This window comes from Phoenix dactylifera, chromosome 1, assembly GCF_051530095.1.
Source record: "Phoenix dactylifera cultivar Ajwa chromosome 1, Ajwa_hap1_PhDact_Kaust_v1.1, whole genome shotgun sequence".
Taxonomy (NCBI): domain Eukaryota; kingdom Viridiplantae; phylum Streptophyta; class Magnoliopsida; order Arecales; family Arecaceae; genus Phoenix; species Phoenix dactylifera.
In genome coordinates, this window is record NC_143190.1 from 43357409 (window position 1) to 43429497 (window position 72089).

A 72089-nucleotide genomic window follows, 5' to 3' on the forward strand; every position below is an offset into this window, starting at 1 on the left:
ACATCATCCCATAAGGAAGGGTGAGCCTAGGTCTATCTAGTGGCTCACATAGGTATCTATAGATCATCTTGGGGAAGTTAATAGGTGTGTCTTGGAGAATGTAATATATGAGGGCTAGGTCCCTCTCAGACACAAAGTCAAAACGGCCGGTTTTAGGGAATAGTGTCCTAGAAATAATGCTCAGGAGGAGCCGCATCTCAACAGAAAGAGAGCCAGCGGACACCTCGTCTAGTGGGGACTGGGGTGGACTCCCTAAAATGGCCGTAAGGGCCTTAGTCCTATCCTCGGGGTGTGTAGGAGATACCCCTACTTGGGGAAGATGGAGGATTTGAGCTATGAAATCCTCCGAAATAAATAATGGGACACCCGCTACGGTTCCCTCTATACCCCCATTGCCCCTATGCACGATTCCATAGAACTCCCAAACTAGACCGGGGTATGTGGGGAGATCCAAGGAACAAAAGAACTCTAAACCCTGGGCCTTCAACCTATCTCCTATGGTGAAGCCCTCCCGGGAGAGATAGTCGAAGTTGACATATCTCTCGGTGGAGACCGCCTTCCCGGCGCACGGACGCGAGGAAACCGGCCTCGGCGGGGAACGAGCCGGAGGTTGTGGCCTCACGAGATCGTTCCGAGCTTTGGACCGTCGCTCGGTGCCGCTCGCGGGTTGGGGCCTCTTCCGGCTTGGGACAACGGCTTTACGAGGCATCCTTGACCTAGGGATGGGGTAAAAACCTAAGGGACGGAAGAAGGTCGACGGGAAAGCCCTAACGACGGTCGGAGACGACCTAGGAGACGGCTCTAGGGTTTTTGAACAGTGGAGGCGGTGAATAGAAGTGTTGATTAAACGCTTGGATTAGGGTTAAAAACCCGGATCCCGACCTCGAGTCGACTCCACTGAGTCGCGAGTCGACTCGACCTCGAGTCGACTCCAAAGTATGCGCGAGTCGATTCCCCTTATGCTTCCATTGGCCTCGAGTCGACTCGCGTCTATGTGCGAGTCGACTCCCCCTCATGAGTCATCGACCTCGAGTCGACTCCCGTCTATGGGCGAGTCGACTCTCCTTATGCGGCCATCGATCTCGAGTCGACTCCCGTCTATGTGCAAGTCGACTCTCCCGTATGAGCCGACTCTGAAACTTACTCGAGTCGTCTCGAACTCTGGCACGCACCTAAAAATCATGCTATTATCGTACCAAATGATGGACAATCACTAAGTTATGATCTGATTTGATGATCATAGATGCGAAACTCTATATTTAGCACAATTTAATCATCAAAGTCAATGAACTAGAAGAGAATATCACTAGGATGGATCAATCACTCCTAATCCTCTCCTAAGCACACTAAATCTCCCTTCACTCAAGGGTTTAGTGAAGATATCAGCTAATTGATCATCAGTGCAAACAAATTGAAGTGTCACATCACCATTCAGTACATGATTTCTTATGAAGTGATGTCTTATCTCAATATGTTTAGTTCTTGAATGCTGAATTGGATTTTTAGTTAGATTAATGGCACTTGTATTATCACAATTAATGGGAATTTTATCTTGTTTAATGCCATAATCTTCCAATTGTTGTTTGATCCACATGATTTGAGCACAACAACTCCCGGCTGCAACATATTCAGCTTCAGCAGTAGATAGTGCAACCGAGTTTTGTTTCTTGCTAAACCATGAGATTAAGTTTTCTCCTAGGAATTGACATGACCCGCTGGTGCTTTTTTATCAAGTTTACATCCAGCAAAGTCTGAATCTGTGTATCCTATTAAGTTCAGGCTAGATTCTTTAGAATACCATAGACCTATATTTTTTGTTCCTATTAGGTATTTAAAGATTCTCTTGACTGCAATTAGATGAGATTCCTTAGGATTAGACTGATATCTAGCACACATGCATACACTAAACATGATATCAGGTCTACTTGCAGTGAGATACAATAAAGATCCTATCATACCTCTATATAACTTTTGATCTACAGATTTACCTGATTCATCTTGGTCTAATTTGCATGATGAGCTCATGGGTGTGCTGATTGACTTGTTTCCCTCCATATCAAACTTCTTAAGCATCTCCTTGATGTATTTGGCTTGATTGATGAAGATCCCTTCTTCAGATTGTTTGATTTGAAGCCCAAGGAAATAGTTCAGCTCTCCCATCATGCTCATCTCAAACTCACTCTGCATCAAGTCAGCAAATTCTTCGCAGAGACGATTGTTAGTAGCACCGAAAATAATATCATCAACATAAATCTGCACTAATAACATATCTTTGTTTTTCTTCTTTAGAAACAATATTGTATCTACATTTTCCCTAGAGAACTCATGTTCTAGTAAGAATTTGCTAAGCCTTTCATACTATGCTTTAGGTGCTTGTTTCAAACCATAAAGTGCTTTGTTCAGTTTATACACATGATTAGGGTATTGATGATTCTCAAAACCAGGAGGTTGTTCTACATACACCTCCTCATTAATATACCCATTTAAAAATGCACTTTTTACATCCATTTGAAATAACTTGAAATCTTTAGAGCATGCAAATGCTAATAATAATCTAATTGCCTCGAGTCTAGCTACAGGAGCAAAGATTTCATCAAAATCTATACCTTCTTCTTGATTATACCCCTTTGCTACTAGTCTAGCCTTATTCCTTATTACAATTCCATTTTCATCAAGTTTGTTTTTATATATCCATTTGGTACCTATAGTTGAATATTCAGAAGGTCGTTCAACTAGATTCCATACCTTGTTTCTAGTAAATTGGTTTAATTCTTCTTGCATTGCATTTATCCAATTTACATCTTTTTCAGCTTCTTCTATGTGTTTGGGCTCAAAATGTGAGACAAAAGCTAGATGATTATTTAAGTTCCTAAGGGAAGCTCTAGTCCTAACAGGTTGAGATGGATCATCTAAAATTAATTTCTTAGGATGCCCGTGAGTATACTTCCAAGCCTTAGTCAACTCATGATCCATAATAGCCTCTTGACTTGATGATGCATTTCCAAGTAATTTTTGTTCATTATCTTGTAATGTCATCTCATCAATATTTTCTTCAAGAATTTCAGCATCATCATCAAGATTAACTTTCTTACTAGAAGAGGTATCACTAGAATCATCAAAAACAACATGTATAGATTCTTCTATAACTAGGGTTCTTTTATTGAAAACTCTATAGGCTTTACTAGTTGTAGAGTACCCCAAAAATATACCCTCATCAGATTTGGAGTCAAATTTTTCTAGATTATCTTTCCCATTATTATGAACAAAACACCTACATCCAAAGACATGAAAATAGTTCACTTTTGATTTTCTGTTTTTTCAAAGTTCATAAGGTGTTTTCTTTATAATGGGTCTCAATAAAACTCTATTTAATATATGACAAGAGGTATTGATGGCTTCTCCCCAAAAGTACTTAGGGAGGTTACTTTCACATAACATGGTTCTAGCCATTTCCTCTAGAGTTCTATTTTTTCTTTCCACAAATCCATTTTGTTGTGGTGTCCTAGGTGCAGAAAAATTATGAGTTATCCCCTTTTTACTACAAAACTCATCAAATAAATGATTTTCAAATTCGGTACCATGGTCACTTCTAATAGCTATGACTGAAGTATCTCTAGCATTTGTTACTTCCTTATGAAACTTCTTAAAAACTGAAAATGCTTGATCTTTATGAGCTAAGAACATGACCCACGTGTATCTAGAATAATCATCTACAATAACTAGACCATATTTACTTCCACCTAGACTTGTGGTTCTAGTTGGTCCGAATAGATCCATGTGTAGTAGTTCTAGAGGTCTAGAGGTAGAGACACAATTTATGGATTTAAAGGAGTTCCTTGATTGTTTGCCATATTGACAAGCTTCACATATTTTATTCTTTTCAAACTTTAGTTTTGGCAAACCTATCACGGAATCTCTTTTAACTAATTTTGATATTGTGTCCATGCTTGCATGACCTAACTTACGGTGCCATAACCAACTAGCATCATTATCCTTAGTTTCATTAACAACTAAACATGGGTTATGTTTGGCAAGATCCTCAAGGTCTACAACATACACATTTCCACGTCTTATTCCTTTAAAAACTAAACTATTGTCATTTGAGTTGGTTATGATGCATAGTGATGGTTTGAACAAAACATCAAAACCTCTATCACACAATTGACTAATGCTAAGTAGATTATGCTTAAGACCATCAACATATCGAACATTATCAATAAAAGTTGAAGGAATAATTTGTACTTTACCTATACCAATGATGTGACCTTGGCTATTGTCTCCAAATATCACAGCACCTCCCTTCTTAGGCTCAAGGGTGAAGAATTGGTCTTTGTCACCCGTCATGTGTCTTGAGCAGCCACTATCTAAGTACCAACAATTTTTATCGACCTTGGCTGCAAGACACTCCTACACAAGCAAATCATATAATCTTAGGTACCCAAGTTTTCTTGGGTCCTTCATGGTTAGTAATGTTGGTTCCTTTTGGAACCCAAACCCTTTTAATTTTTCTTTTAGTTTTTCCTTTTCTATAATCACACACATATGCTTTATGTCCTAATGTTCCGCAGCAAAAGCATGTTATTTTCTTAGATTTACTTTCCCCTGCTTTAACAAAGAAATTACTAAGTAGTTTTTGCTTATTTTTAGGTTTATACCCTAAACCAGCTCTATTGAACACAGCTCATTGACTATTGAGTATCATATTCAATTTTTCAGAACTATATGTAAATTTTTCAACCAAAGGTTTGTATTTTTCAAGTTCTTTAGTTAGTTTATGTTTTTCTGTTTTTGGAATGTTTAAGTCTTTTGTGAGATTATCTCTAATTGTTTGTTTATCGTTTTTAAGTTCTGAAATTTTCTTAGTCAGTTTTTCATTATCCTTAGTTAAGGTATTAGTTTTTTTAATCAATAATTGATTTCTTGTTTTAAGTTCTACATTTTCTTTAGTAATAAAGTCCTTATCCTTAACTAATTTATCGTATTTGTGGAGGTGAGATTGATTGGCTAGTTTTAGCTTTTTATTCTTAAGATTTATAGCCTTATATTCAACCATTAATTCATTGAATGCATCATACAATTCATCAAGGGTAAAATCTAGATGCGTTTCGGATGTTACCTCATTTTTATTTGCCATGAAGCAGAAATTGGCCTTTTTTTCTTGTTCCTCATCCGATGATGAAGATGATGTATCGGAGTCCGAAAGGGTAGAGACGAGGACTTTCTTTTTCTTGTGCTTGCTGGCCTTCTTGAGCAAAGGACAGTCCGCTCTGAAGTGTCCTGGCTTCTTACATTCGTAGCATCCGATTCCCTCATTTTTTCTTTCCTTACCTTTGTTCTTGTGATAGGAACTTGAGGGGCCTCTCCTTTGATGAAAGAAATTCTTTCGGTTGATGAATTTTCTGAACTTGCGCACGAGAAGAGCCTCATCATCATCTCCCTCAAGATCTTCTTCTTCACTGCTGCTACTGCAAGATAAATCTTTGTTAGAAGAAGTAGATTTGAGAGCTATTACCTTTTTCTTATGAGAGGATTCTTCTTCGCTGTGTTGTTTCATTGTGAGCTCGTGCGTCATCAGGGATCCAAGAAGCTCCTCAAGTGGAAGCTTGTTCAAGTCCTTGGCTTCTTGGATTGCCGTCACCTTGGCTTCCCATGACCTTGGTAGACAGCGAAGAATCTTCCTGACAAGCTCACTGTTAGTATAATTTTTGCCAAGGCTTTTTAGGCCATTGACAATGTCAGTAAATCTAGTGAACATGCAAGTGATTGTTTCATTAGAATCCATCTTAAATAATTCATACTTATGAACTAATATATTTATCTTGGATTCTTTGACTTGATTCGTGCCCTCGTGGGTCACTTCAAGTCTATCCCAAATCTCTTTTGCAGAATTGCAAGTAAAGACTCTATTGAATTCATTTCTATCTAATGCACAGTAAAGCACATTCATTGCTTTGGCATTGAGTTGTGCCTTCCTAATGTCATTGTCATCCCAATCCTTTTCAAGTTTGGGTACAGTGACACCCTCTACATAAATGGATGGGATGTATGATCCATTTAGTATAATGGTCCACATCTCATAGTCTTGGGCTTGGATAAATATTCTCATCCTAGCCTTCCAATATGAGTAGTCGGATCCATTGAAGAATGGGGGTCTTCGGATGGACTGTCCCTCAATGTGGGAAGATCCAAATGGGGTTGTCATTTTGATCTTTTACTCTCTGGGTAATAGAGTTCCTGCTCTGATACCACTTATTGCCCAGATAGACAACCCAAGAGGAGGGGGTGAATTGGGTTTTAAAATAATTATTACAATTAAATGGTTTGTGAGATACTAATTAATCCTTTTTGCAAGTTGATTAATTAGATGCTATGTGCAGTGAATGAAATGAAAGTAAGAGAGACAAATGCAATCACAAACACAATGATTTTATAGTGGTTCGGAGCTAACCCTTGCTCCTACGTCCACTCCCCAAGCCTCACTTGGGAATTCACTATAACCCCTCGGATTACAGCCGGTTGTTTTACAAGCTCACAACCAAACTTGTTGTTTTACGAGGTCACAACGAACTCGGTCGGTTTTCCCAGGCTCACCGACTAGAACCACCCCGATTATTTTCCTGGGATCACAATCGAACCCTTACACGTTGGTTTCAACCTAGGCTCACCAACAAACCTATATACCCTTGATTCAATTCCCTGATTGAATCAAGTAAGAACCAAATGGAAAGAAAGAACAAAGAGAAAAAGTACAGCTTCTAGAAAAGCAGATATTCAGCAATATAAACAATAGAGAAGTTAACAGCCCTCAAACTATTTTATGACGATGAGGAGGAGGGCTTCTTGAACTCTGGGTCTCTTCTTGAATGTCTTGAAGACTTGAAGGCAGATGGAGACTTCTTTAATGCTAGGAAGAGTAGGTTGAATGGAGTTAATGGCTCTCTTCCTTCTTTTTTGTTGAAATCTCTTTGGCAGATGAAGTTATTGTGTTTTCTTTGAAAGGAATGTTACTTCTCTACTTTGCTACAGTTCTCTATGGCTATTTAAGCCATTCCCATCGGAAACTAGCCGTTAGACACACTTTACTAGCCGTTCTGCACATTCTGCACATCCTGACAATGTGTCCGTTGGGATCGGAGTCGACTCGCGTGATCTGGAGTCGACTCGGCTGTAGCAGGAGTCGACTCATGCTTTTCTGGAGTCGGCTCGGCAACTGTTCCGGATTTGAATTAAAGTGGTCTTCTAGATTGGGAGTCGACTCGACTTATCCTGGAGTCGACTCCCCAAAGTCTGGAGCTGACCTGGCACTTTTGGAGTCGACTCATCCCAAGGAATCCATAGATGTATTCTTCAACTTGGCTCACTCGAGTCGACTCGTGAATTCTGGGAGTCGACTCGGCGCTCAGAGCCCGAACTCCCGATCTTCTGTCTTTTGGCTCGTGCAGTCTTGGAGTCGACTCGAACTGTTCCGGAGTCGACTCGGCTCTCAGTATCCGAAAAACAGTCTTCTGTCTTTTTGGAGTAGCGCTGCCTTGGAGTCGACTCGAACTTTCTTGAAGTCGACTCGCGTCTCAGAGACAAAAATACTGTCTTCTGTCTTTTTGGGGTCGCGCTGTCTCGGAGTCGACTCGGCCTTTGCGGGAGTCGACTCGGCCCTCAGTGTCCGAGAGTTGCTCTCTGACTTTTGCCTTGTATTACACTGAGAGTCGACTCTTTCTTCCTTTGGAGTCGACCTGCCAACCATCGGAGTCGACTCGCGTTCCTCAGGAGTCGACTCGGCTCTCAGGGTCTAAAATACCTTCTCTGACTTTCTGTCTGTGACTCTCTGGAGTCGACTCATACTAGCCTGGAGTCGACTCGGCAAGCATCGGAGTCTTCTCGCGCTCTTCAGGAGTCGACTCGCTGACAGATTTTGAGTTGTACCTTTCTGTTCGTCTGTTTGTTCTCAGTCGGAGTCGACTCGTAATGCATAGGAGTCGACTCGAGCCTGTGCCAGTGCCTCTGATACGCTTGGAGTCGACTCGTAATATCCCGGAGTCGACTCGAGTCTCAGACTTTGGTTCATATAGGCTTCTTAACTTATCCAAATTGTCTTGAACCAAATCTAGAGACACTTGACCATAAATTTACTAAGATGTCACTGAAACACTAGATTGAATTCATTAGTAAACATAAGATATACTCAAATGCTTTGAGCTCATCAAAATCAAATATGGTTATAATCAATCACTCCACAGTTTTGTAGGCCGTACGATATGCCCACAATGCATATGTTAACCAAAGGGAACCATCCTTTCGAGATGGATTGACAGTTTTCTCAAGAATGGTCTTGATTTTTCTATTGAAAATCTCAACTTGTCCACTCATTTGTGGATGATACGGTGTACCGACCTTGTGGGTGATATTGTACTTCCTAGTAAGGGCTTTAAAAATTCTATTGCAAAAGTATTTTCCCCCATCACTAATGATAGCATGAGGGGTGCCAAAGCGAGCGAAGACAGACTCCTTAAGAAATTTGATCACCACTTTGTGATCATTGGTCTTACACGCGACAGCCTCAATCCACTTGGACACATAGTCAACAGCAAGGAGTATGTACTGGTGCCCAAACGACATAAAAAAGGACCCATAAAATCAACACCCCAAACATCAAAGATTTCTACAATTAAGATCGGGTTTAGGGGCATCTCATTTATTCTTGAAATTTTTCCTAGTCTTTGACATCGATCACATGTTTTACAATACTCGGGTGAGTCATGGAATAGTGTGGGCCAATAGAATCCGCACTGCAAAACTTTTGCTGCCGTCTTTTTACCACTAAAATGACCACCACATGCATGGTCATGACAAAAGGAAAGGACTTTCCTTTGTTCGTATTCAGGGATACACCATCGGATGATCTGATCAGGGCAGTATTTGAATAAGTATGGTTCATCCCAAAAATACCACTTCACACGAGCTAGGAAGCGAAATTGCTCCTGCTTGGTCCAAGAGCTGGGCATTTGTTCAGTAACGAGATAGTTGACTATGTCAGCATACCATGGAACATTGGTATGGAAAATCATCATTAGTTATTCATCAGAAAAAGTTTCGGATATAGGTAAGGATTCTGCAGATGACTCAACAATCAGTCTGGATAAGTGGTTAGCCACTACATTTTCAGATCCCTTTTTATCTCGAATTTTGAGATCAAATTTCTGAAGCAATAGGATCCAACGAATGAGCCTTACCTTGGCATCCTTCTTTGTGAGAAGATGCTTAAGGGCGGTATGATTAGAATAAACAAAAATCTTAAATCCTATCAGGTAGGGACGAAATTTATCTAGAGCAAAAACAACCGCCAACAATTCTTTTTTAGTGGTGGAATAGTTGAGTTGGGCATCATTCAGGGTTTTGCTCACATAATGAATAATATGGGGAAGCTTCCCCACTCGCTGACCCAAGATGACACCTATGGCATAATTAGATGCATCACACATGATTTCAAAAGGATGACTCCAATCAGGAGACCTTAGATGGGTGCTGAAGTCAATTCAGACTTTAGTCTTTTGAAAGCAGCTACACAAGTTGACGAAAAATTGAAATAGCATCTTTGGCCCATAAATCACATAAGGGTTTCGATATTTTGCTAAAATCTTTGATAAAGCGGCGGTAAAAATCCGCATGCCCTAAAAATGATCGAATTTTCCTAATAGTCTTGGGAAGTGGCAATTTAGCAATTAATTCTACTTTGGCCTTATCCACCTCAATTTTTCTTTGTGACACAATGTGTACTAAAACAATGCCTGATTCTACCATAAAATGACACTTCTCCCAGTTAAGACCTAAGTTTTTCTCTTTACAACGTTCTACAACAAGTATCAGGTGGTACAGACATTCATCAAAATTGGATCCAAATACAGAAAAGTCATCCATGAAAACTTCTTCAAATTTCTCCACCATGTCGGAGAAAATATTCATCATACACCGCTCGAATGTAGCCGGTGCATTGCATAGCCCAAAAGGCATGCAATGATAGGCAAAAGTGCCATAGGGACAGGTGAACGTGGTTCTCTCTTGATCCTCATGTGCAATAGGGACTTGGTTATATCCAGAATAACCATCAAGGAAATAGTAATGAGAGTGGCCAGCTAGACGTTCTAGCATTTGATTGATGAAGGGTAGAGAAAAGTGGTCTTTCCTAGTCATGGCATTAAGCTTCTTATAGTCGATGCATACTCGCCATCCCGTTTGGATTCGAGTAGGGACTAACTCATTGTGATCATATTTTACTACAGTGTTGCCAGACTTTTTGGATTCGATTTGAACTAGGCTTACCCACTGACTATTAGAAATATGATATATAATCCCTGCATCTAAAAGCTTGATGACCTCGGCTCGAACTACGTCCTTCATGATTGGATTAAGTCGCCTTTGTGGTTCTCTAGAGATTTTTGCATCCTCTTCTAGATGGATCTTATGTTGGACCATAGAAGGACTAATCCCCTTGATATCAGCTATAGATAGCTTTCCTATTCTTTCGAAGGATACTTAACAACTTCTCTTCCTGTTCTTTAGTCAGATTCGATGCAATTATAACAGGTAAGGTCTTGTTGTCTCAAAAAAATGCATACTTCAAGTTTTCGGGAAGATCTTTAAGTTTTAGCTGGAGAGGTTTGACATTGGATGACATTAGCTGAGATTCCGAAATAGGCAATGGTTCGAACTTGGTAGCCCATCTGCTAGTATCCATCAAAGGAATGGAATCTAACAATGCACTAACGTCCTGACTTGATTCACAATCTTGACCGAAATTAGCCAAACATCTTTCTAATAGATCAGAATAACTTGACTCTTCAAACGTACTGCTAATTATGTTCTCGATCATGTGAATTTCTTCCAAATCGTCCATCTCAATTGATTGAATGCTACTGTGAAAAACATTGAGCTGGACAGTTATGTTCCCAAAGGCTGGACTCATTATTCCATTTCGGTGACTAATCACAGCATTTGAAGTGGCCAAAAATGGTCTACCTAGGATCACCGGGATGTGACTTTTTGGATTTTTTACTAGTTCAGTTTCAAGGACTACAAAATCCACAGGGTAGTTGAACTCATTAACTTTTACAATCACATCCTCCACAATTTCTTTGGGGTACTTTATAGTCTTATCTGCTAACGAAAGAGTGATGTTTGTGGGTTTTAATTCCCAAATCCAACTCTGTGTACACAGAATGAGGTAACAAGTTTACACTAGCTCCTAAATCTAGGAGGGCTCTTCAAATGTTGGTTTCTCCTATTTTAATTTCAACGATGGGGCAACCAGGATTCTTGTATTTTGGGGCAATCTGTTGTTGAATGAGAGAAGATGCTTATGCCGCCATCACAGCTTGTTTAGGAATACTGATTTTTCTTTTCACAGTGGTGAGGTCTTTTAAAAATTTTGTATAGGATGAGATTTGTCTGATGGTATTTAGGAAGGGTAAATTTATTTAAACAATTTTAATAACCTTCATGATTTCATCATACTGAGATTTTTCTTAGAGTCTTATAGTCTACTATGAAAAGGAGCTTTGGGTGTGTATGTCTCTATTGGTTTCTCCTCTATTCCTTGTGTTTTCTGTTCTTGCTCCTTTTTCTGAGTGGGGTTCGGTTCATGCTCTTCTTCTTTTTCTTGTACAGAAAGTTGGATCTTGTTGTCCACTTGTTTGCTAGACCGTAAAGTAGTAATTGCCTGGACTTCATGGGTTGGGTTTTCATTCGAATCAATCTGAAACTGGCCTCTCAGCCCTTGATTCTGTTGCCTACTAGGGTTAGGCACTGGCTGACTGGGCAATTCACCTCTCTTCCTATCCCCTAGAGAGTTAGCTATTTGGCTCAGACTAACCTCAAGTTTTGCAATCTCTTGCGCATGGAATTGGTTAGTCTGGGATTGAGCTATGTTGGTTTGTTGTTGCTGCTGGATGAAGTCTTGTTATTGCTTCATCATGTTAGCCATCATGGCTTCCAATGATGTAGATTGTTGAGGAATAGGTGGAGCCAATGATTGGTTCATCTGTGATGGACCTATCCTGAAAAATTTTTCTGAAAACCTGGTGGACCATCTTGATGCTAAATAGGTTCAGTCTGCTTGTATGAAAAGTTCGGGTGAAACCTATTATTAGGGTGATAAACTGGGCTAATGAATTGGGAGTGGGTTTCTTAAAAGCATTATATGAATTTAGAGCATTTGCCTGGTCGGCCTTAATGTTGAGTAAACTAGGACAGCACTCCACTAGATGCTTAGAACTGTTACACAAGATACATAAGCCCTGTGGCTCGTGTTCCACTTTCATGATGGAATTTGACTCTTTGTGTGAGTTCGAATTAGTGGAAACAGTGAAAACATCCAACTTTTTGCTCAGATTGTTCACCCCATTCACCAGATTGGACATGACATTCTTGAGTTCTGGATCTATTTTTATTCCGTAGGTACTTGGTTCTCTAGACCCATAATCATCTCTATCTACCTTCTGACCGTAGCTACTCCAATTTTAGGCATTTTCAGCTAAGTCCACAAAGAAATCATAGGCTTGATCAGGGGTTTGGTTCATGAATCTACCCTTATGCATGGATTCAATAATGTTCCTGTGTACTGGAGGTAATACTTTGTAAAAGAAATATACTAGATCAGCCTTGTCAAGCCCATGGTGCGGGCACTTGACCAAAATATCATGGAATCTTTTCCAAAGTTGAAAAAATTCCTCCTCAGATTTTTCTCTAAAAGTTCTGATGGCATCCTTAATATTTTTAGTCTTTACCATTGGATAGAACTTAGCCATAAACTTTCTAGATAATTGTTCCTATGATGTGATGGAATTTGGAGCAAGAGAATACAGCCATGCAACGGCACGATCCTCTAAAGTCATGGGAAACAACCTTAATTTAATACCCTCTTCATCTAGGTTTTGATTTCTGAACGTTTGACATATTGTCAAAAATTTGTTTAGATGAATATACGGTTGTTCACTCTCAAACCCATGAAATTTGGATAACATGTTTATTGTTGCAGCCCGAATCTCGAATTGGGCTGCATTATTAATTGGTAACACTATGCAAGTAGGGGTACTAGTGGATGCGGGTGCGAACAACTCATTCAAAGTTCTAATATGTTCACCCATTGTAGAGATTAACGGTTGGCTCACAGTTTGCTGGTTGTGATGAAAAGTTCTGTCAATCTCAGGATCAAATGGTGTTAACTTATTCCGTAATGACCTTCTACCATGCATACACTATCAATAATTCACTAGATTTGACTCCTAAAATGAACGAGATCCTAAGAGAAAAGAAGGGTTAGACACAGATGACCACAACCAACACCACACAATAATTTGACTCTATTAGTCTTAGAATTAAGTGAGGTTTAGTAGCTTCTTAAATCTAGTTGCGTGGAGAATTATTAGGTAAAAATTTCTAAAACTCTCCTAGAGTAGACAACTCCTAATCTTCCTTCCAGATTAAACTTGAGCTTACCAGTTAAGAAGCTCTAGTAACTAGTGACCAGGTAAGTTTCAGGATGTGTGGTGGTGCACTAGGCTCACTTAAGTACCACAATTCCTGTAACAGTTTTCACTGTTATAAAACTTGCCTAGACATCACCAATTACTAAAGTTCTCACTAAAGTGGCCTTCAGTCTCTTCTTTCCAAGAGCCTATTAAACCATAAGGCCAATGTTTAATTATTTTTAATATGATTAAGCTTAGGATATTTATACACTGTGATGATTTTTTGGGCTAAGGACGAGTGATGAAATTCCGACCTTATCTTTTTAGTAGGTTCTGCCCTTAAAATATTTTATGCAAATGCTTTACACTACATGCAACAATCATAAATTTTTTTTAAAAGTTTTATGGCATGACATTAAATTCCTTTAATTAAATGATCAAGCAAATTTTTTTTAGTTATATATTTATTTTTTTATTTTTTTATTTTATTTTTTTTTGTTTATTTAAATTTTTATATAAGAATAACTTGAATGTAAACTAAAAACTAATCCTTATGCATCAGTCAATCTCCGAATACCCGTTGAATAAGCTCTGAAGATTACTCCGTGAGGAGCCCCAATAGAGGTATGATAACCTTAGGGGATTGCACCCTATCAATTATTAACAATTTTTTTTAATTAATTTTTTTAATTTTTTCTTAATTTTAATCTAGAAAGAATTAAATGAGGCAAGATTAAAATTATCTAAGAAAATAAATTAAGGCTAAAATTGAAAATTTTACACCTGATCTTAGTGGCGTTCGCTGAATCTTCCTTGTGACTCGTCTTGCCTCTCCGACAATGGTGCCAAAATTTGTTGTCGGCTTTCTTGTTGTAGACCTGAGGATGACTTAAAAAGGATGTCGTTATCAAAATCTTAACCAACAAACAAATATTTTTATATTTTTTTACTCTTACCATCCTCTATTCGATGCATGGTGGTTGTAGGAGGTCGATCCATAGGGAGGCTATTGAAGTACACAAATAGAGAATAGAAACTCTATTAAGGTTTATTTTTTTAAAAAAAAATAATTCACTGAGGATATTAGATTAATTTCTAACCAAGCAGAGCTATTTTTCAAAAAAAATAAACAAAGGAAAGAAAAAAAACTTTTGCAATTAAAACAAAAATTTCAGGATACATAGAATAAATTGCAGAATATTAAATTAAAACTTAGACGCGAATTGCATAAAAGAAAAATTAATACATTACATAAATTAAACTAAACCTAGAATATGGATTGCATGAAAGAAAATTGATGGATTTCATAAAAAGAAACTTGATTACAAAAGTAGAATTGAAGATTGGTAGCCCGATGCTGCCTTTTTTTTGCCAATAAAATAAAATAAAATAAAAGAAAAAAAATCAAATAGAAAACTTCTCTCTCTCTCTCCGTGGAACCCATGCTCTTTTTTTTTTCTTTTCTTTCAAAAATAGAGGATGCTCTGTTCTTTTTTTTCGATGTGAGCTCCCGGTCTCCCCTCTTCAGCCCTCCTCTTTCCGTCCTCTTATAGATCACCAGAGCCTTGAAGCTAGCCATGGGTCCCTTGATTTCGTATGGAGAGGAGGGTGAACGGGTGCCAGAATCACGCGCGGGAGGTTGGGAAAGCGGAGGAGAGTTGATCGCAGGATTGACGGGAGGAAGGACGTGGATGCCTATCTGGCTGGCCACAGAATGCTGAGAGGCTGATTCGGGAAGGAGGAGATGCATAATGCCCATCCGGCTGGCCACAGAATCGTTGGATTACGGGAGCTCTGAAGCTGGCTGGGATGTGGATTCGGATGATTAGGTTGCCATTCTGCTGCTGTGAATGCGCTGGGACGAGCGGAAGAAGAAGATGTCGCGGATGCTTGGATGCAGAAATGGAAGGAGCTGGGGATGGTAACGGACGAGCGCATGAGGCTGGGATTCGGATGATTTCGAATCCGAAAGAGAAGGATGCGGCCGGGATGGATCACGGATGCTGGAATCTGGGGGATGCTGGAACTCGGATGTGGGGGATGCGCGGAAGGTTGGGGATGCGGTATCTGGGATCACGCCTTGCTGAGATGTTGAAGGTTGGATGCTGAGATCGCACGTGATCTCTCGGGATCGCTGGGAGGAGGAAGAGGGAAGACGCGATGCAGGGAGATCACGATCAACGGGGCTTCACGAGTGATTGGGATGCGGAAGTCCATTCGAACGTCAGCGCGAAGGCATTGACTATCAGGATATCTTTTCACCGGTAGCCATGCTGAAGTCCATTCGAACGTTGCTTGCCATTGCAGCTTATCATGATTATGAGATATGACAGATGGATGTGAAAACTGCATTCCTTAATGGATATCTTGAGGAAGATATATATATGGAATAGCCTCAGGGTTTCACTTCTAGTGATAGTGATCACAAGGTCTGCAAGCTGCAAAGATTCATTTATGGATTAAAACAAGCATCTCGAAGTTGGAACACTCGTTTCAACGACGTAATCAAATCATTTGATTTCATCAAGAACGAAGAGGAACCATGCGTGTAAAAAAAGATCAGTGGGAGGGCTATAGTATTTCTTGTATTATACGTGGATGATATACTCCTGATTGGGAATGATATTCCCATGCTCACATCCATCAAGTTATGGTTGTCTAAAGAGTTCTCCATGAAAGACCTAGGTGAAGCATCTTATATTTTGAGGATTAAGGTCTATAGAGATAGATCTAAGAGGATGCTTGGCCTATCACAGAAAATGTACATAGAGGAAGTGCTGAAGATGTTCAGCATGGAAAACTCTAAGAGGGGATTGTTACTCCTAAGGTATGGGATAAATCTCTCCAAGAAGATGCGCCCCAAAACATCTGAAGAGATTCAGCACATGAGTAGGATCCCCTATGCATCAGCAATAGGGAGCCTTATGTATGCGATGCTATGTATTCAGCCTGATATAGCACATGCTGTGAGTGTCACGAGCAGATATCAGTAGAATCTAGGCGAGGAGCACTGGATAGCTGTGAAAAATATCCTTAAGTACTTAAGAAGGACCAAGAATATGTTTTTGGTCTTTGGGGAGGCACAGAGTTAAAGGTAGAAAGATATACTGATTTAGACTTCATGACTGACCCTGATGATAGAAAATCTACATCAGGATATGTATTCTTATGTAATGGAGGATCAGTAAATTAAAAGAGTTCCAAGCAACCGATTATTGCAGATTCTACCATGTAAACAGAGTACATTGCTGCATCGGATACTGTGTAGGAAGCATTCTGGTACAAGAAGTTTGTCGAAGAGCTAGAAATCATGTCATCAGATGCCATAATCCTTTTCTGCGATAATAACGGCGCCATAGCACTGGCTACGGAGCTGATGTCTCACCAGAAATCCAAGCACATAGAGCGGCGATTTCATCTAATTTGTGACTACCTCGAAAAGAAGTATGTGGAGGTGTAAAGAGTAGACTTCACTGATAACGTGACGGACCCATTCACTAAGAAGCTAAGTCAGAAGAAATTAGAAGTCTATCTTGAGAAAATGGGACTTAAATACATGTCTAATTGGCTTTAGTGCAAGTGGAAGATTGTTACAAGTATGCCCTAGAAGCTAACGTGGCTGACGCATATTTGTAATCTAGGGCACAAATTTGTAATTTTGACTCTTATCAATAAATAAGATTGGGCAATTTGTTTATCATTCATGTTTATATATGTCCATGAATCGTCCAAGAAATTAATGGATGATGACACATATTCTCAAGGAATTAAGAATTTGAGGCATGCATCATAGGGATTAATTTCTAAATGCTCCTGATTGATGGATCCATCATGAGGGACGGTGATTAATCCGGTGAGATTAGTGCACAGATTACTTAGTCAAATGGACGAGTCTCGAGTCCACAGTGTAGAGACACTGGAGTGATTATGCGAGTATTTGTTAGAGAACAAGGTACTGAGCGTGACCAAAAAAAGTAGTCACATGGATGTCTATCCACTCGTCAGTGACTACTTATGCTGCAGTTGTATGACTAGTCCTTTGACCTGCGATGCCTCAGCTATTTACTATAAGGTTGTTGTAATTTAACAAGCATGTGAACTTGGGCCCTAGCCATTCGGATCCTTGTAGTGCAGATTGGCTACAGTAGGTTCATTTTGAAATAGGGTTGTATCTAGATGGGATCTATCGATCTTGATAGATTAGGAGTGATCCTATATAATTTATGAGACCGAGTTCGATAAATTTTTGGCCAGATATTTTGGAAAAAGAGTTTTTCATATCTCGAACTGGAAGTCGAATAAATTAGACATATGACAAACGATGGGGTTTGACGAGTTATCCATAACCTCCATCATGTCGGAATCCATGATAGAGGGACTGTATCATACGCTAACTACACCGAGAGGTTCAGATATTTCATTCCGCTGGGTTTTCATCACATACTGCTAGGTGTCACTAGTGGATTGTGAGGATTTAATTAGTCAGACTATCATAATTGTGATTTGGAATTATAATAGAAATCAATCATCAATATGATTGGTGATTGAATTAACCCACTAAGTATTATTGAGTTAATGAAAAAAGAATTAAGTGGAATTGATTGCAATTGGATTGCAATTGGGCTGATTTAATGAGCCAAATCAAATTGGATTTGACCCAAATTAATTTGGGTTCGTGATTGGGTCAATCGGATTAAACTAGAATTTATGCGGATTTTGAAGTTCATATGTCATCATAGGATGAATATGACTTAAGTCGTGTTCACACTATACGGACTTTAAAGTCCACATGGCATCATTGGATGCATGCTCCCAAATCAATTAATTTTCCTAATGAGATTTGGAGTCCTAATGTGGTTAAGATTTAATCAATTGATTAAGTGGACACAGGTCATGCATCTATGAGCACAAGGATTGGACACTTGGCATTAATCCAAGGGAGGGTTATAGTCCCGTACTCCTAATAAGATTAGGAGAAGCTCTAAACCCAATCTATAAAAGGGTAGCAAGGAAGACGTTATGGATTAATTCTCTCCTCTTCCTCTCCACGCCTCCTCTTCCTTTCTTTCTCCTTCCCACAGCAGCCAGAGGAGCCTTCATCCTCTTCCTCCACGGCAGCAAAGGAGTTTCCTTCTTCCTTTTCCAAGGCGTTGGAAGTTTGAGAAGAAAAGAAAGAAAGAAAGACCACATGGCAGCAAGGAAGAAGGAGTTCTTCCTCACGCCACATAGCCCTTCTTCTTCCTCCTTCTCCATGGCAGCAAGGGGTCTTCATCCTCCTCTTCTTCGGTTCTTCTTCAAGGAGGTAAGTTGCAGATTCTTATTCCAACTTATGATAGTCATGAGAGGTCTTTGCAAAGAGCTAGCACTCCAGTAAACCTATTATCAGATGATTAGATTCTTGTGTGGATACCTATGGGGCCCGGATAATTATACGGCTCAAACAGAAACCTTGAAAGATCATCAGCCTGTGGTGTTCTACACCTGCAAAATTTTTGAAGATGGGATCTTCAAATTTATAACTTTTTATTTTGTTTCAGTTTTATAAATCTTAATCAACCCTCCTTAGATCCTAATCTTTCTTTCCTAATGAGTTCAAAGATCTTCTGAATTTGGATCTAGAAAATTTTTTGAATTCTACGATCCGAGGCGCGTTCATACGATGAACAACGTCCCGTTCGAATTTCGCTGCGAACGTCGCATCGAACAGGGCGTAACTCCTCACTAGGCCCAATGCATTTCAGGCCGGGCTCGGGCCGAATAATTAAGCCCATTTCTATTTCGGGCCGGGCTCAAGTATCTCATTGGCCCGGCTTGGACTCGTCCCAGCCCGAGCCCACTTCCAGCCGAAGTAGCCCGAATCGCGGTGACCGAATGTGTTTGCGGAATCGCGGTGACCGAATGTGTTTACCCAGTTGGTTGTTGTCTGATAGCCCGAGGGATTTGCAGAGGCGCAAAGCAGACGAGCGGTGGAGGTGATGAGGCGTGGAGCTAGGGTTTCTCCGCTTCTCCTTGTCGGCTCGTTGTTGGTCGCATAAGTCAATCGTCCAAGCTCGGTAAAGTGGTGAAGAGGAGCCCCGACCACCCTATCATCGGCGAAGCTAAGTTTTGAGGTACGAATGATTTTCATCTTTTTGGTTGGGATTTGCAGAGGCGCAGAGCGGACGAGCGGTGGAGGCGACGAGGCGTGGAGCTAGGGTTTCTCCGCTTCTTCTTGCCGGCTCGTCGTCGGTCGCCAGTCATCGTCATCGACCATCCAAGCTCGGCGAAGTGGTGAATCCTTAGATCTGAGGGCTCGTCGATCGTCCATGCTCGTCGACCGTACTCGACCGTCCTCACCCCTATCGCGATCTGAGGGCTTTCCATCCCTGGAAGAGGGATTGGAAATATGTGCTCTCTCTCTATCTTTTGGATCCAAAGTTCTTATTCATGCTGCGTTCATATGTTTCATGTTAATTTATGGGTTCATATGTTGATTTAGTGCAATCTCTACTTTTAATGTTTCATGTTAATTTTAGGGTTCATATGTTGATTTTTAGAAGAAAGAATCACAGGTCTTATTTTTAGCATAGGAGGAATAATTTTCTTCCATATCATCTCATAGATATTTATGTTGTTATTTGGGCAGATTACTTTTACTAATGTCTCATTCTAAAAGGGGTGAAAATGAGATTGTTGAAGATTTAAAGGATGAGGATGATAGAAATGAAGATACTGTTGAAAATGATTGTGACAAATCTTCTAGAAAAAGATCTTGGGTGGAATCACTTTATCGAAGAAAAAAATTCTGAAGAGTCAATAGCTAAGTGCAAATATTGTAAAAAAATTTTAAGTGGGAGCACTAAAGGAGGAACGAGTCATCTAAAACGCCATCTTGAAAATGTTTGCAAGAAGTATGAAAAGAATTCGACTAATCAGTTGCTCTTAGCACCAAGTTCAAAAGATCCGATAAAGTCTTTCAAATTCAATCAAGAAGAGAGTAAAAAATTTCTTGTAAAATTTATCATATGTGCTGAGCTTCCATTTCGTATTGTTGAGCACACTGTTTTTCTGGATTTTATGAGATCTCTTCAGCCATTATTCAAAATTATGGATCGTAAGACTGTAAAACATGATTTTATGGCTTTGTATCAAGAAAAGAGGAAAAAATTGCATGATATAATCAAGAACCCAAGTTCTCAAATTAGTTTTACTACTGATATTTGGACATCAAATCAGAAAATTGATTACATTTCTTTCACAGCACATTATATTGATTCTGATTTTATTCTACATAAGAAGATTTTTAGTTTCAAGAAACTCCCATACCCTCACACCAGCTTTGCAATTGAAGATGCTATAAGAAAATATTTTGTTCAATGAAAATTGGATTGTAAAATGTGTGCTATTACTTTGGATAATTGCACCACAAATGATGCTGTAATGAGAAGGCTCCGAGATCACTTTTGTTATGCAATGTTGTTTAGTGGGGAGTACAGTCATATTAGATGTTGTGCACATAAATTAAATATTATGGTTCAGGATGGAATAAAAATCATTCATGAAGTTATTGAATGTATAAGAGAAATTATTAGATATGTCTCTGCATCCCCATCTCGAATGCAAGCATTTAATGATCGAAATTGTACAACATAAGAGACTTTCTGCTAGAAAAGAACTCACTTTGGATGTTCCTACAAAGTGGAATTCTACTTATGAAATGTTACATGATGCCCTTGGTTATAAAGATGCTCTTATTAGATATGTAACTGAGCATTCATGTGTATGCCCCACCAATGATGAATGGAAAAAGGCTTCTATAATTCTTAAATTCTTAGAAGCCTTTCTTGATGCCACTAAAGTATTTTCTAGTAGTAAGTATCCCACATCCAATTTATACCTAAAAGAAGTTTGGGAAATTAGCGCTTTATTGATAGATGAAAGTATCGATACTGATGAAATAGTGAAGCAATTAACAAATGAGATGCTAAAGAAGTTTAACAAATATTGGTCTTAGTGCAATAATTTGTTGGTAATTGCTTCTATTTTGGATCCCATATCAAAGTTGATATTTGTAGAGTTTTTTTATCAAAAGGCATTTGAGTTGGAGAAGTGCAAGAAAAAGATTAATGATATTCATGCTTGTCTTTTTAAATTGTATAATGAGTATGTAGATGCAACAAGAATGCAGTCCGCCATGAGTTCAAGTGAGTGAACATCTAATTTTGGTGAACAAGGTGATATAAGTTCAGTTTCTTCCAAAAAAAAAATTGGTATGGATTTTGCTCAGTTTAGAAGTCAGAGTTCTTCAAAATGCCCAAAGAGATCCGAGCTAGATAGTTATTTGAATGATGATGTGCTTTCTGATTTGGAGAATAAAGAGTTTGACATCTTGGCTTGATGAAAGAGCAATGCAGCAGTCTATCCTATACTATCAAGAATGGCTCGAGATGTTCTAGCTATTCTAGTCTCCACTGTTTCATCTGAGTCGGCATTCAGCACTGGTGGTAGAGTTGTGGATCGGTATCGAAGCTCTTTGAGCCCATCTACTGTAGAAGCCTTAGTTTGTACCCAAGATTAGCTTCGTGAACAATATGATGAAGGTATATAAATCTTTTAAATTTATCTAATATTTTTTATTTGCTTATTATACTTATAATTTAAACATTTATGATTGATTTGTGTGTTAACAGTTGCAAATTGCTCGAGTTCTGTAATGTTGAATATAGATGACGACACCCTAGAGTGGGCAAACCGGCAAAGCAATGAATATGGAACATGGGTATTTAGTAATAATCTTTATTATTTTTTTATTTATATCAAGTTACAAGTTTTCATATTTAATGTTGTTCATGTTCTAATTATTACTTATTTAAAATATAGGTATTCACGACAATGGATGAATGAAGATGGAAAAAACTATTTTCTGAAAAATATTTTGTTTAGTTATTGCATTTCTACTAGCTTATAGTATTTCCGATGTTTGTTGTGGATAAAAATGTTATTATGTTCTTGAAAAATCCATGCCATCTTGGAAGCTGCATATCATATTTGAAGCTATTTTTTCTTTTTTTCCTTTTAGATAACATCATGTAGTTTGTCTTTCCTTTTCAAGCTATTATAGAGGGTCGACAGCATGTTAGAAGCTATTATGGGAACCAAATGGGCTTGGGCTAGGCTCGTGATCGGGCCGGGCGGACTTTAGCCCAATCGGGTTGCCCAATTGGGCTCGGGCCGAGTTTCTGTAAAATTGTTCGGGCCTAAGCCCGGCCCGAAGCTCGGAAAATAATTTCGGGCCAGGCTTGGGTAGGGGTGTGGCCCGGCCTGGCTCGGCCCACTTCCAGCCCTATCTTATAGTGGCCCTACTAATTTGGGCTTATTCTAGGCCAAACTAGTGTCACAAACGTATAGCCCGAAAACTTAAGCTATCGGGTGTTGGACTAGCCCAGGCTAATAAATCTATGTGACACCTCTTTTACCAATCTATATGGGACTATGATGATCTCACCCATCCAATCTCGTGACATCCTTGATATGGTTGGCTCCTTCTCAAGAGAGAAGGGTTCACTCATGGCAGATCCTCCTCGATCTTGGTATTCCTCATTGAAAGGCCTATATGACTAATAAAGAATATGACGCTTTACGGGCTAGGCTCTGATAACATATGTTATGGACTCTCAACCTAAAAGCTTAAGTTGTAAGGGAGAGGGTATATTCTGTCGAATAAATCTATATAGTACTTTTTTTTATTATTGGTTAATATGGAACTATGACACTAGGCTCACTAGAGAGGGTCATGGCTCATGAATGTCTCCAATTTTAAGCTAGAATTTGTTTCGGGCTTGTTATGGGCGAACCCCAATAGGGTTCTGACCCTCACCCACGGTCCATTGGAGTCCTGACAGTTCCTCTTAAATCCTGATACCTACGTTGCACTCCCTTCTCTATTCATCTCACGGCCAGCACTGCGGGATGATGATATATTGGTGGCAAAGCAGAGGACGGAAGGACACAGTGGCACGGTGAGTGTGGGTGGCGGAGGGAAGGATGCAGTGGTGATGACTAGAAGAGGAAAGGTGAAGCACTTAGTGCCGGCGAGTAGTTGAGGGGAGGGCATGGTGGCGGTGGGGAGTTGCAGAGCGGAGGACATTGTGGCGAGGACTGGCATGGGAGGACACGATTGTGGCGATTGACACAGGGGAATGACACATTGGCAGCAGCAAGCAGTGGAGGGAAGAATTTGATGACGGTGACTATTAGCAAAGGGAAGAACATGGTGGCGGTGGTGGGTAGTGGAGGAAACGCGGCGGGCGGCAATCGGCAGAGGATAATAAGACGTAATGGGTGGCCAAGATGAGCTTCGTCTTGCTCTCTGACTCTGACTGGTACTGCAAAATTTCTTTTTTAACTAGCGTTTGGGCTCTGGACCATATTTGGGGTTGGCCTGAGTCTAGATCGGCTGGGAACAGGCTAGGCCAGTCGTGATTCGAAATAGCTTGGGCTTGAACTTTTGATCCGTGGATTCCCAATGTCAGCTCATTAGCAGCTCTACTTTTAGAGTCGCAGGAGTTATTATCTCCATGCTCTGATTAACATGAGGTAGTGGGTCTATTTCAATGATCCATAGTCCCTGCATTATCAATTAATCCCTCTTCCTATTTTTCTAGTAGAGCATTGTCAATAAATTGCAGGGTTGATGAACCGGAGAGAGCACAAAATTTTGTTGTATCTTGCCGTTCATATCTGATGTCCAACAATTCGTTCATGCAATAAAAATATGGTAGCTAGTGATTTAACTAGACCTTGCAATTCCTATCATAAATTGGAGAGAATCCATAAGTGGAGATACCATGAGAAATCCACTTTGAAGGAAATTTTCTGACCAGAAATAGATTGAGCAAAAATTTAGGATTGAAACAAAATTTTATTGACATAGAAGATATTATCCATAATTGACTTTTATTTAATGTAAGTTGTCTGCGCCAGGTCAATAAGCTCATTCATGAACGGTTGCAAGCAGCCCGCCAACACTTTGGTCACAATCTTGATGCAGCTATATATAACACTGATGGGGCGAAAATCATTCGGTTCCGTAGCAACTTCTTTCTTTAGAATTAATTATATGATTGAGCTAAGAAAGGTCAATGTTAGTGTCATAAAGTTGTTGAAAGACAAAGAAGAGGTTACCAGAAATTTCATCCCAAAAGTTTTGGAAGAAACAAAAAGTGAAGCCATCAGGACCAGGACTTTTCTCTCCCTTGAAATTGAATCCAACATCTTCAATCTCTTCTAATATCAATGGAGATTCAAGAATGCTCATATCGTGATTTTGCTGCCCATAGATGAAGTTCCAATCTAGGTCAATCTGCAAAGCCACTGAAACATCAAAAATGCTCTTAAAGTAGGTTGTAAATGGTTTCTTGATTTCCTCCCCATATGTGACTTCAAATCCGTTCCATTCTACCTTATCAATCCAATTAGCCTTTCTCCAGAGGTTGGCAGTTTTGTGTAAGAATGCAGTATTGTCATCACCTTCCTTCAATGATTTAATTTTTGCCCTATGCTTTTAGTAAATCTCCTCCGCCTCATAGATTTTGTGAATCTGATTTTTATAATTTTCATGAAGCTCTTTTTCTACCAATGAAAGTGCATCATGTTTCTCCTTTCTATCAAAATGATGAATTTGTTTGAGCAGCTTATCTTTTCTGCTCTAGTTGACAATCTTACTATTAAAGACCAACTTCTCAATGCACTCACTTGTTGCTCTTAATTTGAGCACAAGGTTAATTGCCGCATCACAAGTAGAACCGATGGACTTCCAGACCTTTGATACCACATCATTGATTCCGTCACAAGTCAACCAACTTCTATCAAACCTGAATATGCTCCGAGGCTTAGAAGGGCCAACAAAGGAAAGAATGACAAGTGCATGGTCCGAACATGGATTTGGATAGACAACTTGAATTGATTGAGGGCATAGGTCATCCCATTCCAATGAGATAAGGGACCAGTCCAATTTAGCCGTACTTGGAGTCTTGATCACTCCAGGTGAAATCTTGGCCATTTAGGGGGAGGTCCAAAAGCTGAGATGTCCTGATGAACGAAAGAAAGGCGCATGAAATCTTTTGAGCTTGAGGGTTCCCACTTCGTTCATAAATTTTGTACGTAGCAATAAAGTCACCTCCCACCATCCAAGGCCCATGAAATATAGAACTAATCTGTCTCAACTCCCTCCAAAAATCCCTTTTCAAATCATGACCACGACCCATAAACCACTGTAAACATCTAGCAAAAATTTGGAATCTTCGAACTTCCTTTCTTTGCACATTGAATAATTCCGACCTATTGCAGAAGAAAGCACTCGCCCTCCGATCGTACTATTTTCTTTCCTGGATCCAAACTGCAAAAAAATGAATCGAGAAGAAGAAGTAGTAGAGAATAAAATCAAGCAATCACAAAGACAACAATTTTACGTGATTCACCCCAATACGGGTTACGTCCACGGAGGCCACACACACAGATTCAATATATTCAGTAAGGGTTACAACAATCTCTCTTCCTCATTAGAGATTGCACAACTAGGGCATACAAGAGAGATAGAACTCAAAAGGAACTCACTGCAGCCGCTCTAATCTCCCCTAGGGTTCACAAAAAAAATCCTATTTATAGGTTTTCAACACATAAGGAAACTTTCCTACGAAACCCTAAGTCAAAAAGCCCATCTTGCCACCATTTCCAGCAATCCCGTGATCAAGAGTCGACTCTTCACTTTCAGGGATCGACTCCTGATAAGCTCGAGTCGACTCGGACATCCTCGGGTCGACTCTAAGTATCAGCACCGAAGACTGGCACACTTTGTCTTCCTGAGAGAGTCGACTCCTTCAACATGGAGTCGACTCGGACATCCTCGGGTCGACTCCTGCAGGGCTGGAGTCGACTCCTGCAGGGCTGGAGTCGACTCTTGCAAGCAACCCCAAAAATAGCTCTCTGTTTCTTCACTATGGCAAGATGCGAGTCGACCCTCTCATCCCTGGGGTCGACTCAAGCTTCACATGAGTCGACTCCTAGATGCTAGGGGTCGACTCCATTCAGTTGACACAAACTTTTTCAAGCAAACTCGAGCCAAATTCAATTGCAGTCGTTTCGAGTTTCGAGGCATATTTTCTCAACAATCTTCCACTTGCCGAGAAACAAGCATGAAGCAACTGTAACCCCATCAGCAACATGATCTTCAATCATCCTCTATGTGTGTGAACCTCTGTCTTCACTTATAGCTATGAGACGAACAGAAGATGCACAAATGTGCAACTTCTCAAGAGTAACCACCTTTGTCAATATATCTGCTGGGTTGTCTATTGTATGTATCTTCTCTAGCTTGAAAAGATCTTCTTTGAGGAGTGACCGAATAAAGTGATATCTGATATCAATGTATTTGGTCCTTGAGTGAAAAGCAGTTTTCTTTGCCAAATGTATAGCACTCTGGCTGTCGCTATACAACTTTGCATCGCCTTGCTCCATACCAAGTTCTTTCATCAAACCTTGTAACCAAACCATCTTCTTGCTCGCTTCAGTAAGAGCAACGTATTCGGCCTCGGTCTTAGACAACGCTACAATCTTCTGCAATTTCGAAACCTATGAAACTACAGCACTTCCCAGCGTGAACACATACCCAGTAGTACTCTTTCTGCCCTCAATGTCTCCAGCCATCACTACAAGAAAACTCATCTTTTCCGACGCTTTTTATAATCTTTACCGACGCTTATAAGCGTCGGCTAAAGTTCCCGCAACGCAAACAGACGCGTCGCAAAAGCGTTGGCCATACCGGAGTGGCAAATGTTTTTGCCGACGCTAATATAAAGCGTCGGCAAAAACTGGGCTTTCCCGACGCTAATGGAAGCGTCGGCAAAAACAACTTTCGCCGACGCTTTAAAGCGTCAGGAAAGCCCACAGGAAGCCCAGCTCTGGGTTTTCGCCGATGCTAAAAAGCGTCGGTAAATGTATTTTTTACCGACGCTATAACGATGCTTATATAGTGTCGCCTAAAGGATTTTTACCAACGCTTTGTAAGCGTCGGCGATGGCGTGCCAGCTGCCAAAGGGGGTTTTTAACGACGCTTTAAAGCGTCGGGAGTGGATTTTTTTTAAAAAAAAAACAAAAGCATATTAAAAAGATATTATAGCAATATGAACCTGCATTATATTTACATCAAGACATACAGATCATTCGAAACATTCATATTGTCATATAAGATTAAATTTACATAAGTTTAGAATTACAATGTATTTTGAAAAATATAAGAAAGATACATATAAAACTCATTAAATAACAGTCTAAAAAATATCAGGGACCGCATTCAGCCCCATCATCATCTCTGCGAGCTGTTGAAGTATCAGGAACCTAAAAAAAAAAAAACTTTAGAAGTTAGGAATATGAAAATTATTAACTCATGCAAAATAATAATTATGTATAGTCATCAAATACATATAGTTATTTACCTGAGGAGGGAGAAATCGCTGTAACATAGATGAAATATGCTCAAGCTGAGACTGCAAAGTTTGTTGGTTCTGCTTCAGCTCTGCCAACTCTGCCTGATGGCGATCCTTCATATCTTCAATTGTTGCCCGAAGTCTACTAACTTCTGCATTGCTACTGCCTTCTCCAGCATTTCTTGTATACATGCCCACTGCAGACAACTGAGTGGGGGTAACTCCAACGCCATAACCCCTCACTCGACCATAACGCTCTGGGCCCAATAATTCAGCGAGCACCTGAGCTTCGACATGACTGGTCGCGTCGGATGATGATGACTCTCCGACGCGCTCTGAAATAAGAGTTGTTGCCCTGTCCTATATATCTCAAAAGAAAAAGTCAAATTAATGTATGCCAATAATAGAACTAATAAAAATATTATTGAAAGAGTCAAAGATGAATACATACAACTATATCTCTTGACTCCTCCCGAACAAAACAGAGCAAAAATGGAGGTTTCAAAGGAAGTTTAGCTGCCAAAGCTTTGGAAGGAGGAGGAGGAGGAGGAGAGAGAGTTCGATCCAAAACCTAAACAGTCTGAGGACTTATCTGCAGATCACTCAAAATGCAAACAAATTAATCTCAAATGAATCATGCTTGCCGGCTGAGATCAGCCTTTGGCTTGGCTCTTCGCAATTACTCTCATGCAAACAGTTCGCACAAAACTTCTTATGTAACCAACAGAAAAACTTTTGTTGACAGAAGGGCTCCACGCCAGCATCTAACTAATAACAAAAATAAGACACTGACTATCACCCACCCTCATAGGCACCAAAGTCAGTAAAATCTACAGGTTAATTTACTGGATGTGCAATTCACTTAATGTCAGACATAAAACACAAAACTTATGTTAATGTAACCTTGATAACAAAATGACAAATGAATCATCATGCAAACGAATTATTACAGGCCATATAACCCTATTGTGATAGAATGTAGAGATGGTGTAAGAGGTGAAAGTATGCTAGATACAGAATTGAGATCTAGTGCTAGATGTTCAGCTGAGGTGATTTATTTAAACAAGGTATATGTGATATGTGACATGCAGATTTAAAAACTAACAGGCTTCTAATGTAATGAACTCCTGGTGAAATATTGTTGAGTTACAGCCTGTAAAAACAAGCTACTAGATCCACAATGCCCCAGTCTTGATGAATAGCTTACAATTAAAATCCTCCAAGCCTTACTGAGGAGTTGACTCAAAACAACAATTATTCTACCCTCTACATGTCTCAAATCCTATTGAACTGTTTTGATATTCATATGATCGAAGATTCATAAGTAAAAGAGCATTAGAAAGTTGAAACACCCATCCATAACATTTCCTGATCATTTATTTTTTATCAGCCGAATATTGCCAAAAATACATCAGTTAATCCCATTCCTTTCAATTATTCATGAATTTAAGGTCTGTTGATGCATAATCCAACCACTTTTGTCCAACCAAATTAAATAGCTACTAAATAATGACAATCACGAACTCAAATATCCAATATGGGATCTGCTCAATCCACACTGGCAGAAAGTTATTAATTAACGAAACTCCAGACAGAACAATAATTAATTTCAGAAGAAAAGTTCACGGTATAACAATCTCTGAGAAACTCAGATCCCATTTCCCGCACCAAAGTAATTTCATCAAAAGTCTACAACGTCAATTGAATTTTTTATCATGCTTTTGAAGAACGGGAATAGAAAGAGTGAAATCATAGATCATAGACTCCACTTTCCATCCACTAAAACGGGAGAAAGTAAAATTTTATTGCTTATATTTTTATTTGAAAATTTTCAGCAGGTCGAAACAAATCCTTCCTTTTCTCTGGCCGGATCACATAAAAATTCTAGCCATCACTAACCTACTACTTACACTTGCACATACTACAAAATCTTATAAAACTCTAATATCCCCAACATGTTATCGATATCGATAAGAATAATACTGCTGCCTCCAAAAGCCCATAATTTCTTTCACATGTCTTCCCCTACCATATCTAAACACCTATCAACAAACAAAAAAAAAGCATGCAAACAAAAAGGAAAAAAAAGACCTAGAGAACCAAAACAGCGAACCCTATCCAGATTCAACGAAAAAAATACACATTACAACTTCAAAGAAGTGCAAAACAACTTAAACCATATTAAAAAAATTAAACACAAAACAGAGAGGGAAACGAAAATGAAAGGAAAACCATTGAGCAGAAACATACCATCTCCCAAATCTCGGAGTTCTGGCGCGCAAGAAGTGTTCCAAAGAAGAGGAAGAGCCCAACGCCCAAAACAAGAAAGAAGAGTACGGATTCAAGAACCAAGAAAACAAACACAAAAGGAGCGAACAGAAGGTATCAAAAGAAATGAAGATATCTGATTTCAGTACGTCTCCATGAAGAAAAAAGTCTCATTAACCAACGAAGAAAATCAAAGGAAACAAAATGCAAGAGAGCTCAAAATAACCGAAAAGAAGGGAAGAATGGCCCGGGGAGGGGGTGAGAAACAAAACCAAAGAGAGCTCCATGACAAAGAGAGAGAGGAAACGAAGGCAGAAAGACGAGAAGCCGGTGATCACTGAGAAATCCATCAATACCCTCACGGCCTATTTATAAGACGCCATCGAGCGCGACAGGGGAAACGCAAGAAAGGGAAACGGGTCCCCTAACTTACCATTCAAGGAGAAGGAGAGGAGCTTGCCGTCGGACGTCGCTCGGCGCCGGAGAGGACAAGGGCCGGCCGCTCGTCGTCGGAGAGAAGGGAGGAGGAGGACCTAGGGCTTGATCGATCGGGATGCCAAATGAGGAAGAGGGGGCCGGCCGCTTGGTTTTGTTATTAATTTGACTTTTGACGACGCGTATACGCGTCGTCTTAGGATGCAATTACGGCGACGCTAATAAGTGTCGTCTGTTCTTAAAAAGCGTCGGCTGTTCCTGTAACATTACGCCAACGCTCAAGAGCGTCGTCTGTTCTGGAGAATTACCGACGCTTATTTAAAGCATCGGCAAATCTTGGCCTCATTCAATTTTTTCCCGACGCTTATACCTAGCGTCGGGAAAAATGCGTCGGGAAAGGCCATTTTTCCTGTAGTGCATGTCAGAATCCACGAAACCATATAGGTAAACATCAAAACCACCATAGCATAGTTCTAAGTCTCTGGTTCTTTCCAGATACCGCAATATCCACTTCACAGCTCTCCAATGTTTCTGGCCTGGATCGCTCATGTATTTGCTCACCACTCCCACTGCATGGGCAATATCCAGTCTCGTGCAAACCATGGCATACATAAGGCTTCCGACCGCTGATGAGTAGGGTACATATTTCATCTCATCTCGATCATCCTGCGTAGTAGGACACTTCTGCTTGAATAACTTGAAGTGTGCACCCAGCGGAGTACTCACAGCTTTAGCCTCGTCCATATTGAACCGCTTCAGCACCTTATCAATGTACTCTGTTTGAGACAACTTCAACATTTTAAGCTTTCTGTCCCAGCTGATACGCATCCTAAGAACTTTCTTGGTTTCACCCAAGTCCTTCATTGAAAACTTCTGGGACAATTATTCTTTTAGTTTCACAATCTCTCCCATGTTGGCGCTTGCCACCAACATATCATCTACATACAGAAGTAGAATGACATATGAGCTCTTCAATCCCTTGAAGTAGCAGCAATGATCACCATTACACCTCTGAAAATCATTCTTCAGCATAAATTGATCAAACTTCAAGTACCACTGACGGGGTGCTTGTTTCAAACCGTACAGACTTTTCTGAAGTCGGCACACCCAATATTTCTTTCCTTCACTACATATCCTTCTGGCTGCTTCATGTAGATTTTCTCTTCAAGATCGCCATATAAAAATGCAGTCTTGATGTCAAGCTGCTCAAGATGTAAGTCTTTGGCTGCCACTATACTCAACACCATCCGGATAGTAGACATCTTCACAACTGGAGAAAAGATCTCGTCAAAATTAATGCCCTCCTTATGCTGAAAGTCCTTGACCACAAGTCTCGCTTTGAACCTCTCAGAACCATCTAGTTCAAGCTTCAGTCTGTATACCCACTTATTGTGCAAAGCTCTCTTCCCCTTCGGAAGTGGAACCAAATCTCATGTCCTGTTGGATGATAGGGAATCCATTTCATCATCCATGACAAGCTTCCACTACTTGTCACTGGCTTCGACCTGCAAAGCCTCCTTGTAACTTTTTGGCTCACCACCATCCGTAAACAACAAGTACTGTAGGAAGTCAGCATACCTAGACGGAGCTTTTCTGTTTTTTTTACCCTTGCGCAAAGCAATCGGGATATCAGCTAGCGGTTCTTCTTCTTGTTGTGCTTCTTCCACTGGCTCAGCAACTTCTTCATCGTCTCGAGACATTGTTTCATCATCCAGCTCTGCGTATTCCGATTTTATAGCTTTAACGCCTTGGCCCGTCTGTTGCTGCAGGTCCTTGTACATAACCTCTTCATTGAATACAACATTTCTGCTCCTGATGACTTTCTGATCTGTCGCATCCCAGAACCGGTCCAAAGTCATCACCACCGTACCCAATGAATGTGCACTTCTTTAACTTTGCATCTAGCTTGGTTCAATTGTCTGCAGTATCAAGCACGTAAGAGATGCAACCAAAAGTACGCAAGTGAGATAGTTTCACCTCTTTCCCAGTCCATGCTTCCTCCGGCAGTCCAAGCTCCAATGCAACTGAAGGCCCTCTGTTGATCAGATACACTGCTGTACTGACCGCTTCCGTCTAAAAAATCTTCGGCAACCCTGCATGAAGCCTCATGCACCGTGCCCGCTCGTTGATGGTGCGGTTCATGCGTTCTGCGATGCCATTTTGCTGTGGCGTTCCTGGAACCGTCTTTAGTCTTCGAATTCCAGCTGAGGTACAATAAGCCTCAAACTCATCACTGCAGTATTCACCCTCATTGTCAGGCTTGAGATACTTCAATCTCTAACCTGTCTTATTCTCCACTAAAGCCTTCCACCTCTTGAACTTCTCAAATACATCGGATTTGTGCTTCAAGAAGTAGACCCATAGCTTTCGGGTAGCGTCGTCTATGAACGTGATATAGTACCTTGCTCCTCCATGAGAAGCCACTTGAGTTGGTTCCCACACGTCAGTATGTATGAGTTCAAACTTAGAATTTTTTTTGGTACTACCTTCTTTTGAAAAACTGACCTTCTTCTACTTTGACAATACACAATCTTCACAGAATTCCAAATCCACAGATTTTAGATCTCCCAGTTTTTCTTTGGACATCATCACCTTCATCCCTTTCTGACTCATGTGACCGAGTCTCATGTGCCATGTCCTTGCATCAACAATCGGATTTGCAGCACTGATGTTGGAATCAGTATCAGCTGTCATGTATAGTGTTCCCAACCTTGCACCTCGAGCGATCACCAAGGCTCCCTTAGTGATCTTCCAAGTATCATCATTGAAAGTGGTCAGAAACCCCAAATCCGACAACTAACTTACCGAAATCAGATTTCGAGCCAGTTTGGGTACATGTCGCACATCTCTTAGAGTTAAAGTCATCCTACTTGATGTCTTTATCTGAGCATCTCCCTTTCTTACGATGTTGCAACTGTTTCCATCACCAAGATACACCTTGCCGTGATCACCGGCAACATAGTTTGAGATGATTGTCTTGTTCCTAGTGGTGTGGAATGAGGCACCTAAGTCGACTATCCACGACTTCGGATGAACATCATAGAACAGTATCAGGGCATTGTCTTCACTTGCAGTTTCGGCTAGATTAGCACTTGCTTTAGTGTCAGAACCATCGTTGTTCTTTGGCACTTTGCAGTCTTTTCTCAAGTGACCCTTCTGCCCATAATTCCAGCACTTTCCAAGAGGTCTAGACTTGTTTTTAGACTTGGATCGTCCACCCCTGTTTCTGTCTCCCTTCTTTGAAGTCCTTCCACGTTCTTCAAAAGCCAGCGCATTTCCAGATGAACTCGCTGATGGATCCAGAATTTTTCTTCGAGCCTCTTCACTCAGAAAAAGAGCCACCACTTCATCAAACCTTGCTGTAGTCTTTTCCGAAGAATTACTAACAGCCGTGATGAAGCCTTTCCAACTTTCAGGCATCTGATCTAGAAGAGCTCACGCTTTTACCTCATCAGTGAACGTGATATTCACATATTCCAATTGGGCACATAAGGTATTGAATTCACTCAGATGTGAATGAACACTCCCACTGTCTCTCATCTTCAAAGTGAATAACCGTCGAATCAGGAATACCTTGTTCGCTCCTGTTAGCTCATTATACATGGAAGCCAGTGTGTCCATCAAATCTTTTGCAGTCTTTACTTTGGATATATTGGCGAGGATCTCTGATGCTAAGGACAAACGGATAGCGGCGAGTGCCTTCTTATCAAGACGCTCCCACTTCTCTGATGGCATATCTATCGGCTTTGCTTTTTTTCTCCGCCTAGTGGTAGATTCAGATCCTTTGAGAGCAAGTAATCCTCCATCTGCATCTATCACACACCAAAGTTCTGTCCGTTGAATTTCTCTATCCTCAATATTCCTTCATCAGCCATTGGAACATAGGAAACGTAGCTCTAATACCAGTTGTTGCGGATGAAAGCACTCGCCCTCCGATCGTACTATTTTCTTTCCTAGATCCAAACTGCGGAAAGACGGATCGAGAAGAAGAAGTAGTAGAGAATAAAATCAAGCAATCACAAAGACAATAATTTTACATGGTTCACCCCAATACGGGTTACGTCCATAGAGGCCATACACAGAGATCAATATATTCAGCAAGGGTTACAACGATCTCTCTTCCTCATTGGAGATTGCACAACTAGGGCATACAAGAGAGATAGAACTCAAAAGGAACTCACTGCAGTCGCTCTAATCTCCCCTGGGGTTCACAAAAAAAATTCTATTTATAGGTTTTCAACACATAAGGAAACTTTCCTACAAAACCCTAAGTTAAAAGGCCCATCTTGCCACCATTTCAATCAATCCCGTGATCAGGAGTCGACTCTTCACTTTCAGGGATCGACTCCTGATAAGCTCGAGTCGACTCGGACATCCTCGGAACGACTTCAATTATTAGCACCGAAGACTGGCACGCTCTGTCTTTCTGAGAGAGTCGACTCCTACAGGGCTGGAGTTGACTCCTACAGGGCTGGAGTCGACTCCTGCAAGCGACCCCAAAAATAGCTCTCTGTTTCTTCACTGTGGCAAGATGCGAGTTGACCCTCTCATCCCTAGGGTCGACTCAAGCTTCACATGAGTTGACTCCTAGATGCTAGGGGTCGACTCCATTCAGTTGACACAAACTTTTTCAAGCAAACTCGAGCCAAATTCAATTGCAGTTATTTCGAGTTTCGATGCATATTTTCTCAACACGACCAATAAGAATCCCCCGTGCTATCCCAGCTGCATATATCCCAGGATATCCAAGAATTAATTTGAACAATGTAGATGCTTCTCAAAATAGATGGAGGAGGATCTTCCAACTTCAAGTCCTGGAGACCGATGACACAATAACCATCGTAACACAAAAAGTCTCTTACAATCCTTCTTCTGATAGGATCACCCAAGCCCTGTACATTCCAAAAAATCAAAGACACGCTAGTGAAGAAACACAATCATAAGATAGGAGATCCATGAAGATTTTCGATACACATACAACAGTAGAGGTAAAAAACACCAACACTTCAACAAAGAAGCATAAAGACCGCATCTTATAAGGATTAATTATGCAATCATAAAAAAAAAAAGACCCAAAGACTTGCCGATGGGAACACAAAGTTAAGAAGACAGAACACCTAAAATCATCAACAAGACACTTAGAGGGATTGAAAGATTAAACCTTGAACAGACAAGTTTGCACGGAGGGATCAAGCACTGCTAACCTCCACCCTCTCTTTCTCCATGGTGAGCAAGATTTTTGTGAACCTTGAAACATCATCCCCTAAAATTTTGACCCCATTTCTTCGAGCCCAATTGAACAACGTATTAGCTGAAAAAGATTGGAAAACAAGCCTTTTATTCTTTGAGGGACAACAGGCATCAGGAAGGCCTGGTGAGTTACAAACCCTTTTATGTTAAAATCTTCATATTACGAGTTACAAACCCTTAGTTTTGAGTTACAAAATTTCCTTTTTTCTGGAGAGTTAATGTATGCAAGAACTATTGCCCGACTTGATCCTTCCGACCCTTATCAAGGCAACATAAGCCACCACCCTAAAAAAGATGAACATTATGAACAAGGCCGCAATTGCTAGACTTTGATGGCTAAAGCCGACTACAGCAATTGCAGGAACACTTTCAACAGGACATCTCTGGCCACCGGAGCACTCGTAGGTGTCGCCGGACGAGTACTGAGCGGATATCTGGATCTTGAAGGTGTAGTAGATGTAGGAGATGTACTTGATCCAGGCAATGAAAGGGGGCACATGTTGGACGTAGTACCCCCCAGCGAGCATGAAGGAAAGCAAGATCACGGACGCAAGCGTGGTAGAAGCCTTGAGGTCCATGACCAAGGCCCCGAGTGCAAACCCGAGGCCTTGGGCGATAAGAACCTGCAGGAGCATGATAGACAGGGTAATGAGGAAGCTCCACAAGCTATGCTTCAGACCTCCCAACCAGTACGTGATGGTGAGGAACACAATGGGGAGGATAAGCTCCATGGGCAAATCACCAACCATCCTAGCCGTGAAGTAGGAGGAGAGCCTGTACATTCCCGAAACTCTCTCTTTAGTCAGCATCGTGCGTTCCTGTGGGAAAGTGAATAAGGCTTCGAAGACGGGGTAGAAACTCCAGAATCCCAGGATAAAGTAAAGGAGGCCCATCTGGAAGCATTGACAAAGGGCGAAGCAACAATGATCAAACAACCAAGTGGTGAACTGAAGGAAGAAATAATAATAAGGTGGAGAATTGAGAGAAGAGCCAAACCTGGTCTTGAACATGTCCTCTGGATCCATACCACATAAACCCTCCAAGAAAAGCCACTATAATAATCTGTGCAACCTGGAATCCAGAGAAGGCCTGGTGCTTCCTTTCTTTCATGCCTCTCTGGAGCAACACTGAGAATTGTTCCCACCAGGTTGTAGACCACTCGTTTCTAGTTTTATGGAGCTCAGATTCTTTAAATTCTCCTCCTACTTCTCGGAGCTCCTCAACTATCTGATTATGCAAGCGGTGAGAGTAGGCAGAGGACAAAGTCTCCTTAAGAGCTTCTTGGCTCTGCAGTGTTTCATCGGGAGCCAAACCTGCATCCAATACACAGATTGCGAAGAACCGAGGGAGGATTTATGATATGACAGTCTTCTATTTTACCTCCATTTTTGTTTTGTTGATTCAATTGAATATTGAATTTTGTAGCTATTAAAAAATGCCACGTTCAATATTAATTACAAAGTATACTTTTGAGTCCTTCCAGTAACAAAAGTCAACCGACTTGAAACAACATAATCTTCAACAATCCAAACTAAACCTGAGCCACATCATGGAGTTAGAAACTCAAGTGTCAAAGACTATCCCTCGAATAAAATCAAAGTAGGAGATTCCACAATGAATTCGAGTGGAGAAGTAAAAGGCTTTGCACTCGAGCAATACATGAAAGCGGAAAAAGCATAGCTGTGTACGTGAAGATATAAAGTGAGCATGCTCGGCCATATATGGTGGATAGAAATTTAATTACTATAGATGGAGATTATTCCCACATGAATGATACGGGTCACTTAGTTGTTTTTATTCAAGTAATTGAAAAAAAAAATTACTGTGGAGATCAAAGGAATTAGGCCTACCATACCAAAAAAAAAAAAAAAAAAGGAAAGAGAAAGTAGAGCAAGTAGCCTGAGCCAGAGCCTACCTGTGGAAATGAAATGCAAAATACATCATGGCAAGGCATGCTTTGGATGTCTCGTGAAAATTTGACCGTGCACTAAATATGGCCAAACATTGCCTGGCACGTGTTCGGATGCTAAAGATTTTCCAAGAGTTGACATTAAATTCGGATAGGGAAAAGGAAGGAGCTTTTTTTTTTTTTGCTAAAAATAGGAAGGAGCTTTTGACCAAAGAAAAAAAAAAAGAAAGAGCCAGTGCAGGAATGCAGCTGAGAACGTCGGCCGATAGGCCAAAGTTATTGCATCATTCCAAGAAAGGTACCCTTTTATGAGGTATATTGTACTTGTTTGAACGAGGAAGAGAACGTTAATGAGGGAAATAAAGGCATACCGTTGGCAAGGTCGAGAAGGAAGTCGGCGGGATTCATGGCCACGGCGGGGGCGTAGCCGATGCTGGCGAAATAGTTCATGGCGTCGGAGCCCTTGCCGAAGTAAAGGGTGTGGCCGTCGGAGAGCAGCAGGATCTTGTGGAACATGTAGAAGATCCGGCTGGAGGGCTGGTGGATGGTCATCACCACGGTCCTGCCCCCCCGGGCGAGGTCGGCGATGGTGGTCACGATCCGGCCGGCGATGGTGGAGTCGAGGCCGGAGGTAGGCTCGTCGAGGAACAACAGGCTGGGGTTGATGAGCAGCTCCTGGCCGATGCTGACCCGCTTGCGCTCCCCACCGGAGATCCCGCGCACGAGGGACCCGCCGATCATGCTGTTGCAGCAGCCGAGGAGGCCGAGCTCGACCATGACCTGCTCGGCCTGGGCCGCCTTCTCGGTGCGGGAGAGGGTGCGCGGGAGGCGGAGGAGGGCGGTGTAGAGGAGGGTCTCGGAGACGGTGAGGTGGGGGTAGAGGATGTCGTCCTGGGAGACGAAGCCCATATTGCGCCGGAGCTGGTTGGAGAAGGGCCGACCGTTGTAGGTGATGCTACCGGAGAGGCGGCGGCCGGGGCGGGCAAGGCGACCAGCCAGGGCCGTAAGCAAGGTGGTCTTCCCGCTCCCCGAGGGTCCCATCATCGCCAGCATCTCCCCCGGGAGCACGGCCCCGGACACCCCCTTCAGTATCGTCTTCTCGCCCTTCCTGGAGCCGTCTGCCTTCACCTCGATCTTGTACACCACATCCTCGAACTGCATCGATCCGATCCCGTTCCACCACAGAGAATAAGAGAAAAAAATAATAATAAGAATTAATTTGAGAAAATGAGAATTTATTTATTCATTTTTAAAAGGAGAGAAAACGGCACAGAAGGTGGGGAAGGGAGGACATGAGAGAAGAAAAAAAAGTAAATGAAGCCATCTGATCGATTTCACACCTTGAGAGTAACCGGATGGCGGGCCGTGGCGAAGATGGGACGACGACCGGCACCTTCCTCGTCTGCTTCCAGCTGCGATCGGGGTTGCATCTCCATCTCCGTCATCCTTCCCGTCTCCCTCTTCCAAATGTTCCCTTCCGCTTCAACGTAAAATCACGCTGCAGAATCTTTCTCTCTCTCACACACACCCCCACACCCACACACCCGTCGGAATTTTGCTGTAGGAGGAGCTTGTCTGGCCTCTCTCTCGTTCCTGTCTCGTGTCACTCGCTCCCTGGTTCACAAGACCTTCAGGACTGTGTTGTGCATGGGGAGGAGGAGTCGAGAAGAGGAGGATGGGGACAATTTGGGAGGAAGAGGTCTGCCCGCACCCTTGATATATAAGCGCGGGGGAGTTCGAGGGGTTCAAGCATGGTAACCTCGACCCATCGCATCCCACCCTACGCGTGGATTCATCTCGCCTAAACCAGGTTTTGTTTTAGGAAAGGTGTTATCAGCGGTTCACGACGGTATATCCCAGTTCACAGCCCGTTCCGCTAGATAACGCCAGTCGATGGTGCTAGGCTGCACAACATTTATTAACGGCTATAAAGAGGCGCAACACAATTAAGGGTTATATTCACATTACCCGCTTTTTGTCCTTTCCGATGAGGTTAATCTACTATGACTTTAATTGACATGCCATATGGAAATTAATGATATATATGAATTGGGCAGAAAACTGATCAGATAAATATCGATATGTTTATATTTATATTTAATATTAAAAAATATTAAAATTAATATCTATATTTGTTCTAAACAAATTTAAATTAGACATTATGCATATCCATACTTGACATCAATGGATATAGATATGAGTTGGGTATTAAACATATACATTTTTTTAATCCAAATACAGGTATAAATCGGATACTTTTTTGGATATTAATCAAATTCGAACAAAATTCAATGATGAAAACTAGCAATACACATATGAACGTAAAAAAAGAATTCAGTAAAAAAATAAAATTTTAACAAGTATTTATTAATAATAAAAACTAACAATTTTATAAAGGATGTACCAATCGAGATTGCTTGTTACCAAAGTAGACGGAATCTATGGCACCTCAAAGATGTCTCTCGACTTCCAATTGCCGGGTGGAAACTAAGAAGTGGATGGAATAATCGAAACTCTAGTTGCTTGAAGACGACGAAGAGAAAAGAGGGACGAAATGGACGAACAAGAGGTTTCCGCCTTTCAGGCATGTAGGATAATTCAAAGAATTTTATTTAAATCGAGTTTTTCGTATTCTAGTTACTGTCTTAAGTGACAGCCATCTGATATCTAGATTCTTTTTAGTTTAGATTTGGTTAATCACTTAATTGGTTTTCTAATTAAGCTTAACTTACACTTCTTCTTTTTACTTACCCTTGTTATACTGATATCTAAATCTAGATCTAGATTCAAATTCGAAAAAATCATGTGTATCCGTATCCGAGAGATTTTTGAACTGATTATCCGAATCTGTATCGGGATCTAACCAGGTCAAAAAAATAGTATCTGAATCTAACCCGAATCAGATACGGAAATAGATACGATCGGATATAATCCGACCTGCTTGTAGCCCAATGTGTGGTTCATAAATAAGTTAACCCTTCTGCTTCGATGGTTAAGTATGAAATATATGCTTTATACAAATGCCTTGGGAAGCCGCTACATTATTGATTTACCAAAAAAGGGAAACGAAAATGTTATGCGAAAGAAAATGATCCAAACATTCAAAATTATTTTTAATAGCAAACAGTGTCTTGTATTAGCAAAATATACACTTTCTTTACATAAAATCAATGATAACGAATGGAGAATACAACACTTCAGCATATAAGTAGTAAGTCTAGAGAACATACTTGGAGGTCCATCGGGTGCAGTTTTTATAGAAAAAGATCAGCGCCAGTTGCCGAGCAAGACAGGCATGCACCCTAATTGCTCGATAATACCCTACTTATAACACGTCTCGCCCACATGGATTAATCGTGCACAATCATGGACCAAGATATAACAAACAATAGCTGTAGAGAATTAAATATCTTTATGCGCCTTTAATGCTAGCCATGTGGCGAACTCCTATTGGTCGACCAGCTATACTAGTTAGGGTTGTTACCGAGGCATATCACTGACCATGAGTAGATAGATGTTTTATTGAATTATACAAAATATATATCGAATAGCTGATGAAAAATAACTATGGTAAGAAAAGAAAAGATACATAAGTAGATAAAATTGCATCAAAGTGTTTATTACTTGATGCTTTACCGAAAAATTATTTGTGTAATTACCTACATTGCATGTTTTAGGTACTATCATCATTCTTTTCTTCAAATAATTATTCAAACCTTGCCTCTTGATTTTTCTAAAAACTGTACTAATTGAAGGTTTCGTATATATCCTTCCTAGATGCTTCGTAGCATCCTCTCCTCCATTTGGAAATTGAATAGATCAATTAGTTTGAATTAAATTTATTATTTGTTTTAGTGCCTAGACGTGTTTTATAGTGAACCAAGTTGCTGAGGAAGCATTTGCGACAAAAATAAATTTGATAAGTGTTCAGTGCAACCCAAGATATAGCTTAGACTAGATCTGACAAGTATTTATGCAAATCATGTGGAAATTTATCTGATTTGAGCCCATCTAGATAAGGCCCACACTAACACACATTTTGATTTGTTTTAGTTGTTTTAAATTGATCTCGACTCTGATTCAAAATAAGTCTCCGGTACGGTGATGGGATATATTTTATGGTGGTTGCAATAAAGTTAAATTCTATAAAACTATAGTAGAGATAACAACCATCTTAGTCTCTAAAACTGATGCTGCTTTCAATGGATGAGGCACATTATAAAAGAACACAACTATGGACTTGGTCCCCAACTCAATTGAGAGTGCTTGCAAGGTCTTCCCCATTAGAATGCTTGGAGATAGATTTGGAAAATCAAGGTGCTGCTCATGGGTGGTGAGGAGCACATCCGAAACTTCTTGTGACTACAGTTAAGCTAGTTTCAAAGATCAAGATGTCAATTGCTTGACCTTCATGTAAGTTTTATTGCCCTATACAGTTATTAAGTCATGCCAAGGCTAAAATGTGTTTATCCAAGTAAAATCAGTTTGTGTTTTTGGATTGGGAAACCCATAGGATCCTTTGTCTAAGCTTCAATGTTAATTAAGGATCCAAACTCAACTCAATATGAACTTTTTTTGAGATAACAAATCTAAAAATGACCTAAATTATTGTTTCGACTTATAATTGAAGTCCTATCAAAATACAATCTTGAATTATATCTAAATTCTTAGGGTTCATTTTGGTTGAGGTATGTCAGATTATAGGATAATCTAACAATTTCTGAGAATTATTTAGCTAGAAAAATTATTGCATGAGAAAATAAATTTTACCATATTTAGTCGATAGAAAATTACTCCATGAAATAGTACCAAAAAAAGATTACTATATTTGGTTGGAGAGATAATCTTATATAAAAATATTGCCAAATTCCCAACGATGCTTTTGAATAAACAATTCAAAAAATATTTTTTTTTTGTTCACTTTTTTTTTTGGCCATTTATGGTCCACTTACATGAAGGCCATCAATATTGGCCATTTTAAATATTGAAACATTGATGCAGGATAGAAGAAGAAGAAAGAAGAGGAGGAGGAAGAAGAAGAGGATGGAAGAAAATATAAGAAGGAGGAGAAGATAAAGGAAGAAGACAACTCAATATTCTCAAATCTCATATCTTAATAATACAAACTTATGTTCTCAATTGCATGGCAATCGATTTATTTAAATCCAAAACTCTAATAAGAGTTCATATAGAAAAGAATACTAGAGTTTCATAAAATTTAAGTCCTAAAGTCCAAATAAAAATAAAATTCCCTAATTTTTAAATAAAATATATTTTTTAATTTCTATATTTGCACTAATGGAAGTGTGGCTAAATTTCTTATTAGACAATCCTCCGTCAAATATATTTATTAGAGCTAAAAAATATTTATAAATTAACTATATAAATATTATCAAATATATTTTTTATTATGAATAAATTTTAATATCATTTATGCATATAAATAATTATATTTATTAGAAATTTTATAAATATATATATTGGTAAATAAATATACTAATGGTTAATAAATCCCATGTTATATTTATTAATTTATAACAAATATTTATTAATCATTTAATAATAAATAATGCTTATCAATAAATATATTAATATATTACTATCTTAATTATATTACTCATAAATAATAATATTAATATTTTAATATAATAATGACTATAGATAAATTTATATATTATTTATAATAGATAACTAATAAACATATTAATTATAAAAATTGTATATATAATAAGTATATTTATTATAATTAGTATATTTATTAGTATATTAATAATGAATATATTTATTAATATTTTATAATTAAATATTAGTTATAATAACAAATAAATAATATAGTATAAATATGTAGTGACAATATATTATTTATATATTATAAATGTACGTTATATTAGTATTAAATAATAAATATATTTATTATATATTTTTGATACATTAATCTAATATTAATAATATATAAATATAATTAATATTAACTATATAATATGGTTAATATAATATTAATATAACATGAGTGGAGGTATTTCCATCAAGAAATGATCGTTTTAAATTTTCTTCTCTTGATAATATAACGTCGAAAAAAAATACTATCTTATAGTGGTATTTGTTTTATCTTCTCTCTTAGTAAGATATGCATAGGATCCACCATTTATTTTACCATTTTATTCATCTTTTTTTTCGTACCAAATATGGTTAACTTACATTGAATTTATTTTTCCATGCCAGGTTATTTCCATCCTAACAAACCCTTACTTTTAAATCAACTTCACATTCCGATGGTGCAATTCACGGTAATGTTAGTTATTTGCTGGTGAAGCTGGATCTAAATTGTTCATTTGCTTTCCCAACCTTCCCAAGCTGCATTCTATAAACTACATATTCTCATGCAAAAAGCTACTGCTTTTATCAAAACAAAGATGAAAGCTAATATACCTAGATATTAATATATCAATTATTGGTAATCATATATTTGACACTGTGCTTAAATGTCATAAAAGACGAGATCATTATGACTTTGATAGATAAAGAAGCAAGTTGGATGACTGATACAACCCCAACTAAATTGTTCCTTGAGATGAGCAACTAATAGCATGACAAAGTAAAAAGTTTGGTGCTTCTGCAACTCTTTCCAATTCAAAGAGATCTTGATAGTAGCAAGAGTGATGCTATAGCGACCCCAAAGTTACATTCATCAACTTCACCAAAGAATTTAGAATTTTCTAGCAGCCCATTCCTCACAGGGTAGACAAGAAGGGGGTTCGCACTATGATGAAGAATACGCCACATTTGTTCACTACAGAAAAAGTTGGCTATCCAAAGATTTACATGCCGACGCCAGGTAGAAGTGTCGGTAATTTTAGCTGCAACGCCAAATTTTGCTAATGCTTTAAAATAGCGTCGATAGTTATAATATTATGACGATGCTAAATAGCGTTGTGCAAAGAACAATGCATATTAGCGTCGTCAGAGACCAAATGAAAAAGAGAAAAGTAATTAGACGACGCTTTAGAAAGCGTCGTCGGAGACCAATTGCACCTCCATTTCTTACGACGCTTTAAAAAATGTCGTCGGAGGCTAGTTCCCCTCGGAGGCCATTCCCCCTAACTAAAACCAGAAAAGAGACAAATTCTAATCCCCCTCTCCCGATTCCTAAACCCTGTAGCCGCCCACCAACCCCCCCACCCCCATCCCTAACCCCTACAGCCGCTCCCCAACCCTCCCCCCCTCTTGATCCCTAACCCCTCTAGTTGCCCCCCTCCTCCTCCTCCCTAACCCAAATCCAACAAATCCTTTTAGAAATCACGAGATGCTTAACCGGAAGGCCATCGATGGTAGGAATGACCGTGAAGTCAAGGATATCTAGCTCGGACTGGTCCTGGAGCCCTTCGGCGGCGGCGGGGAGTGGGGGGTTACGGTTCCAACGGTGGGGTGGAGGATTGAGGTCGAGATCAGAGGGGAAGTCAAGGAGGAGTAGCTCAGCAGCAGCGAGGCAACCCTCCAGCGTCTCTTCGAGGGGCTCCACCATCGCTATTTCCAAGAGGACCCAGGTTTCTCTTCTATCTTCTTTCCTTTCTCTGTTTTATTTTTTTTTTCCTTTTCCCTCCTAAGTTTTGGAATCTATCTTTAGGTGGTTAAATTAGATGCTCCCATGGCGAGGCCGCCTCCCTCACCTCTTCCTCTTCTTCTTCCTCGCCTCCGAACGATCAAGGACCGCCTCATGCCCACCGCCTTTTTCGTTGCCTACCGTACATTCCACCTCTGCCTCCTCCACAGCCTTGTCGACCTCCTCATCAATGGCTACGCTGCATCCGACGTTGTCAAAGCAAGGCCTCTAAACCTCCTCCTTTGGATGCACACCAAGTGTTCGATGGTTGACTGAGCCCTCCAACCCCTTCTCCCCCAAGGCCATCTCCGATGAGTCCCCCCACCCCTTCTCCCCCACCTCCATTTTTTTGCTGGTATTGGTTGCAAAAGTGGAGAGGGTTGAAGGGAATGGAGAGCATGGACAGTGATTCAGAATAGTGATGGAGATGAAGAAAATTAAGAATCTGAAGCCAGGGATGAAGAGAGAAAATAAAAGGAAAAAGAAAAAGCAAAGATTGGGTGGTGGAGCATTTGCGATGCTTTTGTTTTGAGTTGTTCTCCTCCAAGATGCCCTAAGCTTGGCATCTTGTTATTTTTGTCTTGTTTTTCTTTCTTAAATCTTTGCCTTTCCTTTTTTTATTTGATTTATGTAATCTTTTTGATTGTTCTCTCAAGTGGATGATGGAGCGGTGTGGCCCTTCCAATCCTCGAGCTCTCTTGTACAGATCTCCAGTTCCCATTTTAATGAGAAGAAATTATCGAATGAATTATAACGATGTTTCAATCCTAAGGTTAGAATTTTTAAATATTTTTTTAAAAAAATAATTATAACGACGCTTATAAGCGTCGGCAAAGGCCCAACGCTTATAAGCGTCCGCAAAGGCCCGAGCTAGCCCAATGCTTGAAAGCATTGGTAAAACTTTAATTGGTTCATGCAGGGTTGATGAACTGGAGAGAGCATAAAATTTTGTTGTATCTTGCCGTTCATATCTGATGACCAGCAATTCATTCATGCAATACAGATATGGTGGCCAGTGATTTAACTAGACCTTGCAATTCCAATCATAAATTGGAGAGGATCCATAAGTGGAGATACCATGAGAAATCCACCTTGAAGGAAATTTTCTGACCAGAAATAGGTTGAGCAAAAATTTAGGATTGAAACAAAATTTTATTGACATGGAAGATATTATCCATAATTGACTTTTATTTAATGTAAGTTGTCTGCGCCAGGTCAATAAGCTCATTCATGAACGGTTGCAAGCAGCCCGCCAACACTTAGGTCACAATCTTGATGCAGCTATGTATAACATTGATGGGGCGAAAATCATTCGGATCTGTAGCAACTTCTTTCTTTAGAATTAATTATATGATTGAGCTAAGAAAGGTCAATGTTAGTGTCATAAAGTTGTTGAAAGAGAAAGAAGAGGTTACCAAAAATTTCATCCCAATTTTGGATGAAATTTTGGAAGAAACAGAAAATGAAGCTGTTGGCGAAAAAATGGATTGCCCCGCAACACGTGGACGCATCGCCGGCACGTGATGACAGTCGTCCGATTTCAAAGGCGCCCGACCAAGAGGCGCCCGACCTTAGAGGTGCCCGATCTCAGAGGCGCCCGACCATGAGAAGCCCGACCTCAGAGGCGCCCGACCTCGGCATCCCTGACCTCAGATTTCACAGCCTCGCGGCCTTGATCTCGGCTAAGCTGAGCGGGATCAACCCCAAGTCTGAAGAGGACCCAATCCAAGGATGAAGCGGATCTCTCCACTCCACCGAAAATCAAGCTCCTCTCCTCCTCATCCGGAATCCCATCCAGCGATCTCCGCCTGAGCGGCTGTCAATAATTAATGCGCACGGTCTCCACGGATCCCCAGCTTACTCAAAATCTCAAGCCGTCCACGGTAACTCATTGACTCACTCAACTCCGTCTAGTCACCTACGGCAACTCATTAATTCGCACGATCACGCCCAATCATGACAGTAACTCATTAATTCGCCTGGTGACGTCACATGTAACACTGGCGCCCCTCTTATAAAAAGAGAACTTCTTCCTCTGGGGGGATTCTGATTTCTGGCTGTGACTTTTACTTACAAATTATCTTCTTTTCCCACAAAAGCCCCCCTCTGACTTAAGCATCGGAGGGCCGGCGCCGGAAACTCCGACCACCGGCTTTTTGCAGCTTCTCCGGAGGACGCAGCCCGCCGACGTACCGCCCGCATCGTAGCTCCCCCTTCTCAGCCAATGGTCACCCTCGGATCCAATTTCCAGCAACAGAAGCCATCAGGACCAGTACTTTTCTCTCCTTTGAAATTGAATACGACATCTTTAATCTCTTCTAATATGAATGGAGATTCAAGAATGCTGAGATTGTGATTTTGCTGCCCATAGATGAAGTTCCAATCTAGGTTAAACATCAAAAATGCTCTTAAAGTAGGTTGCAAATGGTTTCTTGATTTCCTCTCCATATGTGACTTCAAATCCATTCCATTCTACCTTATCAATCCAATTATCCATTCTCCAAAGGTTGGCAGTTTTGTGTAAGAATGCAGTATTGTCATCACCTTCCTTCAATGATTTAATTTTTGCTCTCTGCTTTCAATAAATCTCCTCCACCTTATAGTTTTGTGAATCTGATTTTTATAATTTTCATTAAGCTCTTTTTCTACCAATGAAAGTGCATCATGTTCCTCCTTTCTATCAAAATGTTGAATTTGTTTAAGCAGCTTATCTTTTCTGCTCTAGTTGACAATCTTACCATTGAAGACCAACTTCTCAATGCACTCCTTGTTGCTCTTAATTTGAGCACGAGGTTAATTACTGCATCACAAGTAGAACCGATGGACTTCCAGACCTTTGATACCACATCATTGATTTCGTCACAAGTCAACCAACTTCTATCAAACCTGAATATACTACAGGAAAATCGGCCTTTTCCGACGCTTTTTTCCCGACGCTAGAGAGAAGCGTCGGAAAAAAAGCGAATACCACTAAGATTTGCCGACGCTTTAACTAAGCATCGGTAATTCTCAAGAATAGATGACGCACAAGGGCGTTGTCGTAAAGTTATAGAAAAGCCGATGCTTTTTTAAATATCATAGGAATAGACGACGCTTATTAACGTCGTTGTACTCACATCCTAAGACGGCGCGTATAAGCGCCGTCAAAAGTCAAATTAATAACAAAACCAAGCGGCCAGCTCCCTCCTCCTCATTTTGTATCCCGATCGATCAAGCTCTAGGTCCTCTCCTCCTCCCTTCTCTCCGACGACGAGCGGCGTCCGACGGAAAGCTTCTCTCCTCCTCCCTCCTCTCCAGCACCGAGCGTCCGTCCACATCCTCCTCTCCTCCTCCCTTCTCTGCGGCGCCGACCGGCCGACCCCATCTTCCGCCACCTGAGAAAAAGGTAATTCAAAAGATTTTAGAGGCAAAGATAGGTTACAAAAATGAAGCCTTACATTTTAATGATTCGTATGTTGAATGCTTATTTTAGAAGAAATTTGTAGTGTGTTTATGAAATTAACAGTTTTGGCGACAATTTCTATTTGTTTCTACCAGGTATTACTGCATTTCTTAAATTTGAGTAATGCTAATGGAAGTATGCTAGCAAAGACAATCAAATGTCACAAAAGTTTGGGATTAGAAACAAAAGCAAGGTTAGATGCATGTTAGGCTATGTTTTTCTTTTCGTCGTGTTCTTAGGTTCTTTGGCAGCTGTGTCTTTAATCTGGTATTCTTTTTTTGTACTTTGGTGGTGTCGCCCTGAGTAGCAAGTACATTGGTATTTGGTAGCGAGCTCATTAAAGAGATCAAAGCTCTTTATACCGTTTCTTCCCTTTTTCGTTTAAGGATGCTGTTCAGGCCCAGAAGATATGTCAATGCACTTGCAACCATTAAAAACAAAAATGTATTAAATATGCATTATATGATTTTAATTCTCCCTTCATCCCATTTCTTTAAGTGCTATGCTAGCTATTCAGATGGATTAAAGAGTTTTTATTTCCCGTTATTTATTCTTCTTTTATAGTCTTGTTCCTCTTGGTTCATAGGGTTGTAATATACTTTTAACTTTAAGACATGTAACTTTACAAAATGCCAATTCATGTAACTTCTTTTGTGATGTTTTGGAGATCTTACACTTGCTTAAAATGTCCTGAGAATGCTTCACTCGTGTATGATTGGGGCAGCGCTTGCAATCCCTAATATGATATAAACGCTTAGAACTATATCAATTTTTATGATATCTCCATATTTATGCACTTATCTCTTTAATTCTTTGACATTTTGTTTCTTGAGGAGAATGGGGGAGGCAGCCATTGGAAAGCCAACTGAACAACAGGTGAAAGTTTATTAAGTGCATATCATTGAATTAAAAATATTTAGTCTGTTGTAAAAATATTTTCAGTCTCCAAGGGGATGTCTAATTATTTAAAAAATTTAACTATACTATGGCTTTAGGGTACAATTGATCTAAAATTAACTTATAGTTGTATGATCAATTTTAATCTATGTGAATGGTAAGAATGGAGTGGAAGCTAAGCAAGTTCTAAACAATCACTTATAAATCATTAGGAAAGAAAGCTAGAGATATTACACAATCAAGTATGAATGTAAGGCATGAAACACAAAAGATAAGGCATCACAAACATAAAGATGTATAGTCGTTCAGTGTACCCCAGCACCTACATCCACTCCCCAAGATCTCTTGAAAATTTCACTATAATCCCTCAGATTACAGTCGGTTGTTTTACAAGCTCACAACCTAACTTGTTATTTTCACGAGATCAAAACGAACTCGGTCGGTTTTCACAGGCTCACCGACTAGAACCAATCCGACTGTTTTCACGGGCTCACAATCCAACCCAGTTGGTTTTTTCGGGATTACCAACTACAACCTACAACGTTGGTTTTCACTAGCTCACCAGTAACCCTTAACTCCTTGATTGAATCCCTTGATTGAATCAAGTTACAAGATGTCAGAATAGGAGTTTAAAACAAATACAAGCTTCTCAAACAAGCAGATATAACAAATATAAACAAATAGAGTAAAGAAAAGAAACCCTCAAATAAGTTTTGTAGATGAAGGAACTCGGTTTCTTCTTTACTTGACCCTCTTCTGATTTCGCACGAGGTAGAGAATTACTGAGGCAGCACACAGTTAGAGAGGAAGCTTTGGGATTCACTCGGATGCTTTTCTTCTCTCTCTTTTGCTTTGAATGACCCTTTTGTGCTTTTGGAAGGTTTCTCTTAAAATCTATTTGAAATCTCTTCTCTATGTGTTATCTCCCACTTTCTTAACTTCTCCCCTAGCTCTTCCTTTGATTTTATAGCTTTGGATGGCGTGGGAACAAAGATCTAGCCGTTAGAGACAAAAATAGAGCCGTTGAAGTTGAAAAAAAACTAGCCGTTATGTCTCCCAGCGTGCTCGAGTCAACTCGGCTGAAGCAGGAGTCGACTCGTGAATAAGAGTCTGTCCGGCACTGTAGCTGGGAATCGACTCGACTGTAGCTGGAGTCGACTCGAGAACTGTAGCGCTGACAACTACTTTCTGTCCCGACTGAAAGAGACAGCTCGAATGAAGTAGGAGTCGACTCGGCACTGTAGCTGGAGTCGGCTCGTGAATAGTAGGAGTCGGCTCAAGCACTGTAGCGCTGAAAATCAACTCTCTGTCTTTTTTTGTGGGAGTCGGCTCGTGAACAGTAGGAGTTGACTTGAGCACTGTTCCTTGAAACTCCAGAGTGCCAGAGTCGACTCTAAACTTCCAGGAGTCGACTCAAGGACGGTTCTTTTGAATTTTTCTTGGAGTTTGCTCTTACAACTTGAATTCTTTGAACTTGAACCTTGGGCCAATGAAGTGTGGCTTTCTTCCAACTTTTCTTGAAAGCTTTTGAGGCCTTCTTGTATTTTTCCAACTTGCAAAACAAATTATCTTTCTTCTTGCAACACAAACATTAGTAATTATTCTTCAAGATTTTGTAATCATCAAAATCAATCTTTAGATCAGCAACATTCTTTTTATAAATAAAGTTTTAATATTTTTAGAGGTTTTTGGTTATTAAAAAAATTGTCAAAATGAGAAATCGTAAATCATATCCTTGTAAGTTTTGTTAAAATAAAGAAAATTAAATTTTCTTAGATTAAATTGAAGGTATTATATCTGCTAACATCTGTTTGGATAGGGATCGGCTAGTCATTATTATATCAGCCGATATAAGCATATATAACTTAGTATGTTGGTCAGTATAATATCAAAATATCAGCCAATATTTTCTATTTTATTTCTTAAGATTTCAATCGATATTTGAATTATCAATTAGTCAAATTAGCAGTTCATTCCGGAAATTAATAGTGTCTGGTTTCATTTCATTTTAGCCTCAAGAGAAGTCCATCTACATTCTTTTGGTACAGCTCATCTCCTAAGCCCAAATAATTTATGACATGGAGTTCTAACTTTCTATCAACTTTGGTTGAAGGATCTTTCAGATACTTAATAATAGGATAGTATCAATCATTCTAACTAGCATATAAAGCACCTACCCTCATTTTGTCCATGTTTATGCTTACAAAAAGACAAGGAGAATTAATAAAAACAAGTGCCAATCTTGTTAACACTATGAATTATGCCAATCTCTCTTTGTGCTATTTGCCATATGCCATGTTGGCGATAGAAAGGTTCTTTGTAATTATAGGATTGCTACGATCTCTTTGTGTATGCTAGTAACAATGCGAGGAAAACGATTCAGAGATGTTGAGTTTCAGCACATATCCGTAGGATCTTCTTCCGATCAATTCCTGTGGTCCCAGCAGCACGAGTCCCATTCTCAGCATGAGTCCCATACTCAGCACAAGTCTCAGTCTGAGCACGTGCTACCTGCTGATTGTCCAGACATGGATGACGTGCACATCTAGGGTAATTTGATTTACATTTTATATATTAATTTTTCTTACAATCTAATTATATTAAATTATTTACCTTTAATATTATAATTAATGGATATTTATTTTATTTTTATAGATGGACTAAGGAGAGTGAGGAGGACACGAGGACCCACTCGAGCACAGGACGTGTGGAGCCTACATGAGGATGAGAAGATCGTGGTACATTGCAATGAACTGGGGCATCCCATCAAAAGGGCAGCAAGCATTTTATCGACTTTTCTAAGATCAGTTGCGCAGAAGGGTCAATTGTGTCCACTCAACTATACGAAATGAAATGAAATGCTTCCTTCGTATAAGTTTGAGCTTCTTAAAATTATTGAGGTAAAGAATTGAATTTGCTTACTATCACAATTTTATTTTTTGATTTAACATTGTTATAACATTCTTTAATTACTTTGGTGTAGAAAAAGTTTTTGCTCCCTAAAGAGAGCCATGATTGGGTGCTAAAGTCCGTCAACCGCAAGTGGAAAGAATATAGAGCCAAGTTAAAGGCGGACTGGAAGCACGATGGTATGACAGAAGAGGAGGTTGCCCGTGTTTGTCCTCCTGATGTAATCCTTCATCAGTGGAGGGAGCTTGTCCACTATTGATTTCCCGAGAAAGCTCAGGTTGTGTATATTTTTCAATACCTTAGATTGTATTTACTAATAATTTAGATTACAAATTTATATTGTTTATTCTTTTTTTGGGAAGACATATTCCAACATTGGTAGAGTTGCACGAGCCTCTCAGACTATTTCTCATACTTCAGGCTCGATGAGTTATGCTCGATGTAGAGCTGAATTCGTAAGTTTTTTTGAAACTCTTTGAAACTATTTTTAACTGTTCTATCATATAGCATGTATCATAATAACTAGCTTGCCAATATACCTTTTGTTGTAGATGGATGATAATGGGAGGGAGCTTGGTAAGGTGGAGTTTTATAATATGACTCACACCCACCGAGATGGCAGTTTTGTTCGGAAAGAGTCGAGAGATATAGTTGTATGTATTCATCTTTGAATTTTCAACGATATTTTTATTAGTTCTATTATTGGCATATATTAATATGACTTTTTTTTTGAGAGATATAGGACAGGGCAACAACTCTTATTTCAGAGCACGTCGGAGAGTCATCATCATTCGACGCGACCAGTCATGTCGAAGCTCAGGTGCTCGCTGAATTATTGGGCCCAGAGCGTTATGGTAGAGCGTTATGGTAGAGTGAGGGGTTATGGCGTTGGAGTTACCCCCACTCAGTTGTCTGCAATGGGTATGTATACAAGAAATGCTGGAAAAGGCAGTAGCAATGCAGAAGTTAGTAGACTTCGGACAACAATTGAAGATATGAAAAATCGCCATCAGACAGAGTTGTCGGAGTTGAAGTAGAACCAACAAACTTTGTAGTCTCAGCTTGAGCATATTTCATCTATGTTATAGTGATTTCTCCCTCCTCAGGTAAATAACTATATGTATTTGATGGCTTTACATAATTATCACTTATTTTGCATAAGTTAATAATTTTCATATTCCTAACTTCTAAAGTTTCTTTTTTTTTTGTAGATTCCTGATACTTCAACAGCTCGTAGAGATGATGATGGCGTTAATCCGGTCCGTGATACTTTTTAGACTGTTATTAAGGAGTTTTCTATGTAACTTTCTTATATTTTTCAAAATACATTGTAATTCTAAACTTATTAATCATATATGACAATATGAATGTTTTGAATGATCTGAATATTTGTGTTCATGTAAATGTAAGGCAGGTTCATATTGATGTAAATGTTGATTTATGATATGCATGTGTTTTTCTAATATTTTTTTTAAAAAAAATTCCACGCCTGACGCTTTAAAGCATCGTTAAAAACCAGGTTTGGCACGACCAGAAACTCTTTCGCCGATGCTTATAAGCGTGGGCAAAAACCCCTCCAACTATAGCGGCACGCCCGAGTTATAGTCTATGCGGACGCTAATTTGCGTCGGAAAAAAAATATACACCGATGCTTTAATAAACGTCGGCAAATCCTTGGTTTTGCCAACGCTTTCCTTTTGCATCGGCAAAAATCTTTCCCACTCAGGTATCGCCGACGCGTCTACGACGCTTGCTGTTGTTGTGTCGGGGAGACTTTTGTCGACGCTAATAAGCGTCGGTAAAGGTTATAAAAAATATCGGTAAAAGTTACTATTCCTGCAGTGATATGCTTCGAGGCTCAGAAGGGCCAACAAAGGAAAGAATGACAAGTGCATGGTCCGAACATATATTTGCATAGACAACTTGATTTGATTGAGGGCATACGTCATCCCATTCCAATGAGATAAGGGACCAATCCAATTTAGCCGTACTTGGAGTCTTTATGATCACTCCAGGTGAAATCTTGGCCATTTAGGGGGAGGTCCAAAAGCTGAGATGTCCTGATGAACGAAAGAAAGGCGCAAGAAATCTTTTGAGCTTGAGGGTTCCCATTTCTTTCATAAATTTTGTACGTAGCAATAAAGTCAGGTCCCAGCATCCGAGGCCCATGAAATATAGAACTAATCTGTCTCAACTACCTCCAAAAATCCCTTTTCAAATCATGATCCACGACCCATAAACCACTGTAAACGTCTAGCAAAAATTTGGAATCTTCGAACTTCCTTTCTTTGCACATTGAATAATTCCGACCAATAGGAATCCCCCGTGCTATCCCAGCTGCATCCCGGGATATCCAAGAATTAATTTGACCAACGTAGATGCTTCTCAAAATAGATGGAGGAGGATCTTCCAACTTTAAGTCTTGGAGACCGATGACACAATAACCATCGTAATACAAAAAGTCTCTTACAATCCTTCTTCTGATAGGATCACCCAGGCCCGTACATTCCAAAAAATCAAAGACACACTAGTGAAGAAACACAATCATAAGATAGGAGATCCATGAAGATTTTCGTTACACATACAGCAGTAGAGATAAAAAACACCAGCACTTCAACAGAGAAGCATAAAGACCGCATCTTATAAGGATTAATTATGCAATCATAAAAAAAAAAGACCCCAAGACTTGCCGATGGGAACACAAAGTTAAGAAGACAGAACACCTAAAATCATAAATAAGACACTTAGAGGGATTGAAAGATTAAACCTTGAACAGACAATTTTGCACGGAGGGATCAAGCACTGCTAACCTCCACCCTCTCTTTCTCCATGGTGAGCAAGATTTTTGTGAACCTTGAAACATCATCCCCTAAAATTTTGACCCCATTTCTTCGAGCCCAATTGACCAACGTATTAGCTGAAAAAGATTGGAAAACTAGCCTTTTATTCTTTGAGGGACAACAGGCATGAGGAAGGCCTAGTGAGTTACAAACCCTTTTATGTTAAAATCTTCATATTACGAGTTACAAACCCTTAGTTTTGAGTTACAAAATTTTCTTTTTCTAGAGAGTTAATGCATGCAAGAACTATTGCCCGACTTGATCCTTCCGACCCTCATCAAGGCAACATAAGCCACCACCCTAAAAAAGATGAACATTATGAACAAGGCCGCAATTGCTAGACTCTGATGGCTAAAGCCGACTACAGCAATTGCAGGAACACTTTCAACAGGACATCTCTGGCCACTGGAGCACTCGTAGGTGTCGCCGGGCGAGTATTGAGCGGATATCTGGATCTTGAAGGTGTAGTAGATGTAGGAGATGTACTTGATCCAGGCAATGAAAGGGGGCACATGTTGGACGTAGTACCCCCCAGCGAGCATGAAGGAAAGCAAGATCACGGACGCAAGCGTGGTAGAAGCCTTGAGGTCCATGACCAAAGCCCCGAGCGCAAACCCGAGGCCTTGGGCGATAAGAACCTGTAGGAGCATGACAGACAGGGTAATGAGGAAGCTCCACAGGCTACGCTTCAGACCTCCCAACCAGTACGTGATGGTGAGGAACACAATGGGGAGGATAAGCTCCATGGGCAGATCACCGACCATCCTAGCCGTGAAGTAAGAGGAGAGCCTGTACATTCCCGAAACTCTCTCTTTAGTCAGCATCGTGCGTTCCTGTGGGAAAGTGAATAAGGCTTCGAAGACGGGGTAGAAACTCCAAAATCCTAGGATAAAGTAAAGGAGGCCCATCTGCAAGCATTGATAAAGGGCGAAGCAACAACGATCAAACAACCAAGTGGTGAACTGAAGGAAGAAATAATAATAAGGTGGAGAATTGAGAGAAGAGCCAAACCTGGTCTTGAACATGTCCTCTGGATCCATACCACATAAACCCTCCAAGAAAAGCTGCTATAATAATCTGTGCAATCTGGAATCCAGAGAAGGCCTGGTGCTTCCTTTCTTTCATGCCTCTCTGGAGCAACACTGAGAATTGTTCCCACCAGGTTGTAGACCACTCGTTTCTAGTTTTATGGAGCTCAGATTCTTTAAATTCTCCTCCTACTTCTCGAAGCTCCTCAACTATCTGATTATGCAAGCGGTGAGAGTAGGCAGAGGACAAAGTCTCCTTAAGAGCTTCTCGGCTCTCCAGTGTTTCGTCGGGAGCCAAACCTGCATTCAATACACAGATTACAAAGAACCGAGGGAGGATTTATGATATGACAGTCTTCTATTTTACCTCCATTTTTGTTTTGTTGATTCAATTGAATATTGAATTTTGTAGCTATTAAAAAATGCCACATTCAATATTAATTACAAAGTATACTTTTGAGTCCTTTTCAGGAAAAAAAAAGTCAACCGACTTGAAACAACATAATCTTCAACAATCCAAACTAAACCTGAGCCATATCATGGAGTTAGAAACTCAAGTTTCAAAGACTATCCCTCGGATAAAATCAAAGTAGGAGATTCCACAATGAATTCGGGAGAAGGAGAAGCAAAAGGCTTTGCACTCGAGCAATACATGAAAGCGGAAAAAGCATAGCTGTGTATGTGAAGATATAAAGTGAGCATGCTCGGCCATATATGGTGGATAGAAATTTAATTACTATAGATGGAGATTATTCCCACATGAATGAAACGGGTCACTTAGTTGTTTTTATTCAAGTAATTGAAAAAAAAAAAAATTACTGTGGAGATCAAAGGAATTAGCCCTACCATACCAAAAAAAAAAAAAAAAAGGAAAGAGAAAGTAGAGCAAGTAGCCTGAGCCGGAGCCTACCTGTGGAAATGAAATGCAAAATACATCATGGCAAGGCATGCTTTGGATGTCTCGTGAAAATTTGACCGTGCACTAAATATGGCCAAACATTGCCTGGCACGTGTTCGGATGCTAAAGATTTTCCAAGAGTTGACATTAAATTCGGATAGGGAAAAGGAAGGAGCTTTTTTTTTTTTTGCTAAAAATAGGAAGGAGCTTTTGACCAAAGAAAAAAAAAAAGAAAGAGCCAGTGCAGGAATGCAGCTGAGAACGTCGGCCGATAGGCCAAAGTTATTGCATCATTCCAAGAAAGGTACCCTTTTATGAGGTATATTGTACTTGTTTGAACGAGGAAGAGAACGTTAATGAGGGAAATAAAGGCATACCGTTGGCAAGGTCGAGAAGGAAGTCGGCGGGATTCATGGCCACGGCGGGGGCGTAGCCGACGCTGGCGAAATAGTTCATGGCGTCGGAGCCCTTGCCGAAGTAAAGGGTGTGGCCGTCGGAGAGCAGCAGGATCTTGTGGAACATGTAGAAGATCCGGCTGGAGGGCTGGTGGATGGTCATCACCACGGTCCTGCCCCCCCGGGCGAGGTCGGCGATGGTGGTCACGATCCGGCCGGCGATGGTGGAGTCGAGGCCGGAGGTAGGCTCGTCGAGGAACAACAGGCTGGGGTTGATGAGCAGCTCCTGGCCGATGCTGACCCGCTTGCGCTCCCCACCGGAGATCCCGCGCACGAGGGACCCGCCGATCATGCTGTTGCAGCAGCCGAGGAGGCCGAGCTCGACCATGACCTGCTCGGCCTGGGCCGCCTTCTCGGTGCGGGAGAGGGTGCGCGGGAGGCGGAGGAGGGCGGTGTAGAGGAGGGTCTCGGAGACGGTGAGGTGGGGGTAGAGGATGTCGTCCTGGGAGACGAAGCCCATATTGCGCCGGAGCTGGTTGGAGAAGGGCCGACCGTTGTAGGTGATGCTACCGGAGAGGCGGCGGCCGGGGCGGGCAAGGCGACCAGCCAGGGCCGTAAGCAAGGTGGTCTTCCCGCTCCCCGAGGGTCCCATCATCGCCAGCATCTCCCCCGGGAGCACGGCCCCGGACACCCCCTTCAGTATCGTCTTCTCGCCCTTCCTGGAGCCGTCTGCCTTCACCTCGATCTTGTACACCACATCCTCGAACTGCATCGATCCGATCCCGTTCCACCACAGAGAATAAGAGAAAAAAATAATAATAAGAATTAATTTGAGAAAATGAGAATTTATTTATTCATTTTTAAAAGGAGAGAAAACGGCACAGAAGGTGGGGAAGGGAGGACATGAGAGAAGAAAAAAAAGTAAATGAAGCCATCTGATCGATTTCACACCTTGAGAGTAACCGGATGGCGGGCCGTGGCGAAGATGGGACGACGACCGGCACCTTCCTCGTCTGCTTCCAGCTGCGATCGGGGTTGCATCTCCATCTCCGTCATCCTTCCCGTCTCCCTCTTCCAAATGTTCCCTTCCGCTTCAACGTAAAATCACGCTGCAGAATCTTTCTCTCTCTCACACACACCCCCACACCCACACACCCGTCGGAATTTTGCTGTAGGAGGAGCTTGTCTGGCCTCTCTCTCGTTCCTGTCTCGTGTCACTCGCTCCCTGGTTCACAAGACCTTCAGGACTGTGTTGTGCATGGGGAGGAGGAGTCGAGAAGAGGAGGATGGGGACAATTTGGGAGGAAGAGGTCTGCCCGCACCCTTGATATATAAGCGCGGGGGAGTTCGAGGGGTTCAAGCATGGTAACCTCGACCCATCGCATCCCACCCTACGCGTGGATTCATCTCGCCTAAACCAGGTTTTGTTTTAGGAAAGGTGTTATCAGCGGTTCACGACGGTATATCCCAGTTCACAGCCCGTTCCGCTAGATAACGCCAGTCGATGGTGCTAGGCTGCACAACATTTATTAACGGCTATAAAGAGGCGCAACACAATTAAGGGTTATATTCACATTACCCGCTTTTTGTCCTTTCCGATGAGGTTAATCTACTATGACTTTAATTGACATGCCATATGGAAATTAATGATATATATGAATTGGGCAGAAAACTGATCAGATAAATATCGATATGTTTATATTTATATTTAATATTAAAAAATATTAAAATTAATATCTATATTTGTTCTAAACAAATTTAAATTAGACATTATGCATATCCATATTTGACATCAATGGATATAGATATGAGTTGGGTATTAAACATATACATTTTTTTAATCCAAATACAGGTATAAATCGGATACTTTTTTGGATATTAATCAAATTCGAACAAAATTCAATGATGAAAACTAGCAATACACATATGAACGTAAAAAAAGAATTCAGTAAAAAAATAAAATTTTAACAAGTATTTATTAATAATAAAAACTAACAATTTTATAAAGGATGTACCAATCGAGATTGCTTGTTACCAAAGTAGACGGAATCTATGGCACCTCAAAGATGTCTCTCGACTTCCAATTGCCGGGTGGAAACTAAGAAGTGGATGGAATAATCGAAACTCTAGTTGCTTGAAGACGACGAAGAGAAAAGAGGGACGAAATGGACGAACAAGAGGTTTCCGCCTTTCAGGCATGTAGGATAATTCAAAGAATTTTATTTAAATCGAGTTTTTCGTATTCTAGTTACTGTCTTAAGTGACAGCCATCTGATATCTAGATTCTTTTTAGTTTAGATTTGGTTAATCACTTAATTGGTTTTCTAATTAAGCTTAACTTACACTTCTTCTTTTTACTTACCCTTGTTATACTGATATCTAAATCTAGATCTAGATTCAAATTCGAAAAAATCATGTGTATCCGTATCCGAGAGATTTTTGAACTGATTATCCGAATCTGTATCGGGATCTAACCAGGTCAAAAAAATAGTATCTGAATCTAACCCGAATCAGATACGGAAATAGATACGATCGGATATAATCCGACCTGCTTGTAGCCCAATGTGTGGTTCATAAATAAGTTAACCCTTCTGCTTCGATGGTTAAGTATGAAATATATGCTTTATACAAATGCCTTGGGAAGCCGCTACATTATTGATTTACCAAAAAAGGGAAACGAAAATGTTATGCGAAAGAAAATGATCCAAACATTCAAAATTATTTTTAATAGCAAACAGTGTCTTGTATTAGCAAAATATACACTTTCTTTACATAAAATCAATGATAACGAATGGAGAATACAACACTTCAGCATATAAGTAGTAAGTCTAGAGAACATACTTGGAGGTCCATCGGGTGCAGTTTTTATAGAAAAAGATCAGCGCCAGTTGCCGAGCAAGACAGGCATGCACCCTAATTGCTCGATAATACCCTACTTATAACACGTCTCGCCCACATGGATTAATCGTGCACAATCATGGACCAAGATATAACAAACAATAGCTGTAGAGAATTAAATATCTTTATGCGCCTTTAATGCTGGCCATGTGGCGAACTCCTATTGGTCGACCAGCTATACTAGTTAGGGTTGTTACCGAGGCATATCACTGACCATGAGTAGATAGATGTTTTATTGAATTATACAAAATATATATCGAATAGCTGATGAAAAATAACTATGGTAAGAAAAGAAAAGATACATAAGTAGATAAAATTGCATCAAAGTGTTTATTACTTGATGCTTTACCGAAAAATTATTTGTGTAATTACCTACATTGCATGTTTTAGGTACTATCATCATTCTTTTCTTCAAATAATTATTCAAACCTTGCCTCTTGATTTTTCTAAAAACTGTACTAATTGAAGGTTTCGTATATATCCTTCCTAGATTCTTCGTAGCATCCTCTCCTCCATTTGGAAATTGAATAGATCAATTAGTTTGAATTAAATTTATTATTTGTTTTAGTGCCTAGACGTGTTTTATAGTGAACCAAGTTGCTGAGGAAGCATTTGCGACAAAAATAAATTTGATAAGTGTTCAGTGCAACCCAAGATATAGCTTAGACTAGATCTGACAAGTATTTATGCAAATCATGTGGAAATTTATCTGATTTGAGCCCATCTAGATAAGGCCCACACTAACACACATTTTGATTTGTTTTAGTTGTTTTAAATTGATCTCGACTCTGATTCAAAATAAGTCTCCGGTACGGTGATGGGATATATTTTATGGTGGTTGCAATAAAGTTAAATTCTATAAAACTATAGTAGAGATAACATCCATCTTAGTCTCTAAAACTGATGCTGCTTTCAATGGATGAGGCACATTATAAAAGAACACAACTATGGACTTGGTCCCCAACTCAATTGAGAGTGCTTGCAAGGTCTTCCCCATTAGAATGCTTGGAGATAGATTTGGAAAATCAAGGTGCTGCTCATGGGTGGTGAGGAGCACATCCGAAACTTCTTGTGACTACAGTTAAGCTAGTTTCAAAGATCAAGACGTCAATTGCTTGACCTTCATGTAAGTTTTATTGCCCTATACAGTTATTAAGTCATGCCAAGGCTAAAATGTGTTTATCCAAGTAAAATCAGTTTGTGTTTTTGGATTGGGAAACCCATAGGATCCTTTGTCTAAGCTTCAATGTTAATTAAGGATCCAAACTCAACTCAATATGAACTTTTTTTGAGATAACAAATCTAAAAATGACCTAAATTATTGTTTCGACTTATAATTGAAGTCCTATCAAAATACAATCTTGAATTATATCTAAATTCTTAGGGTTCATTTTGGTTGAGGTATGTCAGATTATAGGATAATCTAACAATTTCTGAGAATTATTTAGCTAGAAAAATTATTGCATGAGAAAATAAATTTTACCATATTTAGTCGATAGAAAATTACTCCATGAAATAGTACCAAAAAAAGATTACTATATTTGGTTGAAGAGATAATCTTATATAAAAATATTGCCGACTTCCCAACGATGCTTTTGAATAAACAATTCAGAAAATAATTTTTTTTTGTTCACTTTTTTTTTGGCCATTTATGGTCCACTTACATGAAGGCCATCAATATTGGCCATTTCAAATATTGAAACATTGATGCAGGATAGAAGAAGAAGAAAGAAGAGGAGGAGGAGGAAGAAGAGGATGGAAGAAAATATAAGAAGAAGGAGGAGAAGATAATGGAAGAAGACAACTCAATATTCTCAAATCTCAAATCTTAATAATACAAACTTATGTTCTCAATTGCATGGCAATCAATTTATTTAAATCCAAAACTCTAATAAGAGTCCATATAGAAAAGAATACTTGAGTTTTCATAAAATTTAAGTCCTAAAGTCCAAATAAAAATAAAATTATCTAATTTTTAAATAAAATATTTTTTTTAATTTCTATATTTGCACTAATGGAAGTGCGGCTAAATTTCTTATTAGACAATCCTCCGTCAAATATATTTATATGAGCTAAAAAATATTTATAAATTAACTATATAAATTTTATCAAATATATTTTTTTATTATGAATAAATTTTAATATCATTTTTACATATAAATAATTATATTTATTAGAAATTTTATAAATATATTTATTGGTAAATAAATATACTAATGGTTAATAAATCCTATGTTATATTTATTAATTTCTAACAAATGTTGATTAATCATTTAATAATAAATAATGCTTATCAATAAATATATTAATATATTACTATCTTAATTATATTCCTCATAAATAATATTATTAATATTTTAATATAATAATGAATATAGATAAATTTATTATATTATTTATAATAGATAAAATAAACATATTAATTATAAAAATAGTATATATAATAAATATATTTATTATAATTAGTATATTTATTAGTATATTAATAATGAATATATTTATTAATATTTTATAATTAAAATATTAGTTATAATTACAGATAAATAATATAGTATAAATATGTAGTGACAATATATTAATTATATATTATAAATGTACGTTATATTAGTATTAAATAATAAATATATTTATTATATGCTTCTAATACATTAATCTAATATTAATAATATATAAATATAATTATATAATATTAATATAATTATATAATATGGTTAATATAATATTAATATAACATGAGTGGAGGTATTTCTATCAAGAAATGATCGTTTTAAATTTTCTTCTCTTGATAATATAACATCGAAAAAAAATACTATCTTATAATGGTATTTATTTTATCTTCTCTCTCAGTAAGATATGCACAGGATCCACCATTTATTTTACCATTTTCTTCATCTTTTTTTCTTTTTCGTACCAAAAATGGTTAACTTACGTTGAATTTATTTTTCCATGCCAGGTTATTTCCATCCAAACAAACCCTTAGTTTTAAATCAGCTTCACATTCCGATGGTGCAATTCACGATAACGTTAGTTATTTGCTGGTGAAGCTGGATCTAGATTGTTCATTTGCTTTCCTAACCTTCCCAAGCTGCATTCTATAAACTACATATTCTCATACAAAAAGCTACTACTTTTATCAAAACAAAGATGAAAGCTAATGTACCTAGATATAAATATATCCATTATTGGTAATCATATATTTGACACTGTGCTTTAATATCATAAAAGACGAGATCATTACGACTTTGATAGATAAAGAAGCAAGTTGGATGACTGATACAACCCCAACTAAATTGTTCCTTGAGATGAGCAACTAATAGCATGACAAAGTAAAAAGTTTGGTATATCTGTAGCTCTTTCCGATTCAGAGAGATCTTGATAGCAACAAAAGTGATGCTATAGTGACCCCAAAGTTACATCATCAACTTCAGCAAAGAATCCAGAATTTTTCTAGCAGCCCATTCCTCACAGGGTAGACAAGAAGAGGGTTCGCACTATGATGAAGAATATGCCACATTTGTTCACTACAGAAAAAGTTGGCTATCTCGAGATTTACATGCCGACTCTAAGTAGAAATGTCGGTAATTTTAGCTCCAACGCCAAATTTTGCTAACGCTTTAAAACAGCATCAGTAGTTATGATATTATGACGATACTAAATAGCGTCGTTCAAACAACAATGCTTATTAGCATCGTCGGAGGCCAAATGAAAAAGAGAAAAGTAATTAGACGACGCTTTTTATAGCTCCAACGCCAAATTTTGCTAACGCTTTAAAACAGCATCGATAGTTATGATATTATGACGATACTAAATAGCGTCGTTCAAAGAACAATGCTTATTAGCGTCGTCGGAGGCCAAATGAAAAAGAGAAAAGTAATTAGACGATGCTTTAGAAAGCATCGTCGGAGACCAATTGCACCTCCATTTCTTATGATGCTTTAAAAAATGTCGTCGGAGGCTAGTTCCCCTCGGAGGCCATTCCCCCCAACTAAAACAAGAAAAGAGACAAATTCTAATCCCCCTCTCCCGATTCCTAGACCGTGCAACCGCCCACCAACCCCCCCACCCCCATCCCTAACCCCTATAGCCGCTCCCCAACCCACCACCCTCTTGATCCCTAACCCCTCTAGCTGCCCCTCTCCTCCTCCTCCCTAACCCAAATCCAACAAATCCCTTTAGAAAGCACGAGATGCTTAACCGGAAAGCCGTTGATGGTAGAAAAGACCGTGAAGTCAAGGATATCTAGCTCGGACTGGTCCTAGAGCCCTTCAACGGCGGCGGGGAGTGGGGGGTTATGGTTCCGGCGATGCGGTGGAGGATTGAGGTCGAGATCAGAGGGAAAGTCAAGGAGGAGTAACTCGGCAGCGGCGAGGCAACCCTCCAGCAACTCTTCGAGGGGCTCCACCATCGCTGCCTCCAAGAGGACCTAGATTTCTCTATTATCTTCTTTCCTTTCTCTGTTCTATTTTTTTTCCTTTTCCCTCCTAAGTTTTGGAATCTATCTTTGGGTGGTTAAATTAGATGCTCCCATGGCGAGGCCGCCTCCCTCGCCTCTTCCTCTTCTTCTTCCTCGCCTCCAAACGACCAGGGACCGCCTCATGCCCACCGCCTTCTCCGTCGCCTACCGCACATTCCTCCTCTGCCTCCTCCACAGCCTCGTCGACCTCCTCATCAATGGCCACGCTAAAAATGCATCCTAGTTTCTTCGATGTTTAGCATGCTGAATTTTTTTTTTTTTTGAAAACCATGGCTGAACCTGATCGGGTTGCCTACGTACCCCTTCATAAGAAGGATCAAGCCATACGTAGTTCTTTTTAAGTTTTAAAAAATGCAGTGAAAAAATCAAATCAAACAATTTAATTCATGAATGCTTACAAGATCAAATTTAGAAATCAGCACCTTAAGAACATATAGGATTATGCCGGAATCGTTTAAACAATTATGCTAAAACTTTCATGCATGATTAACTATCAGATCTGAAACTTAAGAACTCTATTCCAATTAATCTCCGAATATCCATCGAATGGATTCTGGAGATATCTCCGTGAGGAGCCCCAAAAGAGGGTAAAACCTCGGAGAATCGGACCAAGATCTTGACACCATAATAAATGATTAATGCTAGATTAATACCTTTTATGATGGATGAAAGTTGTGGATCTGATCGTTGACTTCGCAGCCACGCACACGAATGGCCTCTACGAGAAGTACACGCGAAGTTTCTGAAGAGATCCAATCCTGCGGAAGTGCTAGCTTGCGCAGAATTTCTTGAAGCTGAAATTTAATCTTCCCAACGCTATCAACTTTTGATCCGCCTTCTTGGAAGAACTTCGAGGAAAGGTTTATAGGGATTGAAGATAACTTAGATCTGATCTAAAGACTCTTATCAGGGACCCCTAACACTAATGGCACGATGGACTTAGAGGAGGAAGAAGTCAGCTAGATTGAATGCAGAATTTTTCCATGCATGAACTAGGGTTCCTCTCTTTTCTTTTTTCTTTTTTTTTCTTCTTTTTCTCTCTTTTTTCCTTGAAATCGACCACCAGCTGATGGAGGTCCTTTTAATGTTGCTATCCCCTCTAACTTCATGCCAACCATCCCATATTTGTGGAGGATTTTGTGGGATTTTGAATTTTGAATTCAAAATTCAAGTTCATGTGCCATTACATGATGAAGCTTGATCTAATCTAAGCCATTCATCATGTTGCCACTTGCCTCTTTCAATTTCGAAATTCCTATGCCCCCAATCACATTAGAGGGTCAAGTGATGATTTTGTGGTGATTAAATTCGAAATTCAACCTTAATTAGAAGTGAGATAAAGATAAGGATGACATATGCCATGAAGAGAGAGAATTTGATCTTATCCAATTCTTTTCATGAATTTATCTCTCCATTTCGACCCATCTAATGATGAAAGAGGTCTCTGATGTTGCCAAGTATCCCATGGCACCATTAAATAAATTAAATTAATTTTTAATCATATTAAAAATTAATTTATGGCGCCATGCATGGATATGTGACAAGTGGATTTCAAGATCCGAACAGTTTCATATCAAACCCATTTAATTTAATTAAATCCTAACAATTAGAATGATCCAATTACCATTGGTTGAACCTAATCCAATTAGGTCAATCTTTAATTAAGCACAAATTTAATCTAATTTAATTTGGTCAACCTAAGTCCTCCTAATCCAATCAGGTCAAAAATCCTGATTGAGCCCAGAATTAAATCTAATTCAATTTGGCTCATCCTTAGTCTAATTACTCAATCCAATTGAGTTCATTAGCAATCTAATTACTAATTAATCCTCCGATAATTACTTTAATTATTTTATAAGATAAGTTGCCAATCGAATTGACCAAATTACTTCTGAATGATTCTTAATCATTCATCAGCCTTCTTGATCAATCAGAAATCTTCTATGCGTGTGACCTCATAGGTTCGAACCTAAGCCGGTAGTATAGGAACGACTTCCTACACTAATCGATGTGACCATCTAGCAATGGTACCCGATATCCGGATAGGCCGAATATATGCGAAGCAAATATTCTGAAATCCTGAACTATGGTTGCTGTATAATTCAATCCCTTTGACTCCTAATGCCAGGATGACTTAGAGCTCACTGTCAACCCATTAATTAGTACATCCATTATGTGATTAACTTTAGATATCCTGTGACTCCTCACTGGGATTACCCTGGCCAAGGTTTTGCTAAATTAATCACAAGACATTATCTCCTATTTTCAGGAGGGGTCAATTCCATCTCGACTCATAATTGACTACGCAAGTACTTGACTGCACCCAGTGACCTTCCGTCACTGAATTAGAAATTCAGGTAGTCCGGTACTAAAGTACAATGAGTTGCTTGCTAGTCACATATTGCGGTCTCAGGTCAGAGGGCCAAACTTATACCCATATCTACTCGGAACATCTCTTGACAGTAGAGTGTTTCGGAATTGGTCACGTTCAGTAAAATGTACTCCTACACTTCATCTGTGTGGCATACCAGTGTCTCCATACTCCTTGGTTAAGAGGACAACCAACGTATATGTCACACAACGACTTAATCTCGATAATGCTGTCGTCCTTGTAACAACATATCATTTGGTCGCGAACTAGTTTAAGGATTCAAAGATAAATCCTCCTTTATCATTAATAAGTCCTAAGGACTTCATCATATAAGAGTTCATTTGAAGATATAAAATGATGAATAATGCCAAAAAAAAGACTTTATTGATTTGTCAATTCATTTACAAAATTCAATCATCAACATGCTGACGATTGACATTTAGGATACAATTTCCAACAACTCCCACTTAGCCTAAAGCCAATCGGCACAGTATCTAATACCCATCTTCGACTTGTGTTCGTTGAACTCTTTGATGCCGAGGACTTTGGTAAATGGGTCAGCCAGATTTTCTTTTGTGTCGATCTTCTGAAGATCAATATCACCTCGTTCGACGATCTCTCGAACCAAATAGTAGTGACGTAGAATATGCTTGGTCCGCGGATGTGCTTTGGGTTCTCTTGCTTGAGCTATGGCTCCAGTATTGTCATAAAATATAGACACTGGACCATCAATGGAGAGTGTCACTCCAAGCTCGGTGATGAACTTTCGCAACCATACAGCTTTCTTGGCGGCATCAGATGCTGCGATATATTCTGCTTCACATGTAGAATCTGCCACTGTATGCTGCTTGGAACTCTTCCAGCAGATGGCCCCACCCTTAAGAGTAAAAATATATCCCGACACACTCTTGCTATCATCTTGATTTGACTGAAAACTTGAGTCGGTGTATCCCTCAAGTTTTAAGTCAGAATCACCGTAGACCAGCCATTGATCTTTAGTATTTCTCAAATACTTAAGGATGGTTTTTACAACCTTCCAGTGGTTGCTACCTGGATCAGACTGGTATCTGCTCACTACTCCTAGTGAGTATGCCACGTCTGGTCTAGTACATGTCATGCCATACATTATAAATCCCACTGCCGAAGAATATTGAATTCTAGCCATACTCTCTCTTTTTTGAGGGGTTGTCGGACAATTCCTTTTAGAAAGGTTAATTCCATGGTCCATCGGAAGATAGCCTTTCTTGGAATTAATCATACTGAACCTCTTCAGTATAGTATCAATGTATGTGGATTGAGATAATCCAAGCAATATTCTAGATCTATCTCTATAGATCTTCATTCCTAGGATGTAAGATGCTTCTCCCAAATCATTCATGGCAAATTGAGATGATAGCCAAACCTTTATTCCTTGTAATGCTGGAATGTCATTTCCGATTAAAAGAATGTCATCCACATACAAAACAAGAAATATGATAATTGAATTATTTGCCTATTTATAAATGCAAGGTTCCTCTTCATTCTTAATGAAGCCATACAATTTGATCACCTTATCAAATCGTATGTTTCAACTCCGTGAAGCTTGCTTTAATCCATAAATGAATTTTCGAAGCTTGCACACCTTAGACTCATCTGCAGATATAAAACCTTCAAGTTGCATCATATACACCTCCTCTTCTAAATCTCCATTTAGAAAAGTGGTCTTTACATCCATTTGCCAGATTTCATAATCTAAGTGTGCTGCTATCGCAGCATAGTCCGAATGGATTTGAGTATTGCCACAGAAGAAAACGTTTCGTCATAGTCAATACCATAATGCCGACAATATCCTTTGGCAACTAGACGGGCTTTATAGGTCTCTACCTTTCCGTCTGCGCCCCGTTTCCTTTTGAATATCCACTTACATCCTATGGGTTTAATCCCTTCGGGTGGGTCAACTAATATCCATACATCATTGACCTTCATGAATTTCATTTTGGATTGCATGGCTCCAAGCCATTTATCAAAGTCATACCTCTGCATCGCATCCATGTAGGTGATCGGATCCTCATCATTTTCATCAAGTTCGACACCCCGTCCCGGACCAAGAAACCGTAGTATCTATCCGGCTGACGTTGTACTCTACCTGATCGCCTTAATGGTGCATCTAAGATGGGTTCTGGATCTGATCTAATCAAATCCGACTCAATTGGTTCAGTGGATGGTGTTGGGTCTTCTACATGTTGAACTTTCCTAAGCTCAACATTAGAGCTTTTGGTTTCTTCACTAAGGAATTCTTTCTCTAAGAAAACAGCTCTATTGCTTATGAACAATTTTTGTTCTTCAGCAAAGTAGAAGTAATATCCTTTAGTTTCTTTAGGATAACCAATAAAGAAACATCTGTCAAACTTGGGTTCAAGTTTGTCTGTTTTCAAACGTTTGACATATACTGGACACCCCCAAATCCTAAAGTGAGAGAGCATTGGCTTACGTCTAGTCCACATCTCATGTGGTGTTTTATTTACAGACTTACTTGGAACCTTATTTAGAATGTAGCAGGCTGACTCAAGTGCATATCTCCAAAAGGATATGGGCAGACTCGCAAACCCCATCATGGATCGAACCATGTCTAACAGAGTTCGATTTCTCCTTTCTGATACACTGTTATATTGTGGTGTACTAGGAGAAGTCCATTGAAAGAGAATCCCATTCTTTCCTAGATATGTCAAAAACTCACTGGAGAGGTATTCACCTCCTCGATCTGATCGAAGAGTTTTAATACTCTTTTCAGTTTATTTTTCTACTTTATTACGATATAATTTGAACATTTCAAATGATTCAGATTTATGTCTCATTAAATAGACATAACCATACCTAGAAAAGTCGTCTGTAAACGTAATAAAATATGAATACCCACCTCTAGCATCTGTGCTCATTGGCCCACATACATCAGAATGTACAAGTGTCAATAAATCACTGGCTCGTTCACCTTTTCCTGTAAAAGGTGATTTGGTCATTTTACCAAGAAGACATGATTCACAAGTTGTCAATGATTCACAATCATTAATATTGAGAATTTTCTCTTTACTTAACCTGTTCATCCTGTTTTTGTTAATATGACCTAACCTATGATGCCAAAGGTAGACATCCGTGACATTATCTATTCTAGGATGCTTACTTGACGTGTACATTACATTAACAGGTTGTGATAACAAGTAGATGCCATTGCTCAATCGTCCATTCATTACAGTAACACCATTCATAATGATATCATAAGAACATTTCTTTATTGAAATTTCATAACCGTTCATGGCTTAAAGGCCTACGGAAATTACATTCAATAAGAACGTAGGACAATAGTGACAATCACTCAAGACAACTATATGAGAATTGAAAATAAGTTTGAGATTTCCTAAAGCTAGAACTAGAACAGATCTTCCATCTCCAACATTCAGAAATCTCTTGCTGTTTTCAAATCTCTCATTGGCCTGAAGTCCTTGCAACGAATTACATATATTAAACGGACTTTCAGTATCTAATATCCAGGTCGAATTATCACATATAGAGAAATTACAAGATATTATCATATAAATACCTTGATCAGCAACTGATTGCCCTTTTCTCTTGCTTGGCCTGTTCGGGTCAAGTGAGGTAAGGTACTGAGGATAATTTCTCTTCCAATGCCCCTGCTTCTTACAATAGAAGCATTCTACCTGACTTTGGTCATCCTTAATCTTTTTGGTCTGACTATGCTGAGTTTTCAGCTTTCTATGTCAATTATTGAAGTTGAGACCAGTCAACTTGTCATTATCCAATAATGAGCGAAGTGACAAACTTGTAGCCATTTCTACATAAAAGAAAATTTGGCTATTAGTATATGAATTGACTAAACACAATAGACTTGGACTTTAGTCTAAAGATACTCCCACTATTTTATACAAATTGGTAGCCTCTACCTCCAATTCGAAAAATTACTCCTAATTCTTTAGTGGGCACTAGAACCCAATAGATCGCATATAGGCCTAAGTGTGACTCGGCTAACCCATATGCATCTATTGGTAGGTTCTAAACCAGTTGCTTCACCAAGCAACTTCTAGTGATAATTTTGCCCTAGGTTCTTCGGCAGGCGTGTGGCGCCTCCACCGAATATCCTAGTCAGGTCCAACCATTAAATGATAGAGTTAAGTCTAATCAACTAATAAACGACCAAGCCCGAGTGTGGCTCGGCTCACCTGACCGCCTATTGAAGGTACACTTAACTCATCATATATTGAATGACAATTCCAATGCTTGATAAGTACCAGGCGTGTCGCGCCTTCAATAATTATCAAAATATTGGACCCATTATCTTCCAACTTAATGGGAGGCTATGATCTAGTTATCCCCATAACCATTTCATTTTAAAAATCTAATAATTTTAGAGGATTTCTTGGTTAGGATAGATAAGAAGATCCGGTTAGTCTAATTTCTCCCACTGACTTCACCAAATCAGATTAGACTCAAACCGGTTAAGGAGGCACCTAAATCAGTCAAACTGATTTTTTTTATAGGCATGGGCTAAACCGAATCATTA

General features: G+C 39.5%; 2 protein-coding genes and 1 long non-coding RNA gene across 3 annotated transcripts; all 3 read right to left on the minus strand.

Annotated features, from left to right (window-relative positions):
• Positions 1-27655: 27655 nt before the first annotated feature.
• Positions 27656-28353, minus strand: LOC120110540 (uncharacterized). The gene is made up of 2 exons (XR_005511639.3): positions 27932-28353; positions 27656-27833 (listed from the first exon to the last, which is right to left on the minus strand). It is a non-coding gene; the product is annotated as an uncharacterized LOC120110540 (long non-coding RNA).
• A 7359-nt stretch (positions 28354-35712) lies between these two features.
• Positions 35713-39452, minus strand: LOC103713966 (ABC transporter G family member 9-like). The gene is made up of 4 exons (XM_039125792.3): positions 39125-39452; positions 38156-38939; positions 36872-37188; positions 35713-36768 (listed from the first exon to the last, which is right to left on the minus strand). The coding sequence occupies exons 1-4, from the start codon at positions 39227-39229 to the stop codon at positions 36091-36093; spliced, it is 1884 nt and encodes a 627-aa protein (XP_038981720.3). The 5' UTR covers positions 39230-39452; the 3' UTR covers positions 35713-36090.
• A 16222-nt stretch (positions 39453-55674) lies between these two features.
• LOC103695697 (ABC transporter G family member 9-like) lies at positions 55675-59073 on the minus strand. The gene is made up of 4 exons (XM_088721736.2): positions 58746-59073; positions 57777-58560; positions 56485-56801; positions 55675-56381 (listed from the first exon to the last, which is right to left on the minus strand). The coding sequence occupies exons 1-4, from the start codon at positions 58848-58850 to the stop codon at positions 55704-55706; spliced, it is 1884 nt and encodes a 627-aa protein (XP_088577862.2). The 5' UTR covers positions 58851-59073; the 3' UTR covers positions 55675-55703.
• Between the last annotated feature and the right edge of the window lie 13016 nt (positions 59074-72089).

Bases quoted from the DNA above. Each gene is read 5' to 3' on its own strand.
- LOC103713966 (XM_039125792.3), bottom strand. From the start codon at position 39,229: ATGACGGAGATGGAGATGCAACCCCGATCGCAGCTGGAAGCAGACGAG. The intron at 38,940-39,124 runs GTGTGAAATCGA...GGATCGATGCAG, and splicing joins GCCATCCGGTTACTCTCAAG to TTCGAGGATGTGGTGTACAA. The intron at 37,189-38,155 runs GTATGCCTTTAT...TATTGGATGCAG, and splicing joins CCTTCTCGACCTTGCCAACG to GTTTGGCTCCCGATGAAACA.
- LOC103695697 (XM_088721736.2), bottom strand. From the start codon at position 58,850: ATGACGGAGATGGAGATGCAACCCCGATCGCAGCTGGAAGCAGACGAG. The intron at 58,561-58,745 runs GTGTGAAATCGA...GGATCGATGCAG, and splicing joins GCCATCCGGTTACTCTCAAG to TTCGAGGATGTGGTGTACAA. The intron at 56,382-56,484 runs GTTTGGCTCTTC...CAATGCTTGCAG, and splicing joins GAGGACATGTTCAAGACCAG to ATGGGCCTCCTTTACTTTAT.